Source organism: Lissotriton vulgaris, chromosome 10 (genome assembly GCF_964263255.1).
Source record: "Lissotriton vulgaris chromosome 10, aLisVul1.2, whole genome shotgun sequence".
In the NCBI taxonomy this organism is placed as follows: domain Eukaryota; kingdom Metazoa; phylum Chordata; class Amphibia; order Caudata; family Salamandridae; genus Lissotriton; species Lissotriton vulgaris.
The window spans coordinates 679,202,852-679,274,940 of NC_141698.1; positions in this window are offsets into that span (position 1 = coordinate 679,202,852).

Sequence of the window (72,089 nt, forward strand, 5' to 3'; positions counted from 1 at the left end):
GGATACGTCTCCCGCACCCACTTATAACTAGTAATTTAATTTACGAAGCACAAAATGGCGAATTCCCGTTTCGCTACCAGTTCGCGGCCGCGCTTCTACCGTGAAAAATCATTTTTTTTTTATTTTCCCCACGGGACCCTTTAATAACCCCAACAACATTCCTAGGGGGTCAAGAGGGGGATACCTTGCCCCCTTTCATTAAATTCCCCCTTCGTTTTCCACCTCTTCTTCTCTCTCGATCCTACCGAGAGACAAGATGGCGTCCGCTCCGGACTGTTTAGAATGTTGACAGACACCGGAGAGCCAATCAGCTTTCTGCGCGCAAAGTTCCGATAAGCGAAAAGTAAGCGGACCGGATCGCTGCCCAGAGCGCTGTTACAGATATATATCTTGGTTTGAACGTTAATTTCTCAAAAACTACTGGAGCACATATATTGAGACCTAGCAAAGGCACATCGGGCTAACAGTCCCTACAATTTTGCCAAGTTTTGTGTAAATCCATTCAGCCGTTCGAGCTAAAAGTGAGGCCAAAGGCCCTATGGAAATTAACATGGGAAAAACGCGTTTTGGGACCCCCCTTTTTTCTCGGCCCCCCCTTGACGAAACCCCCCCAAAGTTTCAGGGGCTGCTCAGAAACAAAATGTGCCATTTTCCTGAAAATTTCAGCCGATTCCGTCCACAAACGACAAAGTTATTAGACATAGAATTTTCAAAAGTTCCATAGAGAAAAAATCCTAACTATATATACCTACTGGCGACCGCCAGTAGGTAATATATATATATATATATATATATATATATATATATATATATATATATATATATATATATATATATATATATATATATATTCACTGAAAAAAACATAGGTTATAGACCATATATAGTTAGGAATTAGCATTTACAAAACCTTATTTTACTCGCACAAAAACATTGAAATTTCATATATAGTTAGTTCCACTAACTATATATCGCGCACCCGCAATCCACTGCTGATGATGTCACATATTACATCATTCATGACATGGTCAGTGACATCACTGATGACATCACTGATGACATCTCAAATGACATCACTGATGACATCACTGATGACACCTCAAATGACATCACTGATGACATCACTGATGACATCTCAAATGACATCACTGATGACATCACTAATAACATCTTATTTGACATTACTGATCACATCACTGATGACATCTCAAATGACATCACTGATGACATCTCATTTGACATTACTCATCACATCACTGATGATATCATTCATGTGATAATACGATGAACCTCTTCAGATTCTAATATAACCTTAGATACAATCAGTGTAAACAGACACTCACAGACTGTCACTCATCCATAGAGTTACTCAAACACCTAGTCACTCATGCAGAAAATCAATCACACCTCCATTTCCTCAACTATACAGTTATACACACCTTACTTATTCAAACATATACTAACACATATTTACTCTCTTATACAATCCCTGATACAAGTTTGCAATGATCCATACAGCCACTCACACATTCACTGGCTCATATGCACAGTAATTTATATATAACAACTCTCACATGTACTGTGTTTTACATATGTACTTACTTTGACATGTAGCACTGAGATATACATTCACTCACCAATACACCCATGCACACAGTCAACAACCCATACAGTTGTTTCCGCATGCAGTTTTGAATCCATACATCTAGTGAATCAACTGTTGACACATCCATGCACAGTCACACACCTCCCAGCCACCCCCACACACACACACTCTCCCATACAAATACTTGGGCAACCAATCAATAACCCATATAGTTACTCATATAGCTACTGATCAACACATGCAGCAGTTTACAGAACAACAGATATAATGATGCACAAATTAAGACAGTTTAGTCACTAACCCATGCACTTAGTGAGACTCATTTAATCACTCTCTCATACAGTCAGTCATGCACCTACAAAATCCTTCATCCAGACACTTATACATCCACTCATTCTTCAATATGTAAGACATATTTTAACTTTACAGAAACATACAGTCACTGGATGTTGTTATCAGTGATGTCATCAGTGATGTCACTGACCATGTCATGAATGATGTAATATGTGACATGATCAGCAGTGGATTGCGGGTGTGCGATATATAGTTAGTGGAACTAACTATATATGAAATTTCAATGGTTTTGGGTGAGTAAAATAAGGTTTTGTAAATGCTAATTCCTAACTATATATGGTCTATAACCTATGGTTTTTTCAGTGAATTTCAATGGTTTTTTAATAGCAAATATGAAAAGCTTTAAAATGTCAAGTACGTGGTAGGTAAAAACATTTTCGTGTCTATGCACGCTGATGTGCTTTGAACGCTGCCCCCCCCTTTTTTTCTTTTAGGAGTATTCTCTCTTTGCAGATAGTGAAGGGTAGGTAACGCAGGCCTTTGCCCCCGTTGTAATCCGTCGTGCCTGCTTCTCTCTCCATTTGATTGATTGTTATCCAAGCATTTACTGTTTTAGAATTGGTTCTCTTTGGTTCATTCTCTATTTACAAACAAGCACAGAGTCGCAATACTCTGTTTAGTCTTCGCAGATAGTGAAAAATCGTTTAAAAAAACAAAAGGAATCGAGCAAAATCAGTAGGCCACTAATGGGATCTCTTTTTGACCTCGCTAAAATAGAAACATTAGGAACAACCCCTCATGAGAAATACGAAACTAGTGAGATGAACTGAGCTCGACACCATGATGGCTGCAAGACAGCTCGGCTCCGCCATCCACCCCGCCCAAAATAACGACAAACCCTATGCAAATATTATAAATATATACAACACAACAGCAAAGTAACAGGGTAAAACGTTTTATTAAATAACTATTTACATTGCAGCCTGCTGCAACATCCATCACTGTTCCTGTCGAGGTAGCATAGCTGGCGGCCTAGGGGTAGAGGACCGTTGTGCAATTTGCCCGGGGACGACACCATGCGCCAAGACTCGTCCACAGTACATCCAGAGCTGATGTCCGACAAGTTGTGTGTGAGTATGCCTTGCTGATGCCGCCACCCCCACCACCACCTTTTTGTTGCCTGATCCGGCTAGCTCAATCGATCGAGCATGAGACTCATGCACTCTGATCTCCTTGGCCTCAGTCAAGCATCAATAGTAAGATTTTCATATGTGAGTGTAGGTTCATGGTTTTCCATCCACAGACTAAAAGCCTGGAGTGGGAGTGAAAGAACCATAACTAGGTAAGAAGGAAGGCAGACGCTGTGGGAAGGACTCTGGATATGGTATGTTCCTTGGTTCCTGAGTTGCTTCGATATCACTGCCTTGCACAAATGGCATAAGTCCTGGATGTTGGGTGCCATAGTTGAGAGTTCTGAGCAGCGCTTGTAACACTGTCTGAAGCTTATTTGCACCTGCTGCAGCTTCACTATTCTCAAAGTAAGTGGGGGCTGTTTGTGGACCTTACTGCATTGGAAAACAATGTGATGCGGTGCCTCCCTGAACCGCTTGACGGAGGCACCCGAGGGGCGGTGTGATGGCGTGGACTCGGAGGGGGCGCTTGGCTCCGACCCCCTCCCCAAGTCTTGTTGCCCTGGTGTGGACTGAGATCGCCCCCGACATAGGCGGCCGGCTCCCGGGGTCAAGCGGAACTTTTTGCCTTTTGGTGACTCTTCCATTCTGAACATTGTCCCACAATCCGTTTGACCTGAAGACACGTCCTGCGGTGCCCTAGTCCGACCATCACATATTCTTGCGCCAGGAGACGGCGTGGGATGCACTAGAAGGGAGAGGCGGCGCGAACGAGCCTCCCCCACCTCCCCAGGTGGAAGTTTTTCAGGTACACCCCAGCGCTTCACGCAACCAGCTGAGTTGCGCCCGCTCTTGCGGCTACAGCGTCTCGCCCACCATCCACTTGAATTGCGCCCAATCTTGCAGTGCAGCGATAGACGGCTGCAACAGGACTCTTAAAATGGCGGCCAGCTCTTCGGATTTAGGCCTGGTCCACTAAAATGGCCCTGGGACACCTTGGAACTCGGACGCTTGACTGCTAGGGCATGGACCCCATTCCTGAAAGCGTCCCCTCAGCCTTGAAGATTCTACAAAAGTCACCGGGGCCCCCGACTCCCGCAGACTTCCGGTGGTGAGCGACTGCCATGATTGCTCGCGGAATAGCCACGGCGTAGCCACGGGGTGCTCTCATGCTGACGCCAGCTTCAATCTGAAACATCCAGAAACACTGTAGACTACCAATTCGATCAGTTCCGGTGGAGCCCCAACGTGAACCGGTAGAGAAGAACTTGCCCTCCCCTCTTTGACTGAAGGTTCTTGTTGCCTGTCCCTTCTGTTGTCGTTTAACAGAACTTTTTGGACTACTGAAAGGGGTTGTGTTCCGACCGCTGGTTGGTGGAGACATTTTGACTATATTCTGGACCTGCGTTGTCGCGTAATGCGTCATATGACGCGCCGCGTTAGCGCACCCGGAAGTGCTCCGGTGCGCGAGGCGCAGCTTCCCGGAAGCGATCCAGAGCGCGGCGCGCAGCGCGTAACGTAAGTATAACAGGTCATGTGACTTGTTAATAAAACTTTTCTTTGGTTCATTTTACTTTTGTTATTCTAATGATGAAAGGCTTGGTCATATGACCTAAAAATAACGCTTTTCATTGCTTTCGAACATTTTTTTTCCCAAATGATGAAAGCCCCACCTTTTTTTTTTCTCACTCTGACTTCTAAAGCAAAGGACCCAGATGCATTTACAGTTTATCACTAACAATGTTCCAGGCTAATGTATTTTCCCGGAAAATTTACAACTGTCCTGCAAGTAAAATATTCATTTTTTGAGAAAAAGGGCGTTTCATTGTCCCATGATGGAGCCGTTGAGCAAAAGAGGCTCGGCCTGCTGTCTTAGTCGCTGATAGGCATGAATATCAGATTCTTATCGATCACTTTATGTTGCAGGAGTAGAAAACACAACAGCCCTTGACCATTTATCTTTACTGCGTTCCTGCGTATTATACCTTTTAACCGTCATGTAATTGGACTGCTTTATTTCACTTGCCTTTTACTGATTCGAAAACAGTGGCTATTATTCAAAACTTTACCAATGTAAGTACTACTACCATGTTTTGTTTTAAAAACCTTTATTGTGAAAATGTCAGTATACAAATACCGGCCTATAACCACGTGGGCCGGCCACGGAGCAAACTGGAATCGTATATGATGAGGGGACATTTACACTGTAGAACAACGTAACGGGCGACCCATTAGATTGCAAGAACTAAGGTGTCTAACATTTGCGGAATCGGTGGACGTACATTTTATAATTAAAGTACGACAGGGCCAGTTACAATAAAATTATCTAGATATACATTTGCGGGCAAGTACCATGGGTGACGTTAATTCGAACTTTCAATATTACAGTAATCAATAACACATCAGAACTTAATATCAATAGGGATGTCCAAATGTTCAATCAATTCTCGTCCCCGCCCGCCATGTGCTTCAAAACTGCATACGTATCTCGTGATATCAAGGTTGGGCAACCAGTACACAACAAGGAGTTACGAGTCCCATTTATACCGGCGCCATTTTGGGCGAGGCCGGGCAGGTCCAGGATATAGTCAAAAAGTCTCCACCAACCAGCGGTCGGACCAGAACCCTTTTCGGCAGTCCAAAAAGGTTCAGTTAAATGACAACAGAAGAAATAGGCAACAAGAACAATCAGTCAAAAGAGGGGACGCTTTCGTGAATGGGGCCCATGCCCTAGCAGGCAAGCGTCCGAGTTCCAAGGTGTCCCAGAGCCATTTTAGTGGACCAGGCCCAAATCCAAAGAGCTGGCCACCATTTTAAGAGTCCTGTTGCAGCCGGCTATCGCTGCACCACAAGAGTAGCCGCAATTCAGCTAGATGGCGGGTGAGTCACTGTACCGCAAAAGCGGGCGGAACTCAGCTGGAAGGCAAGTCAAACGCTAAGAGGCGCCCCACTGCAGATGAGGTGCCTCCACCTGGGGAGGAGGGAGAGGCCCGTTTGCGCTGCCTCCCCCCCCCCCGGCACCCCATGCCGTCTTTCGAAGCAGCATTGTAGGATGGCCACACCAGTGAAACTTGCTGGACACCACCTCGGTGCCATCCGGATCTCGGCGCGTTCGAGTCACTGTACCGCAAGAGCGGAAGAAACTCAGCTGGATGGCGGGCGAGACGCTGTACCGCAAGAGCGGGCGGAACTCAGCTGGATGGAGGGTGAGGCACTGTGCCGCAAGAGCGGGCAGAACTCTACTGGAAGGCAAGTGAAACGCTAAGAGGCGGCCCGCTGCAGATGAGGTGCCTTCACCTGGGGAGGTGGAAGAGGTCCGTTTACGCCGCCTCTCCCCCCCCCCCCCGCCCCGGGCACCCCACGCCGTCTTTCGGCACAGCATTGTAGGATGGCCACACCAGTGAAACTTGCTGGACACCACCTCGGTGCCATCCGAATCTTGACGCGTTGTGTTGCCTTCGGCGTACTGTAGCAGCAAAAGTAACCGCAACTCAGCTGGACACGCCGTCTTTCGGCGCAGCATTGTAGGATGGCCACACCAGTGCGGCAACTTGCTGGACACCACCTCGGTGCCATCCAGATCTCGGCGCGTTGTGCTGCCTTCGGCCTATTCGCACATCGGTCCGCTACTGACGCCACCTCACAGGCCAACGGATTTTGTAGGCTTTTTATAGCCCAAAGCCGCATAACAGGTCATGTGACTTGTTTATAAAACTTTTCATTGGTTCATTTTACTTTTGGTTTCCTAAAGATGAAATGCTTGATCATATGACCTAAAAATAACACTTTTCATTGGATTAAAACATTTTTTTTTCCGAAACGATGAAAGCCCCACCTTTTTTTTTCTCACTCGGCAATCCAAAAAGGTTCCGTTAGATGACAACAGAGGGGACAGGCAACAAGAACCATCACTCAAAAAAGGGGAGGGCAAGTTCTTCCCTACCGGGTCACGTTGGGGCTCCACCGGAACTCATCAAATTGATAGTCTACAGTGTTTCTGGATGTTTCAGACTGAAGCTGGCGTCAGCATGAGAGCACCACCATCTCGTAGCTCCGTCGTGGCCATTCCGCAAGCAATCATGGCAGCCGCTCCCCACCGGAAGCCTGCGGGAGTCGGGGGCCCCCAAGACTTTTGTAGAATCTTCAAGGCTGAGGGGACGCTTTCGAGAATGGGGCCCAAGCCCTAGCAGACAAGCGTCCGAGTTCCAAGGTGTCCCAGGGCCATTTTAGTGGACCAGGCCCAAATCCGAAGAGCCGGCCGCCATTTTAAGAGTCCTGTGGCAGCCGCCTATCGCTGCACTGCAAGAGTGGGCGCAATTCAACTAGAAGGTGAGCGAAACGCTGTAGCCGCAAGAGCGGGCGGTAAACAGCTGAATGGCGGATGAGGCACAGTGCAGCAAAAGCGGGCGGAAAACCGCTGAATGGCAACTGAAACGGTAAAGGGGCGCCCCACTACAGCAGACGAGCCTCCACCTGGGGAGGCCCGTTCACGCCGCCTCCCCCCCCCCCCCCCCCCGGGGCGCCCCACTCCGTTTTTCGGCGCAGCATTGTAGGATGCCAAGACCAGTGCGGCAAGTAAAGGACATCACCTGGGTGCCGTCCAGATCTCAGCGCGTTGAGCTGCCTTCGGACTATTCGCACAACAGACCGCTACTGACGAGGCACAGTGCAGCAAAAGCGGGCGGAAAACCACTGAATGGCAAGTGAAACGCTAAAGGGGCGCCCCACTACAGCAGACTAGCCTCCACCTGGGGAGTCCCGTTCACGCCGCCTCCCCCCCCCCCCCCGGGGTGCCCCACGACGTTTTTCGGAGCAGCATTGTAGGATGCCAAAACCAGTGCGGCAAGTAAAGGACATCACCTGGGTGCCATCCAGATCTCAGCGCGTTGTGCTGCCTTCGGACTATTCGCACAACAGACCGCTACTGACCATTGTTGCTTCTGTTTAAAAAAATTTTTTTAACGTGTTTACTGTTTTTGGTGCGCTGTATATATTTATAAGTTATTAAAGTGTTATAATCCTACTACTTTGTTGGAGTGCTATATAATTTTAATGTGACACATAATTGTGAAGACTTTGATGTACAAAAAGGCATCCCTGGAATCTTCCGCTTCAGGCTCGGTCCCACACACCCTCACAGTGAGAATCCCCTCCCCAATCACAATACAGGATTGTTATCAGATAGTAGGAACGCGTGTGGTGTGACGGATCTCATCGGGTGGGGGCCTTGATCTACTATAACTCCTTTGAAGGTGGGTGATTCTTTACAGTTGAGGCCATAAACTACATCCGTAGGGCTAGGTGATAGCCTGGGACCGGCCTGGACAATCAGACACAAAGGAAGAGGAATGTCAGAGGGTGCGGTAGTGAATAGGGTGAAAGGGAGGTGTCGGGCGGGCACAGGGTGTGATTCTCAGGGAGGAGCAGCGCAGATGGGGGGAGGTTTATGGCCCATGCATAAGACAGAGAGCGGGGGTGACCAGTGCGTTGGGGAGATGCTTGCTAGGGTGGGGAGCCATGCTGAGGATCGGCGGCGTGCAGAGAGTGGGACAATGTTTATCAATACGAATTAATTTATAACAATTATTTTTAACAATATATTTACACGCAGTGTCAAAATGGCGGTCAACACTTCCGGATTTCCTTCGAATTGAACATTAACAGACGTCACGATCGGCGGCGTGCAGAGAGTGGGTCTGGTCAAGGCATCTAAAAGGGCTGCCGTGCACGACAAAAGTGTGCCATTGGAAAAAAAGCAAGATGGCGCAGACAATGTTTATCAATACGGATTAATTTATAACAATTATTTTTAACAATATATTTACTCGCTTTGTCAAAATGGCGGTCAACACTTCCTGATTTTCTTCGAATCGAACGTTAACAGACGTCACGCAGCAAAAAAAAAAAAAAAATGCTCACGCGCAGCTGCTGGAAGACATGTATCAACATATATGAGCATCCTCGGCCACCCTCAGAAAACATAGGGGGTCAGGATACGTCTCCCGTACCCCCTTATACCCATTTCTCACATTGTTTTTCCTCCATCTTGTAATTTAATTAAACCGAAACACAAAATGGCGAATTCCCGTTTCACTATCGGTTCGCGAACCGGAAAGCGCTTCTACCGCGAAAAATCAATTTTTTTTTATTTGCCCCACGGGACCCTTTAATAACTCCAACATCATTCCTAGGGGGTCAAGATGGGTCTACCTTGCCCCCTTTCATTAAATTCCCTCTTCATTTTTCTCCTCCTCTTGTCTCTCGATCCTACCGAGAGACAAGATGGCGGCCGTTCCGGACTGTTTAGAATTTTGACAGACACCGGAGAGCCAATCAGGTTCGCTTCTCAAAGTTCCGTAACGCGAAAAGTACGCGAACCGGATCGCTACCCGGGACGCTGTCACAGATATATCTGTTTTTTAAAACGTTAATTTCTCAAAATCCACTGGAGCACATATATTGAGACCCAGCAAAGGCACATCGGGCTAACAGTCCCTACAATTTTGCCAAGTTTCGTGCAAATCCATTCAGCCGTTCAAGCTAAAAGTGAGGCCAAACGCCCTTTGGAAAAATGAATGGGAAAAACGTGCTTTGGGACCCTCCTTTTTTCTCGGCCCCCCCCCCTTGACGAAACCCCCCCAAATTTTTAGGGGCTGCTCAGAAACAAAATGTGCAATTTTCCTGAAAATTTCAGCCACTTCCGTCCACAAACGCCAAAGTTATTAGACATAGAATTTTCAAAAGTCCCATAGAGAAAAAATACTAACTATATATACCTACGGGCGACCGCCAGTAGGTAATACATATATATATATATATATATATATATATTCACTGAAAAAAACATAGGTTTCACACCAGTTATACTTAGGAATTAGGATTAAATTCACTGAAAAAACCATAGGTTTCACACCAGTTATAGTTAGGTGGAAATTTTACTCGTATAAAACCATTGAAATTCCCACGTTATAGTTAGTTGGACTCACTATAACTTGCGCGTGCAATGCACTGCTGATGATGTCACATATTACATCACTCATGACATGGTCAGTGACATCACTCATGACATCACTGATGACATCTCAAATGACCTCACTGATGACATCATCCAGTGAATGTGTATCTTTCTGAAAAATAAATATTTTTTATATATGTATATCTAAAGGTTGATGGAAGAATAAATGGGTAAATAAATGTCAAAATGGATGTTTTTTTTGTGTAAAATTGATTGGTTAGCTGACTTATTAAATGTATCTTAGTGAATACATATATTAGCGAGTAATGTTTAAATATTTAAATATCTGTATCTGTGTCTCACTTTGTGTATAAGTGGCTGCATGGGTTGGTGAGTAGCTACATGAGTGTGTATATGGGTTATTAGTTGTTTTTTTGAGTATCAGTATCAGTGTCTGTATGGTTCGGAGGGGGATATTACTTAGAGCACAGATGCATGAATGAGTGACTCACTATTTGTATGTATTTTGAAGACAGCATGTGTGCAAGACTGTATGGGTGGATGATTGTGTGTATGGGTGGGTTAGTGAGTATGTGTTTTTATAATTGATTGTTTAAGAGAGTAAATATGTTTCCGTTTCTGTAGAAGTATGTGTAGTGGTGTGTATATAGCAGTATAATCAAGTAAATGGTTTTTGATAGTTTATTTGCATGTGTGAATTTGTGTGTGAGTAACTATATGGACGAGTATTAGTGTGTAACAGGATGTATAGGTGTATGAGTACATATGATGAGTAAGTACATGCATGAGTGACTATATAGAACTGTTGGTGAATGAGTGGATGTGTATGTAGATGTTGGAATTACCTAATAAGTTGTTGTAATTGGTATTGGTTTCTCCTTTTTTAGGAAAGTGTTAGTTTCTATTTTTGAATGTGTGTGTCAAAGGTTATTTTATGCTGATAGGAGGTCTGCCACTTTGTCACAAGGATGTTGTCATCAGTGATGTCATTTGAGATGTCATCAGTGATGTCATGAGTGATGTCACTGACCATGTCATGAGTGATGTAATATGTGACGTCATCAGCAGTGCATTGCATGCGCAAGTTATAGTGAGTCCAACTAACTATAACATGGGAATTTCAATGGTTTTATGCGAGTAAAATTTCCACCTAACTATAACTGGTGTGAAACCTATGTTTTTTTCAGTGAATATATATATATATTACCTACTGGTGGTCGCCAGTAGGTAGTTATAGTTAGGATCTACTTTCCATAGGAAATCCGCAACATTCTATTCGGAATAACTTTCGCGCCGGTGAACGAATCTTCGCGAATTTCTCAAAGTTTGTGGGCCGCTCCTTCCCTGAAAATGTGGGGGGGATTCGTCAAGCGGGGGCCGAGATAAAAGGGGGTCCCAAAACGTGTTTTCCCCATGTTAATTTCCATAGGGCGGTCAAACTCACTTTTAGCCCGAATGGATTTCCACCAAACTTGGCAAAATTGTAGGGACTGGTACCCCGATGTGCCTTTGCTATGTCACAAGATATATGCTCTAGTGGTTTTTACGAAAATTAACTTTGAAAAAATATATATTGGGCTACATTGGGCTACATATATGTTAGAGCCCAAATGTAGCCCAATATAGCCCAATGTAGCCCAAAGGTGACCACCAGAGACAAAAAAAAACAAATGTAGCCCAAATATCAGCCAGATGTAGCCCAACAATTTGCTATTAAAAAACCTATGAAATTCACTGAAAAAAACCATAGGTTTCACACACATTATAGTTAGGAATTAGCATTTAAAAAACCTTTGAAATTCAATGAAAAAAACATAGGTTTCACACACGTTATAGTTAGGAATGAGCATTTAAAAAACCTTTGAAATTCACTGAAAAAACCATAGGTTTCACACTAGTTATAGTTAGGAATTAGCATTTAAAAAACCTATTAAATTCACTGAAAAAACCATAGGTTTCACACCAGTTATAGTTACCTGGAAATTTTACTGACATAAAACCATTGAAATTCCCACGTTATAGTTAGTTGGACTCACTATAACTTGTGCGCCTGCAATGCACTGCTGATGACATCACATATTACATCACTTATGACATGGTCAGTGACATCACTCATGACATCACTGATGACACCATCCTTGGGACAGAGTGACAGACCTCCTTTCAGTGTAATGTAACCCGTGAAACACATATTCAAAAATAGAAACTAAAATTTTCAAACAAAATAGAGATAAGCATACCAGTTTCAACAACCAATTCAGTAATACCACCATCTATATACACATCCACTCATTCACCAACAGTTCTATATAGTCACTCATACATATATTCACTCATCATATGTAGTGAAACACCTATACATCCTGTTACACACCGACAGTCATCCAAAAGTTACTCACACACATAATCACACATGCAAATAAACTATTGATCATCCATTTATTTGCATATACAGCTATACACACACTACCACCTTACTTTTAAGGAAACTTACACATACTTACTCTCTTAAACAATCACTCATAGAAACACATACTTATTTAAACAGGAACTCTTACAATGTCTCACTCTCACATATACTCACTTATATACATCAATACTCACATATACTAGATTAAAACATATGTGGTTACTGGTAAAGACAGTAGTGAGACAGCCATTCACTCACTAACACACACATATACACACTCATCCACCCATACAGTCCTGCACATATGCTATCTTCAAAACACATACAAACAGTGAGTCAGTCATTGATGCATCTATGTGCTAAGTAATACCCCCACCAAACCATACAGACACGCATACTGATACTAAAAAATATAAAACAACAAAAAAGAATTAAAAAAACAGTGACACCATCCTTGTGAGCGAGTGACAGACCTCCTTTCAGTGTAATGTAACCCTTGAAACACATATTCAAAAATAGAAACTAAAATATAAAACATATTGATTTTTCAGAAAGACACACATTCCCTGGATGGTGTCATCAGTGATGTCATGAGTGATGTCACTGACCATGTCATGAGTGATGTATTATGTGACGTCATCAGCAGTGCATTGCAGGCGCGCAACTTATAGTGAGTCCAACTAACTATAACGTGGGAATTTCAATGGTTTTATGTCAGTAAAATTTCCAGCTAACTATAACTGGTGTGAAACCTATGGTTTTTTCAGTGAATTTAATAGGTCTTTTAAATGCTAATTCCTAACTATAACTAGTGTGAAACCTAAGGTTTTTTCAGTGAATATATATATATATATATATATATATATATATTACCTACTGGCGGTCGCCAGTAGGTATATATAGTTAGGATTTTTTCTCTATGGGATTTTTGAAAATTCTATGTCTAATAACTTTGGTGTTTGTGGACGGAATTGGCTGAAATTTTCAGGAAAATGGAACATTTTGTTTCTGAGCAGCCCCTGACAATTTGGGGGGGTTTCATCAAGGGGGGGCCGAGAAAAAAGGGGGGTCCCAAAACGCTTTTTTCCCATGTTAATTTCCATAGGGCGGTTGGCCTCACTTTTAGCTCGAACGGCTGAATGGATTTGCACGAAACTTGGCAAAATTGTAGGGACTGTTAGCCCGATGTGCCTTTGCTAGGTCTCAATATATGTGCTCCAGTGGATTTTGAGTAATTTAGGTTCAAAAAAAGATATATATCTGGGCGGAGCCTAACCACACATCTGATCTGATTGGCTGTCAGCACTTCATCCAAGAAGTGTTGGCAGCCATCTTGGGACCAATATACATGATAGCACCTCATTAAAAAGCATTGTAGTTAATAGAGGGTTTTAGGACTTTAGTTACATTATAAATCATTTGTTGATGGTACCATACTCGTTTTAGGAATTGTGGTGGGTTCTTGGGTGATTTTACCATGTGAAAAAACCTTCTGCTGTGATATCATGAATATTGTTTGAAAGAAAACTAATATCTCATGATTTTCCCACAGTGGTTTGGAAGGGGATCTATAAGCTAAACTGAAAGCATATTTTCTGTAAATTCACATTATCTTTCTCAGTCATGTGAAAATGAAGTCTGACATTCTCAGTAAAACATGTACATCCAACAAGGACAGAGACTGTCAGTTGATTCCTTTGTGTTCTACTGCAGCCTCCTAGAGTGTTCTAAAGAACAACTAGAGCGCTAACAGTCCTACTTATTACAAAGGTATGGCACACCTGAAGCCATCTTGATTGGAATAAAGTGGTAACTCTTAAAACATTTAATTTAAAAAGAAACAACATGAGGGGGTATATTTTGCCATAGAAAGTATGATTAGTGCTGCAGAATGAAAAATTAGGGCACATTTTGAGTGACTTCTCAAATCCTTTTCTATTTCATTAAAACATTCTGACATGCAGTCTCCCAAAATGGCCACCAGAGACAAAAGAGCCCAAATGTAGCCCAAATATCACCCAGATGTAGCCCAAGTATAGCCCAATGACAGAATGTCCCAGAGTGTTCTAAAGAACCACTAGAGCGCTAACAGTCCTACTTATTACAAAGGTATGGCACACCTGAAGCCATCTTGATTGGAATAAAGTGGTAACTCTTAAAACATTTAATTTAAAAAGAAACAACATGAGGGGGTATATTTTGCCATAGAAAGTATGATTAGTGCTGCAGAATGAAAAATTAGGGCACATTTTGAGTGACTTCTCAAATCCTTTTCTATTTCATTAAAACATTCTGACATGCAGTCTCCCAAAATGGCCACCAGAGACAAAAGAGCCCAAATGTAGCCCAAATATCACCCAGATGTAGCCCAAGTATAGCCCAATGACAGAATGTCCCAGAGTGTTCTAAAGAACAACTAGAGCGCTAACAGTCCTACTTATTACAAAGGTATAGCACACCTGGAGCCATCGTGATGGGAATAAAGTGGTAACTCTTAAGACATTTAATTTAAAAAGGAACAAAATGAGGGGGTATATTATGCAATAGAAGGTATTATTAGTGCTGCAGAAAGAAAAATTAGGGCACATTTTGAGTGACTTTTCAAATCCTCTTCTATTTCATTAAAAAATTCTGACATGCAGTCTCCCAAAATGGCCACCAGAGACAAAAGAGCCCAAATGTAGCCCAAATATCACCCAGATGTAGCCCAAGTATAGCCCAATGACAGAATGTCCCAGAGTGTTCTAAAGAACAACTAGAGTGCTAACAGTCCTACTTATTACAAAGGTATGGCACACCTGAAGCCATCTTGATTGGAATAAAGTGGTAACTCTTAAAACATTTAATTTAAAAAGGAACAAAATGAGGGGGTATATTTTGCCATATGAATTATGATTAGTGCTGCAGAAAGAAAAATTAGGGCACATTTTGAGTGACTTCTCAAACCCTCTTCAATTTCATTAAAAAATTCTGACATAGTCTCCCAAGATGGCCACCAGAGACAAAAGAGCATAAATGTAGCCCAAATATCACCCAGATGTACCCCAAGTATAGCCCAATGACAGAATGTCCCAGAGTGTTCTAAAGAACAACTAGAGTGCTAACAGTCTTACTTATGACAAAAGTATGGCACACCAGAAGCCATCTTGATTGGAATGAAGTGGTAAGTCTGAAAACACTCAATTTAAAAAGGAACAACATGAGGGGGTTAATTTCGCCATAGAAAGTATGATTAGTGCTTCAGAAAGAAAAATTAGGGATCATTTTGAGTGACTTCTCAAATCCTCTTCTATTTCATTAAAAAAATTCTGACATGCAGACTGAAACATGCACTTTGAATACCAGCAGCAGACGTCCCTGGTGAGCAGTAGCTTTACTAGAGTGATCTAATGTGCAACTAGAGTGCTAACATTCAGAATTTATGGCAAATGTGTGACACATCTGAATGCCTTCTTGATGGAACCAAAGTAAACAAGCATTGAAAATGCAATAGATCTCGCCCTCGTTTAAGTTAAAGCCATTCTGTTTGTAATGAGGTGGCTTTTTAGCTTTGCTTTTATTAGTGTTGTTTCAACTTTCATGTAAATAACGCACCGTTTTCACCAAATCGACTTTGCCCAAGCACACCCTTCCCTTCGGCCAACAAATCCCAAAAATTCGGCACACCTGCCGATCCACTCTCCCTACAGCTCACCCAAGCCCCGTCCCTCTAGCGCAACTGGAACACCCCAAATTCACCTTCTCCATGCGCACCAAAAACTCCCATTGAATAACATGGCAATTCGCTACTCCGCACAAAAATTGCTCTTTAAAGCACTTCCACTGCTCCGATCCGCTTCAAACTTGGCTGGACACTAGTTCCAGCGATTCCCTAACATCTCACCAAAAATCAGCCCAATCCATCCACTGGAACGGGGACGAATTTCAACCCGAATACGCGCCCCCGCAAACACAAAAAAAAGCCATAAAACGGCCAAATCTCGACCAAAAACCGCCAAAATCCCTCAAAACCTTGCCAACACCAATACGCACGAAACTGAACCGGCCCCTCAGCCCTAGGCTCCGGGAACCCTACTTAATTGACCCAAAAGCCCTAAAAAAGCAGCATAATACACACGAAAACGCCCTAACAACCCTAAAATGCATATAAGTATATGTATGCATGCATTTATCTTTGTATTTATATAGATATACAGATGATATATGTTTATATATGTATGTATATATATATATTCACTGAAAAAACCATAGGCTATAGACCATATATAGTTAGGAATTAGCATTTACAAAACCTTGAAAATTCACTGAAAAAACCATAGGTTATAGACCATATATAGTTAGGAATTAGCATTTACAAAACCTTGAAAATTCACTGAAAAAACCATAGGTTATAGACCATATATAGTTAGGAATTCGCATTTACAAAACCTTATTTTACTCACACAAAACCATTGAAATTCCATATATAGTTAGTTGCACTAACTATATATCGCGCACCCGCAATCCACTGCTGATGATGTCACATATTACATCATTCATGACATGGTCAGTGACATCACTGATGACATCACTGATGACATCTCAAATGACATCACTGAGACCCCCGTCGCGCATTGGGAGTACCAGCCTCACTGGAACACTTTGTGGACTCCTGCAGTCCATGAAACATCATTGCCAGCGTTAGTTGGAAAGGTTGGGAGCCCGCCATCGACACCAAGGAGGAAGGCTGGCAGTTTTGGGATATTCCATCCCATGCTGGGTAGGACTCATTGTAGCCCATCCCCTGTCTTTTGGACTCTAAGGACGACATGGCTGCGATGGTATTGGAGGACCGGAGGAGGCGCTTTCCATTTGGCACATCAAAGCGGGACTGACAAACACAGTCCCCCAAGGGTCCACGCTGTTCCTCGATCAGCCCGCAATGACTTTGTTCCACCTCAGCCATTCCCCTGCACCTTGGTCCCAATCCTCTATTAAGTTGCATTCTGGGGCCTGTAGTCCTGCGCTACACTCGGGACTGCCCACGGGTGCGAGGACTTCATCAGAAGGGCGGAGCTATCTTGCACCAGCAAGAACATTAACGAGGGACCCACAGGCAGCAAGTCATTCAACCCACGGGACGCTTTGAGCGCTGAGGAAGGCAGTTCAGCTGCCGAAATGCATTCGCCAATTTGCCAATAAAGAAGCGTTTCCTACCTGTTCCTCCTGGGAATCTGCCCTTCTTTTTTCTTCCAGAAAGGAGTTGTTTTTGCAGCAATTCAGCGCCATCCAGGGGCGCGTTTGCAGAGACCCCCGTCGCGCATTGGGAGTACCAGCCTCACTGGAACACTTTGTGGACTCCTGCAGTCCATGAAACATCATTGCCAGCGTTAGTTGGAAAGGTTGGGAGCCCGCCATCGACACCAAGGAGGAAGGCTGGCAGTTTTGGGATATTCCATCCCATGCTGGGTAGGACTCATTGTAGCCCATCCCCTGTCTTTTGGACTCTAAGGACGACATGGCTGCGATGGTATTGGAGGACCGGAGGAGGCGCTTTCCATTTGGCACATCAAAGCGGGACTGACAAACACAGTCCCCCAAGGGTCCACGCTGTTCCTCGATCAGCCCGCAATGACTTTGTTCCACCTCAGCCATTCCCCTGCACCTTGGTCCCAATCCTCTATTAAGTTGCATTCTGGGGCCTGTAGTCCTGCGCTACACTCGGGACTGCCCACGGGTGCGAGGACTTCATCAGAAGGGCGGAGCTATCTTGCACCAGCAAGAACATTAACGAGGGACCCACAGGCAGCAAGTCATTCAACCCACGGGACGCTTTGAGCGCTGAGGAAGGCAGTTCAGCTGCCGAAATGCATTCGCCAATTTGCCAATAAAGAAGCGTTTCCTACCTGTTCCTCCTGGGAATCTGCCCTTCTTTTTTCTTCCAGAAAGGAGTTGTTTTTGCAGCAATTCAGCGCCATCCAGGGGCGCGTTTGCAGAGACCCCCGTCGCGCATTGGGAGTACCAGCCTCACTGGAACACTTTGTGGACTCCTGCAGTCCATGAAACATCATTGCCAGCGTTAGTTGGAAAGGTTGGGAGCCCGCCATCGACACCAAGGAGGAAGGCTGGCAGTTTTGGGATATTCCATCCCATGCTGGGTAGGACTCATTGTAGCCCATCCCCTGTCTTTTGGACTCTAAGGACGACATGGCTGCGATGGTATTGGAGGACCGGAGGAGGCGCTTTCCATTTGGCACATCAAAGCGGGACTGACAAACACAGTCCCCCAAGGGTCCACGCTGTTCCTCGATCAGCCCGCAATGACTTTGTTCCACCTCAGCCATTCCCCTGCACCTTGGTCCCAATCCTCTATTAAGTTGCATTCTGGGGCCTGTAGTCCTGCGCTACACTCGGGACTGCCCACGGGTGCGAGGACTTCATCAGAAGGGCGGAGCTATCTTGCACCAGCAAGAACATTAACGAGGGACCCACAGGCAGCAAGTCATTCAACCCACGGGACGCTTTGAGCGCTGAGGAAGGCAGTTCAGCTGCCGAAATGCATTCGCCAATTTGCCAATAAAGAAGCGTTTCCTACCTGTTCCTCCTGGGAATCTGCCCTTCTTTTTTCTTCCAGAAAGGAGTTGTTTTTGCAGCAATTCAGCGCCATCCAGGGGCGCGTTTGCAGAGACCCCCGTCGCGCATTGGGAGTACCAGCCTCACTGGAACACTTTGTGGACTCCTGCAGTCCATGAAACATCATTGCCAGCGTTAGTTGGAAAGGTTGGGAGCCCGCCATCGACACCAAGGAGGAAGGCTGGCAGTTTTGGGATATTCCATCCCATGCTGGGTAGGACTCATTGTAGCCCATCCCCTGTCTTTTGGACTCTAAGGACGACATGGCTGCGATGGTATTGGAGGACCGGAGGAGGCGCTTTCCATTTGGCACATCAAAGCGGGACTGACAAACACAGTCCCCCAAGGGTCCACGCTGTTCCTCGATCAGCCCGCAATGACTTTGTTCCACCTCAGCCATTCCCCTGCACCTTGGTCCCAATCCTCTATTAAGTTGCATTCTGGGGCCTGTAGTCCTGCGCTACACTCGGGACTGCCCACGGGTGCGAGGACTTCATCAGAAGGGCGGAGCTATCTTGCACCAGCAAGAACATTAACGAGGGACCCACAGGCAGCAAGTCATTCAACCCACGGGACGCTTTGAGCGCTGAGGAAGGCAGTTCAGCTGCCGAAATGCATTCGCCAATTTGCCAATAAAGAAGCGTTTCCTACCTGTTCCTCCTGGGAATCTGCCCTTCTTTTTTCTTCCAGAAAGGAGTTGTTTTTGCAGCAATTCAGCGCCATCCAGGGGCGCGTTTGCAGAGACCCCCGTCGCGCATTGGGAGTACCAGCCTCACTGGAACACTTTGTGGACTCCTGCAGTCCATGAAACATCATTGCCAGCGTTAGTTGGAAAGGTTGGGAGCCCGCCATCGACACCAAGGAGGAAGGCTGGCAGTTTTGGGATATTCCATCCCATGCTGGGTAGGACTCATTGTAGCCCATCCCCTGTCTTTTGGACTCTAAGGACGACATGGCTGCGATGGTATTGGAGGACCGGAGGAGGCGCTTTCCATTTGGCACATCAAAGCGGGACTGACAAACACAGTCCCCCAAGGGTCCACGCTGTTCCTCGATCAGCCCGCAATGACTTTGTTCCACCTCAGCCATTCCCCTGCACCTTGGTCCCAATCCTCTATTAAGTTGCATTCTGGGGCCTGTAGTCCTGCGCTACACTCGGGACTGCCCACGGGTGCGAGGACTTCATCAGAAGGGCGGAGCTATCTTGCACCAGCAAGAACATTAACGAGGGACCCACAGGCAGCAAGTCATTCAACCCACGGGACGCTTTGAGCGCTGAGGAAGGCAGTTCAGCTGCCGAAATGCATTCGCCAATTTGCCAATAAAGAAGCGTTTCCTACCTGTTCCTCCTGGGAATCTGCCCTTCTTTTTTCTTCCAGAAAGGAGTTGTTTTTGCAGCAATTCAGCGCCATCCAGGGGCGCGTTTGCAGAGACCCCCGTCGCGCATTGGGAGTACCAGCCTCACTGGAACACTTTGTGGACTCCTGCAGTCCATGAAACATCATTGCCAGCGTTAGTTGGAAAGGTTGGGAGCCCGCCATCGACACCAAGGAGGAAGGCTGGCAGTTTTGGGATATTCCATCCCATGCTGGGTAGGACTCATTGTAGCCCATCCCCTGTCTTTTGGACTCTAAGGACGACATGGCTGCGATGGTATTGGAGGACCGGAGGAGGCGCTTTCCATTTGGCACATCAAAGCGGGACTGACAAACACAGTCCCCCAAGGGTCCACGCTGTTCCTCGATCAGCCCGCAATGACTTTGTTCCACCTCAGCCATTCCCCTGCACCTTGGTCCCAATCCTCTATTAAGTTGCATTCTGGGGCCTGTAGTCCTGCGCTACACTCGGGACTGCCCACGGGTGCGAGGACTTCATCAGAAGGGCGGAGCTATCTTGCACCAGCAAGAACATTAACGAGGGACCCACAGGCAGCAAGTCATTCAACCCACGGGACGCTTTGAGCGCTGAGGAAGGCAGTTCAGCTGCCGAAATGCATTCGCCAATTTGCCAATAAAGAAGCGTTTCCTACCTGTTCCTCCTGGGAATCTGCCCTTCTTTTTTCTTCCAGAAAGGAGTTGTTTTTGCAGCAATTCAGCGCCATCCAGGGGCGCGTTTGCAGAGACCCCCGTCGCGCATTGGGAGTACCAGCCTCACTGGAACACTTTGTGGACTCCTGCAGTCCATGAAACATCATTGCCAGCGTTAGTTGGAAAGGTTGGGAGCCCGCCATCGACACCAAGGAGGAAGGCTGGCAGTTTTGGGATATTCCATCCCATGCTGGGTAGGACTCATTGTAGCCCATCCCCTGTCTTTTGGACTCTAAGGACGACATGGCTGCGATGGTATTGGAGGACCGGAGGAGGCGCTTTCCATTTGGCACATCAAAGCGGGACTGACAAACACAGTCCCCCAAGGGTCCACGCTGTTCCTCGATCAGCCCGCAATGACTTTGTTCCACCTCAGCCATTCCCCTGCACCTTGGTCCCAATCCTCTATTAAGTTGCATTCTGGGGCCTGTAGTCCTGCGCTACACTCGGGACTGCCCACGGGTGCGAGGACTTCATCAGAAGGGCGGAGCTATCTTGCACCAGCAAGAACATTAACGAGGGACCCACAGGCAGCAAGTCATTCAACCCACGGGACGCTTTGAGCGCTGAGGAAGGCAGTTCAGCTGCCGAAATGCATTCGCCAATTTGCCAATAAAGAAGCGTTTCCTACCTGTTCCTCCTGGGAATCTGCCCTTCTTTTTTCTTCCAGAAAGGAGTTGTTTTTGCATATATATACATATATATATATATATATATATATATATATATATATATATATATATACACATATATATATATATATATATATATATATATATACGCTCCTAAACTCAATCGTCTTTTCGTACAAAGTAGAGCACTCCGGGTGTGATACGAGTTGTTTATTCAGCCAGCAGCAAACAGCAAAACAGACGCATTTCGGACAAAATCCCTCATCAGTATCTACTAAGATCACTGCAAGGAGGCATTTTTAAACTCTACACGTCACCTATGTAACAACATTGATGATGGTATCAACAAAGGCGTCAGCACACACTTTTATGGCAGCCATCTTAACGCTGTGTTAGTTCTTAATTCATTATTGCCTGCCACGGTAAAAAACATTCAATTCCATAATAGGTGTGGGGTTCAATTTAGGATTTCATTACAGTGTTGTATTTACAAAGATTCCATCTCAACATTATACAACCTTGTATCGGCAACGGTAATCATGGTGAAGTAAATGTTGCCTTTATCTTGTAAATAGAATGAATTTTAATATCAAGATATCAAGGATTTTTTAATTATTTCTATTTTTGTATAGTATTTATTTGAGACATGGATATATTTGAATGGGATACAAAGTATCAATGTCAACAATGTATATAGTAAACAAAATTTAAAGGCGAATTAAGAAGCTAAGACAATAGATTACTATAAAGTCCTGTCGGAATAGAACTAGTCTCTCATTTAATGAATTGTGGAGTTGACTTAGAGTGGTCAGTTGGGAAGTAACTTTGAAAAATCTGTACCTGAATCAAACTATGAATTCATATATAATCATATGATGAGAATGTGATTTATGAAAAGAATTGTACAAATCAAAGCAGGCAATAATACACAGAAAGTCTTTACTGCACAATAGGTTCGTAAGAATTTATAAATGTAACGTATTGGTTTTAATTTTTCACTAGCACTTTAGGCACTTTTATAGACTACCTCAAAGCAATGAGATTTAAATTCACAACAAGAAAGTTGTTTATGTATTTTACTAAGATATTGATATGTGTTCATTGCTAAATGACTGTGACCCAACCAAACATGCCATTTCTTAAACCCGCGTTTTACTATTTAAGTACAAGAAACAGGCGGGCTAAATTTGGATGATTATGCAAGTATGGAGGTTTAACGGGCATGTCAGATTACATTTTGGCAAATGCACAAAATATTGTGTTCTGTAAAAATTTGGCATTTGTGAAGGGCTAGGAATTAGTGTTTCACTGAGTGAAATATCGAATTTGATATGGAAGTAGAGTAATTCCAAAACGGACTCATTCTTGGCAAAAGGCATTACGTGTTTTAGGGCCAAAGGTTATACAGTATTTTACTTATATATATATATCTATTTATTTATGGCGATTTTGCACATGAACAATGTAAAGTTTTGCATATAACATAGCGACGGATTTACGCGACAGTATTTCTTCCATTGCGATTGAGAATGGTAATCACGTGACACACTTTAATTATGCACTGCTACTTTAAAAATGTTTCCCAAATCCACAACATTTGTCGAGTGAACAAGCGGCGTCAAGCCGCGAAACGCGTCTCTGACCTTTGGGGAATAAATAATTGAAGCACCGTAATTGGGTCCGTGTCCTGTTTGCTGGCGGCAGCTCGTGAGTGAAAATGTGGCGGCTGATTTGACAGGATTGCGTGACTCGTTATCGGTGCATGGGCACTGAGGAAGGCTTCTGAGCAAGCCGAAATGCATTTGCCGTACCGATTGCTGCACCTGTGAAATAAAGCGCTTTCAATGGACCCCCCTCTGGCCTCTGCGCTTTTCTTCTCGAAGTGAAGTGTTTTTTTCATGTATTGCGCCAGCCAGAGGCGCATAACAGATGGCCCTGCTGAAAAGAGACACAAACCTTACTGGCATTGCGCTGTTTGCAGTTATTTGGCACTCGAGGGATCGAGAAGTTTGTTGTCCACCGGACTAACAGGAGGAGGAGTGTGGCTGGTGGTATTTACCCCGTCAGGACGCTGAGTTGCTACGCGGCTGTCCCCGCACAAACCCCATTCCGTGTTACCTGGTCCAGCAGCCCAAGGGGACATGAGGAAGCGCTTTGGGACGCAGGCGTTTCCATTGGGTTCACACCACACAGAGCTGCAAAAGACAATAGGATGGATTTTTTCAATTACCCCGCCCCCCCATACCACCGGCCCGGCATCATGGACACTCTGCATGCTGGGAGTTGGAGTTCTCTTACTCTCATGAGATCTCCTACAGGTGAGCCCACGGTATAAGGGGAGGAGTCTGATGTCACCCGCATCATTAAGCGAAGCAGCCCTGATGAAACACTGCGTGACTCGTTATCGGTGCATGGGCACTGAGGAAGGCTTCTGAGCAAGACAAAATGCATTTGCCGTACCGATTGCTGCAGCTATGAAATAAAGTGCTTTCAATGGACCCCCCTCTGGCCTCCGCGCTTTTCTTCTTGAAGTGAAGTGGTTTTTTCATATATATATATATATATATATATATATATATATATATATATATTCACAGAAAAAACCATAGGTTATAGACCATATATAGTTAGGAATTTGCATTTACAAAACCTTGAAAATTCACTGAAAAAACCATAGGTTATAGACCATATATAGTTAGGGATTAGCATTTAAAAAACCTTATTTTATTTGCACAAAACCATTGAAATTCCATATATAGTTAGTTGCACTAACTATATATCGCGGACCCGCAATCCACTGCTAATGATGTCACATATTACATCATTCATGACATGGTCAGTGACATCACTGATTACATCACTGATGACATCTCAAATGACATCACTGATGACATCACTGATGACATCACTGATGACAACACCCAGTGACTGTATGTTTCTGTAAAGTTAAAATATGTCTTACATATTGAAGAATGAGTGGATGTATAAGTGTCTGGATGAAGGATTTAGTAGGTGCATGACTGACTGTATGAGAGAATGATTAAATGTGTCTCACTGAGTGTATGGGTTAGTGATTAAAGTGTCTTAATTTGGCAATCATTATTTATGTTGTTCTGTAAACTGCTGCATGTTTAAATCAGTAGCTATATCAGTAACTATATGGGTTATTGAATGGTTGCCCAAGTATTTGTATGGGAGACTGAGTATGTGTGTGGGTGGCTGGGAGGTGTATAACTCTGTGCATAGATGTGTGAGCAGTTGATTCCCTAGGTGTATGGGTTCAAAAGTGCATGTAGAAACAGCTGTATGGACAGTTGACTGTGTGCATGAGTATATTGGTGAGTGAATGGATATCTCAGTGCTACATGTCAAAGTAAGTACATATGTAAAACACACTCCATGTGAGAGTTGACATATATAAATAACTGAACATAAGAGCCAGTGAATGTGTGAGTGGCTGTATGAATCATTGTGAACTTGTATCAAGGATTGTATAAGAGAGTAAATATGTGTTACTATATGTTTGAATAAGTAAGGTGTGTATAACTGTATAGTTGAGGAAATGGAGATGTGATTGATTCTTTGCATGACTGACTAGGTGTGTGAGTAACTCCATGGATGTGTGACAGTCTGTGAGTGCCTGTTTACACTGAGTGTATCTAAGGTTATATTAGAGTCTGAAGATGTATTATCACATAAATGATATCATCAGTGATGTAATCAGTAATGTCAAATGAGATGTCAGTGATGTCATCAGTGATGTCATTTGAGATGTCATCAGTGATGTCATCAGTGATGTCATTTGAGATGTCATCAGTGATGTAATCAGTGATGTCACTGACCATGTCATGAATGATGTAATATGTGACATCATTAGCAGTGGATTGCGGGTCCGCGATATATAGTTAGTGCAACTAACTATATATGGAATTTCAATGGTTTTGTGCAAATAAAATAAGGTTTTTTAAATGCTAATCCCTAACTATATATGGTCTATAACCTATGGTTTTTTCAGTGAATTTTCAAGGTTTTGTAAATGCAAATTCCTAACTATATATGGTCTATAACCTATGGTTTTTTCTGTGAATTTCATTGGTTTTTTAAAAGCTAATATCTATAGCTGTAAAATATATTCTTTATTAAGTGACGTATCACGTAGCCCGTGAGACACCTCATGATGCATCGCATAACCGTGACGTATCGTCTCTGCAGCGCAAACCAAACCCAAAACGTAAGCGCGCCAGAACACGCTTAAAGATATATATATATTTTTTTAACCTTAATTAGACAAAATCCACACGTGCACATATCACAAACGTTCAAAAAACACAATATGTCGGACTCCCGTTACGCTGCCGGTTAGCTGCCCGGTTAACGTACCAGGAAGCACCTTTACCGCGAAAAATCGCAATTTTTTTTTCTTTTGCCCCGCAGGGAACTTTAATAGCCCCCTCATCAATCCTAGGGGTTCAGGAGGGGTCTGCCTTACCCCTTTCATTCATTTACACCTTTTTTTTTTCCACCTCTTGTCTCTCGATCCTACCGAGAGACAAGATGGCGGCCGCTCTGGACTGTTTACAATGTTGACAGCCAATCAGCTACTCCTCAGGATTTTTTTTTTTTTTTGGGCCCCGCGTGGTTTTATAATATCCCCCTCATCAATCCTATGGGGTCAGAAGGGGTCTACCTTGCCCTCTTTCCTTCATTTCCCCCTTTGTTTTGGTCTCCTCTTGTCTCTTGATCCTACCGAGAGACAAGATGGCGGCCGCTCCGGACTGTTTACAATGTTGACAGCCAATCAGCTACTCCTCAGACTCCCGTTACACTGCCGGTTAGCTTCCCGGTTAGCTGCCCGGTTAGCTGCCCGGTTCGCTTACCAAGACGCGTCTCTACGGCGAAAAAATCGGATTTTTTTTTGTTTTTTTTTTTGGGGCCCCGCGTGGCTCTATAATATCCCCCTCATCAATCCTAGGGGGTCAGAAGGGGTCTACCTTGCCCCCTTTCCTTCATTTCCCCCTTTGTTTTGGCCTCCTCTTGTCTCTCGATCCTACCGAGAGACAAGATGGCGGCCGCTCCGGACTGTTTAGAATGTTGACAGACACCAGAGGGCCAATCAGCTTCGCATCGCAAAGTTCCGATACGCGAAAAGTTCGCTAACCGGATCGCTGCCCGGAGCGCTGTTACAGATATATATCTTGATTTAAACGTTAATTTCTCAAAATCCACTGAAGCACATATATTGAGACCTAGCAAAGGCACATCGGGCTAACAGTCCCTACAATTTTGCCAAGTTTCGTGGAAATCCATTCAGCCGTTCGGGCTAAAAGTGAGTCCAACCGCCCTATGGAAATGAACATGGGAAAAACGCGTTTTGGGACCCCCCTTTTTTCTCGGCCCCCCCTTGACGAACCCCCCCCAAATTTCCAGGAGCTGCTCAGAAACAAAATGTGCCATTTTCCTGAAAATTTCTGCCGATTCCGTCCACAAACGCCAAAGTTATTAGACATAGAATTTTCAGAAATCCCATAGGGAAAAAATCCTAACTATATATACCTACTGGCGACCGCCAGTAGGTAATATATATATATATATATATATATATATATATATATATATATATATATATATATATATATATATATATATGCATATATTACGCCAGTAGGTAGTTATAGTTAGGATTTTTTTCAATGTTAAATCTCAAAATTCTATTTGGAATAACTTTGGCACCGGTTGACGAATCTGCCTGAAAATTTCCTGAAAATGGCCTCGTCGAGCTCCGGTCCTTCCTTGAAAGTTTGGGGGGGATACGTCAAGCGGGGGCCGAGATAAAAGGGGGTCCCAAAACGCGTTTTCCCCATGTTAATTTCCATAGGGCGGTCGATTTCACTTTTAGCCCGAACGGCTGAATGGATTTCCACCAAACTTGGCAAAATTGAAGGGACTGGTAGCCCGATGTGCCTTTGCTATGTCTCAAGATGTGTGCTGCAGTGGATTTTGAGTAATTTAGGTTCAAAAAATATATATATCTATAGGCGCTCTCCGGTGCGCGCACCGGAGTGCGCTCCTGGCGCGACACGCGACTTGCGCGCAGGAAGCTGATTGGCTCTTGGGTGTCTGTAAACATTCTAAACAGTCTGGAGCGGCCGCCATCTTGTGTCTCGGTAAAATCGAGACACAAGGGGTTTGAAAAAAAAAGGGGCAAATGACCATAAGGGGGAAGAGTAGACCCCCTCTGACCCCCTAGGTTTGATGTAGGGGCTAAAATAGGGTCCTGCGGGGCATTAAATTATTTTTTTTTTTTTTCGTTTTGCGCGGGGGAAGCGCATGGTACGCGCACCGGCGAAGCACGGGGAAAATCCAGGACCATATTTATGAAGGCCTTGCGCTGCCAGTTTTGCGCCTCCTGTGCGTCAATTTTTGTGACGCACCAGCGGTGTAAAAAAATGCGCATTGTTATGCAATATTTAAAAAGTGACGCATCTATCTAGATGCGTCACTTTTTAAATATAGTGCAACGAGGCACATTTTTTTACACTGCTGGTGTGATGCGTCACTTTTCTGTGCGCACTCCTTATGACATTCCAGATGTGTCATATTTAATGTATGACGAATCATGTTGCAAGGAGTTACAGATACATCAGTATTTCTGACATATCTGTAAACATAAAAGTGACGCGAGGCAGGCGCAAGATTTTGACGCAACAGCATCCTAAAAGTGACGCAGAGAAATCTTATAGATTTCAGTACGTCGTTATTACCAAGCTTTTTGCGGGGGAATGCCCCCTCTGCATACATTATACCTGACGCAGATATAATGTGGCGCAGAGTTTTAAAAAGTGACCCATGTACCTAGATGCGTCACTTTTTAAAAATAGCGTCAGGTATAACGCATGCAGAGGGGGTGTTCTCCCGCAAAAAGCTTTGTAATAGCGACGCAGTGAAATCTTTGAGATTTCACTGCGTCACTTTTAGGATGCTGTTGCGTCAAAATCTTGCGCCTGCTTTACAGCAGGTGTTAGACTAACGCAAGACCTTTCACATGGTGCTTTTTCCATGTGAAAGGACACATTACTGGAGTTGCGTCACTTTTGTGACGCACTCCAGCAATGCGTTACTTGGAATGTCATAAGGAGTGCGCACAGAAAAGTGACGCATCGCACCAGTGGTGTAAAAAAATGCGCCTCGTTGCGTTATATTTAAAAAGTGACGTATCTAGGTAGATGGGTCTCTTTTTAAAATCAAGCGCCACATTATATCTGCGTGAGGTATAATGCATGCAGAGGGGGTGTTCCCCCGCAAAAAGCTTTGTAATAGCGACGCAGTGAAATCTTTGAGATTTCACTGCGTCACTTTTAGGATGCTGTTGCGTCCTTTAAATATAGTGCAACGAGGCACATTTTTTTACACTGCTGGTGCGATGCGTCACTTTTCTGTGCGCACTCCTTATGACATTCCAGATGTGTCATATTTAATGTATGACGAATCATGTTGCAAGGAGTTACAGATACGTCAGTATTTCTGACATATCTGTAAACATGAAAGTGACGCGAGGCAGGCGCAAGATTTTGACGCAACAGCATCCTAAAAGTGACGCAGAGAAATCTCATAGATTTCAGTACGTCGTTATTACCAAGCTTTTTGCGGGGGATTGCCCCCTCTGCATACATTATACCTGACGCAGATATAATGTGGCGCAGAGTTTTAAAAAGTGACCCATGTACCTAGATGCGTCACTTTTTAAAAATAGCGTCAGGTATAATGCATGCAGAGGGGGTGTTCCCCCGCAAAAAGCTTGGTAATAATGACGCAGTGCGTCACTTTTAGGATGCTGTTGCGCCAAAATCTTGCGCCTGCTTCACAGCAAACCTTTCACATGGTGCTTTTTCCATGTGAAAGGACACATTACTGGAGTTGCGTCACTTTTGTGACGCACTCCAGCAATGCGTTACTTTTGTGTTTACAGATACGTCAGAAATACTGACATATCTGTAACTCCTTGCGAATTGATTAGTCATATATTAAATATGACATATCTGGAATGTCATAAGGAGTGCGTCCACAAAAGTGACGCATTGCTGTTTTCACGTAGCGATGCGTCACTTTTCAGAAATGAGGCCTCCAGTTTATTCACTGTGTCATAACTTTCTTTTCTAACACTCACCTTCTTTCATTCCTCCTACTTCACTTCCTTTCACCTCTCATACCTTTCTGTTCTTTCTTACTCATTCTCCTTTCAATTATCAATGCACTATATTTCACTTACTCTTCATTTTTTTAAGAATATAGCTCTTTGATGAGAATTGGAGGTAGTTCTGAAAAGAACTTTTGGTTTTCTTCTTTTAACTGAACAGGAACAAAAACAGGGAATGGAAACTGCTCAACAGGAGCAAAAAGAAAACAAAAAAATTAGGGGTGGGAAGGGCAGCGATGGTTCTCCAATGCTCGAACCATGAGCAGGACACTTTGCTCCCCATAGGTGAGGAGTTGATTGCAGTATCTGCATTTGACGACCCCATGGTTAAATGCAGGTTGTATGTTTGCCACCTGCTCCTGCGATTGCTCTCTCCCAGAAGAAGTTGCTCCTCCGGTTGATGTAGAGGCCCAATCTCTGGGAACCTCTTGTGCCAGAGCCCTGACACTTTCCCGGGCAAAATTCTGGGGGTGCCTCCTCTCCACATGGCGAATCATGGTAAAGTTGCCAAAAGAGTACTTTTTTGGGGGGTTACCCCGTGACAGGACCTGTTTGCAGATCCTGCACTCCACTTTTGGTGCATTCACCTTTTTCTGGTCTGCTGGAAACTTAAAAAATTTCCAGATGAAATGCTCTTTGACCTTCGGCTGAGGAGGCTCTTCATCAATGAATTCAGGCTCATCTTCACTGCTGGATGGTCTGGCAGCCATGATTATCCAAGAAATATGCAAGAGCAAAAAGGCAGATCTTTCAGTCACAAAAGTGAAAGAAGAAGTGAAGGAAATGGGTGGGGATTTCATTCATTGTAAAAAAAACTGTTAGCAACCAATGAAAAGTGTTATTTTAGGGTCAAATGACCCGACGCGTTTACGCTGCGCGCTCCGGAGCACTTCCGGTGCGTTTACGCAGCGCGATCGTAGGCGCTTCCGGGGCGCAAACGTGGCGCGATCGTAGGCGCTTTTGCGTGCGTTTACGCGCCGCGAACGTAGGCGCTTCCGAGGGCACTTACGTTGCGCGCCAAAGTGACGTCATCAAACTTTTACAGAAATGCATAATCATTTTCCTTATTAAAAAAAACTAATTTTATTTGTATGGTACGAAATGTTTTGCATTATTATTAACTTTTCATTCATATTTTTTTTCACGAACGACAGTTGCGCTCTGGGTGCGCTTTCAGATGAGCTCACGGAAAAGCTTACCGGAGAGCTTAGCTGAAAGCTTCCCGGAGCGCGCACCCAGAGCGCAAAAGAAAAAAATTATATAAAAAAAATGAATACTTTAAAAAAAACAGCAAATTGTAAAAAAAAAAAAAAAGGTTAGAAACTCGATATACAAAGGAATTAGCATTTAAAAAACCTATGAAATTCACTGAAAAAACCATAGGTTTCACACCAGTTATAGTTAGGAATTAGCATTTAAAAAACCTATTAAATTCACTGAAAAAACCATAGGTTTCACACCAGTTATAGTTAGCTGGAAATTTTACTGATATAAAACCATTGAAATTCCCACGTTATAGTTAGATGGACTCACTATAACTTGCGCGTGCAATGCACTGCTGATGATGTCTTAATAAGCCAGTTAACCAATCAATTTTTAAAAACCATCCATTTAGACACTTATTTAAACATTTATTCTTCCATCAACTTTTACATATACATATATAAAATATATTTATTTTTCAGAAAGACACACATTCACTGGATGGTGTCATCAGTGATGTCATGAGTGATGTCACTGACCATGTCATGAGTGATGTAATATGTGATGTCATCAGCAGTGCATTGCACGCGCAAGTTATAGTGAGTCCATCTAACTATAACGTGGGAATTTCAATGGTTTTATATCAGTAAAATTTCCAGCTAACTATAACTGGTGTGAAACCTATGGTTTTTTCAGTGAATTTAATAGGTTTTTTAAATGCTAATTTCTAACTATAACTGGTGTGAAACCTATGGTTTTTTCAGTGAATATATATATATATGCATGTATATATATATTACGTACTGGCGGTTGCTAGTAGGTAGTTATAGTTAGGACCTAGTCACCATAGGAGAATGTCAGCATTCTATTCCCAGTAAATTTGGCGCCGGTTGACGAATCTTCACGAAATTTTCAAAACTAATGCTTTGTTGATATCAGCTCCTATGTTAAAAGTTTGGGGGTGAATCATCAAGGGGGGCCAAGAAAAAAGGGGGTCCCAAAACATGTTTTCTCCATGTTAATTTCCATAGGAAACTTTAGACAAGGCTACAGGTCGAACGGGTGAACGGAATTGCCCCAAATTTGGCAGGGAGAAGGGTCTTAGCCTAGAAAGCACGCTTTTTTTTATTTGGTGTATATCCATTGTGTCGTTTTTGAGAAATATCGAAATTTACAGATATCGATATTTGGGAATTCTGCCATCTGATTGGCTGAGGCGTTACGAGCACGAGTTTGCTGCAGATTGGCTGCGAGCACTGTGAGCGGTTGCAACTAGGAAGTGTTGGCCACCATTTGGTGATTCCGTTAAAGCCAGTTAGGGGGAAAAAGGGCAAAAAAGTGGCAAAGAGGAGGGTAGGATCACTGTAACCTTTGTGGGGTGTTTAGGGTGTGCTATAGAGGGGGTGTGAAGCAAAGTATTCACCCTTACCGTGTGAAAGTGCTGGGCTAAGGAAATTAAGTGAGGTATTGCCTAGTGTGTGATGTTGCTAAGGTGCACGACTCGGTGTTTAAAGCGTGAGCCCAAACTGTGTGTCTTATGCTGTGAAGTCATGTGCCCTGGCCGCTGCAGTACAGTTGTTGAAGTAGTGTCAGTATGTGTTTATAGCTACTAGGATGAACTACTGACCCGTACTAGTCTGAAAGTCCTGTGGTACGGAAAATATGTGAGGTATTTTCTAGAGTCTCATGGAACTAGGAAGTGTTAGCCACCATTTTGTGATTCTGTTGAAGGGAGTAAGGGGAACAAAGGGTGAAAAATGTAGGAAAGAGGAAGGTAGGAGCACTGTAACCTCTGTTGGGTGTTTAGGGTATGGTATACAGGGGGTACAAAGAAAACTACTCATAACTACCGGTCTGAAAGTGGTGGGCTATGGAAATTAAGTGAGGTATTGCGTAGAGTCTGATGCTGCTAGGGTGAGCTGGTGCTGGACTCAGGGATTAAAGCCTGAGCCCAAATTGTGTGTGTTATGCTGTGAAGACATGCGCACTGGCCACTGCAGTACACCTGTGGAAGTAGTGTCTGCATGTGTTTATATCTAGTAGGATGAACTACTGACTCATACTGCTCTGAAAGTCCTGGGGTACGGAATATATGTGAGGTAATGTCTAGAGTCTCATGCTGCTAAGCTGAGCTGCTGCCAGACTCTGGGATAAAAGCGTGAGCCCAAACTGTGTGTCATATGCTGTGAAGTCATGTGCTCTAGGCGCTGTATAATACCTGTCTAAGTAGTGTGAGCATGTAGTTATAGCTACTTGGATGAACTTTTGTTTTGGACATTGTAGCTTGTGTATGGTGCTTAGGGGTTGTTATAGAGGGAGTGTGAAGGTAAATGTGCGCGTATCAAATCAATTCGGTATTTGTGAAGTGCTAAGTACTTACTCCTACGGGTCTGATGGTGCTAGGGGAGTAAACTGAGTTGCTGACGGACTCAGGGTAAACTTGTTGAACTACTCACCCCTACAGGTCTGAAAGTGCGGGTACAGAAATTAAATGAGGTATTGCGTAGAGTGTGATGCTGTTAACTTGAGCTGCTGCTGGAGTCAGGAATGAAATCCTGAGCCTAAACTGTGTGTGCTATGAGGTGAAATTATGTGCCCTAGGCGCTGTGTCACACCTGTCCAACTTGTATATGGTGCTTAGTTGGTGTTGTATGGGGAGTGCGAAGGTAAATCAATACGGTATTTGTAAAGCACAAGCTACTCAGTAGAGCCGGGGATCAAAGCGAGAGCTCTGTGCTGCAAAGTGGGATGGTCTGGCTGCTGTGCCACAGCTGTGTGGAAAATATATTTTGTGGAGGGTCCGGGAGTTGCCGTTATGTGGCCCTAAAATAGCGTTGTAAATTATAGGGTGACTCTAAAAAGAGACCTGGGGTTCATTAGTTGGAGCTACATAAAAGTGCGGATGCACAGCTTCAAGTTATTCAGGAAAACTCAGTTTCCCTGATCTGTGAAGTTCCCATTACATATGTAGATATCCGCCATATCAAAACGTATGTTGTTGTTGTAGATGGACCCCATTTTGCAGCTTTGTTGTTTTTCTTCCGAGATTTTTCAATCTGAGGACAAAATTGTTTGGACCATTTCCACTTTTGTCTTTGGGATATAATGGAATATACAAAGACAGTTTGAGGCAAAAGTAACATCAATTGTCCAAAGGTGTTCTTAATAAGCATTTGCAACCTACCACAGTGAATGTGCCTAGGTTTCCACCACAGTGCACAATGACAAGGTTAGGGTGTTGTAGATGCAAACAGGTTTTAACCAAAGGCAACAATTGGTGCCACTTCAATCCTCTCTGTCCAAACCATTAAATGTGCACATTTTGTAAATCGAGGTCTAAGTCAATACGTCTCTGTACTGCATACCTCTTGCACCAGAAAACATAGCTATGTCCTACGATCCACACTAGCATTTTGAAGGTATGGCTGGAAGGTATGGAAAGATGTCTGTAACACATGCAGTTCCTTAGTAGAATAAGAGATATGTTTAAAGATGGGGAACTAGTTTTTTTCACATACTAAATGGTACTTGATTGGGAGATGAAAAAGATTGTTTTTTAAAAGTAGGGTGCACATTAGTTTTGTGGAAAAGCATCTTTGTGATTGGTTAAGAAAAAGCTGTTTGAACGTGGAGTATATATTATAGGATAAAATGTGATCAACTCAACCATACCTGCTACTTCCATTTGGAATGCAGTGTTCGAACTTAAAACAATTGTGAACTTTTAACCTGCAGCTGCCATTAAATGTTCGAGAAAATGTTGCAAAAAAATATTGTTAGGTTTAAAAAAATTGATGATCTCTTAACATCCACATGTTGTAGATTGTTCTAGAAAGTGTGTTGATAGAATACAGTGCATTTCTGACTTCTATGTGTACTTGAACATTAAAAAACCTGTTTATATGAAAAATTAGAAAGACAGTGATAGAGAAAAGTTTTGAAACCTAAAAGAATCAAGGAACAATTCCAATTTGTTATTTATATGTATTTATGTGTGGAGGAGCAAAATTATAGAAATAAGAGCACCAGGAAGAGGAAGAAGCAGGGAGTTGGGGGACGGGGGGGAGATGAGCATAATGGCATACATGTACAGTGAAGTACAGCACAAGTATAGACAAACAATGGCCAAAATGAAACACACCAACAAGGAGCATAAGTCACACAACCCGGCAACACCACAGCGCTGAACGAGCATAGAAGTGAAAACCACGCTGGATTCATGTAGGATGTGTACAAAGGCCAGTCGTGGGTGTTGTGGGATTTGTGTGACTGTGATCATCATGGATGAGATGTCCAGCACGTGGCACATGAGTGGGTTCATTGTGTGCTATGTTGCCAAACAGCTGCTCCTCCTTCCCTCGAGCCCCTATACTTTTGTATGTTGCGCTATTGTATCCTGTGCACTCGTACGGCACAGCATTGTAATGCATATTTCGGCATGTCGTGCAGCATTCAATCTACACCATGAGAGTGCCGTTTGGTGGTGGTGCATGCCACTTTACAACATTGTATGCTGCGGCCCTTGTGGCAGACTACATCAGAACACAGAGACACACTTACCACACTTCCTGCTCACGGACATGTGGGAGACACCCCACTTCCCTTGCCGGATAGGCACACCCCTGCACTGACTTGGGTAGGCTGGACCAGCACACGTGTGTTGTGCTTGCAGCAGGATGCGTGTGTAGCTACATGTCCAGGGTCACTGCTACGTTGATGTGACATGGTAGCGTCTGCTGAAAACAGCACACTGTAATGTTGCAGGGCATTTGCTTATCATGCTAACACAATGAACACACGGACACACTGCTCAGATGCAGATTTGGGGGGAATTGGTGGTCCTGGGGTTGTTGTGATGAGTCCTGTGGCCCTCATGGGTATCCCTGTATTATGCTAATTGACTCTATGGCACCTGTGGGTGTTCTGGTGTGTCTCTTCGCTGTGTTTCCTTTCATACTGCAGGTAGTCGTCCTGCTTAACACTAGTAGAAAGCAGTTGTAAAATTCTTGGTGGTAACGTGGGTTATCGCCAGAATTAATTTTGTATTGTAATTGTGAAAGTTCGGATGTCATTTGTTCGTGTGCAGAGCAATATACGGACTGGGTAGTGTATCCCATCAAGATCCAGCATCTGACGCACTATTCCTAATCAATATAAATACAATGAGATTTCTTCATTGATTTTGTGTGTACGCTGTAAGTGTAGGGACTACCTCAGTGCAATTACATACAGGATTTTAGTATTTATATTAATCCGCAAAGGTGCACCTTGTGTCTTTTTGCACGGGATCGGCTACTCTGCATTTCATTATTAGCACTTTAATGCAACTAAAATTGAGATAAATCTAATACAATATTTAGAAGTTGGTGAAAACTGGAGAGATTAATAGTATTACCGCGATAAGTGCTCTAAAATTTACCACAATTGTGGATACCAGCAAATAACAGTAATAAGAACAAGAAAGAGTCACACAGCAGTTAAAAAAAAATGAAAAGATTTATAATTTTTTTGTCAAACTTTATTTTTTTTAAAAGGTTATGTAAAAACTATTCTCAAATATATTAATATATGTATATAAAAAATAAAGCAATAAAAAAATTGAACAAATATAATAGAAAACAACAATCGGAAGATTCCTGTGGGGTCCATGGATGTCGACAACAGAGCTTGGAAAATAGCGCACACAATAAGGACGTGTGTAATATACATATGAAAGGACTGAGAGTGAGAAACAGAGAAGGAAAAACAAGCCAGAGAGAAAAAGAGAGGGAACAAAGGAAAAGGAGTGAGAAAGGGAGAAGGGAGAGAGCGATAGAAGGAAAGGAATAAGAGAGTGAGAGAGAGAGAGAAGATTGGGAAGAAAGAGAGAGAGAGAGAGAGAGAGAGAGAGAGAGAGACTGTCACCTCTGCGCATCTATCAGCAAATAATTACTTGGTGCTATCAGAGTGTGCAGCAGTTGGTGGACTGCACGTGCCTGTCAAAACCCCACCGATCTCAGATGTGTTGCAGAGTCCTGGGTCCTGAATGGTGGACACCACATCACATTGTGCGTGCATCTTACAGATGTCGTTGAGTCTTGAATGGCGGAGACCACATCAGCTTCTTTGCGGATCTGACAGATGTCGCTAAGTCGTGTATGGTGGAGACCACTTGAACTTCTGTGCAGCCTGGCATATCTCACAAATGTTGTTGAGTCATGAGTCGTCAATGGAGGAGAGCACCTTAGGGTTGGTGCCCCTATGCTTGAGGAACTCAAGTTCGTGGCACGTGGTGGTGGGTTCCTGATGGCCACATGAGTTTGGGGTGGCAGTAACTCTATGCATGAAGTCTGAACCAAGGGGACGGTAGCTGCTGATGGCCATATAGTTGAGGGTGCAACTAACCTTATCTGCAGGTTTTCATGGAGTCTTTATTGTTGAGACCCGTGGACCGTTCGCCAGCTAGTCAGCACCGGCAATAAAGGATGTGACTTTGTTCGATCTTTTATTTTTGCTTGGTGAAATGGCTTGTGCCGGATGAGTGTGGTGTGTGTGCAAACTTGCACTCAGGGCGTGACTGTGAGATGTTGAGAACTAGAGCACTGACCTGCATACCAACAGCGAGTACGCCTGCGACGGGTAGCTATGTAGGGCCAACGTTATAACGTAATCAGAGTGGCGTGGTGTGGCGTACAATGGAACAGGGCAAGGATAGACACAATGACATGGACGGTTTGTAGTACTGCATCTGGGAGTCGAGCGGACGGGCCGCAGCTGTCGCTGTGCGAGCCTGGGTGCGAACTGTTCATAGATCACACTACGTAGGTTTTGAAAAAACATTTTGTGATTCAGTCGGTCAGCTGGCATCTGTCCGAGGCATTTGTGAAAACATATCAGGGTTCTTTCTATGAGTGATACCCTTTTGAGGCTCCCTCTCCCCATATTAGCAGGTAACATACCTTCTTCCAACATTACCAACATACCCGCAACAACCTTCTTGGGCCCAGAAGTATCCCTGTGCGGTTGGACAAAGAAGAATCTTACTCATGTATAGATTTACATATAAAAAGAATTATTTAAAGAAAAGAACAACAAGTAAGAGTGAAGGGAGTTTGGTACTGTGGTCGCTGCCACGAAGTTGGGGTCACTGCTGTTCAGGACTCAGAACACAGTTAGTCATGTGGGATTTTTTTGTGTTAATTAGGGTTAGTGGTACCAGAAGCATTAAGAGTGTATGAGCCTGTGATGATGCTTGATGTGGACAGGTCGCACTGGGATCAATGCGTCTTGCCTACTGGACTGTGTCATGTGGAAACTGGACTGTATCTGATTTGTGAGGACTGCTGACCATAGTGTAGGTCAAAGGTAGCGATGAGGAAGGGCCCAAAGCCACGTGCATATGTTGGTGGCATCACCGGCCTGTGTAGTGGCACCACTTTTCAGCAGACTTCAATCTGTAGATACTCCTCACTAATCGAAGGGAGTGAGGTGCTGTGGTCCTTGCCATGAAGTTGTGGTTACTGCTGTTCAGGACTCAGGACACAGTTAGACGTGTGGGATTTGTTTGTGTGAAATAGAGTTAGTGGTACCAGAAGCATTGAGAGTGTCGGAGCCTGTGATGATGTTTGATGTGGATGTGTCGCACTGGGAGCAATGTTTCTTGCTTACTGGACTGCGTCATGTGGAATCGGGACTGTATCTGAATTGTGAGGACTGCTGACCGTAGTGTAGGTCAGATTTAGCGATGAGGAAGGGCCTACAGCCTTGTGCATATGTTAGTGGGGTCACCGGCCTGCGTAGTGCAGGTTCAGTGGCACCACTTGTCAGCAGACTTTAATCTGTAAATACTACTTACTAATCAAAGGGAGTGAGGTATTGTGGTCGCTGCCACGAAGTTGGGGTCACTGCCCCTCACGACTCAGTTACACATGTGGGATTGTCTGGTGTTATGGAGGGTTAGTGGGACTACGTATCGCCCGCCTTGCATTTGGAAATTTGGCTGTGATCGAAGGGAGTCTGGGGCTTTGCTCGCTGCAAAGAAGTTGTGGTCGCCGTCATTCAGGACTCAGGACACAGTTACACATGTGGGATCGGCTTGTGTTGAATAGAGTTAGTGGCAGCATGTATCACCAGCCTTCCATATGGCAATATGTCTCAGTGATCGAAGGGAGTCTGGTGCTGTAGTTGACTTACAGACTTGGGGTCACTGCTATTTAGGACACAGTTGGACATGTAAGCTGGTGTTGAAGATGGTTAGTGGCTCTATGTGTGGACGGTCTTCACAGTTTAGGTCAGAGGTAGCGGTGAGGAAGGGCCCACAGCCATGTGCATACGTTGGTGGCCCCTCCGGCCTGCGTAGTACAGGTTCAGTGGTACCACCTTTCGCTGATTTTCCGTATGCAAATATCATTCACTGAGTGAAGGGAGTTTGGTGGTGTGGTAGGTGCAACAACGTTGGGGTCGCTGCCATTTAGGATTTAGAAACCAGTTACACATGTGGGATCGGCTTGTGTTGAACAGGGTTAGTTGGCAGCACGTGTCGCAGTTTTTCTATAGTGTAGGCCAGAGTCAGCGGTCAGCAAAGGCCCACAGGCAGATGACGCTGACTTGAGCTGCACAGATTGGGAGCATTTGGTCTTCTTAACCCATTATAGTCTCTTACACAATTTGTTTTGCTACTAATCTTGAATTATGCACCCTGTAACCCCAGTGTAGTGTGCAGGCTGCGGTCAGGATGGGCGCACAACCACTCAGGGTTGAGTTGAGCTGCACAGTTCGTGGCACCTGGAGTACTCGGCGTGTGAGCACACTTCGATGTTACGTGGTCTCGGTGGTCCGCAGTGGGAGCAATGTCTTGACTTGATAAGGCCATGTAGTGATGATTTATGATGCAGTGAGTTAGTAGCACCTGAAGCACACAGCGTGTGTGCATCCTGCGATGAGTCGTGGTCTCGGCGGGCTGCAGTGGGAGCAACATGTCTTGTAAACTGGACTGCGTCATCTGCAATCACAACTGCATCTGAATTCTAAGCCGTGCTGTCCGCAGTGTAGATCGAAGGCAGTAGTTAGCATAGACATCGAGGAATGCTTTTTGTCACTTCTTAGTGATAAAATCCGAGGATATAGAGTACAGTTCTCTGTGCAATTAATAAATCAAGGCTGAATTCAAGTTGTGAACCCTGCTGTCCGCAGTGCAGATCGAAGGCAGTAGTTAGCATAGACATCGAGGAATGCTTTTTGTCACTTCTTGACAAAATCCAAGGACATACAGTGCAATTCTCTCTGCAATTAATAAATCAAGGCTGAATTCAATGCTGTCCACAGTGTAGATCCAAAGCTGAATTCAAGTTGTGAACCCTGCTGTCCGGAGTGTAGATCGAAGGCAGTAGTTACCAAAGACATCGAGGAATGCTTTTTGTCACTTCTTCTTCACAAAATCCGAGGACATAGAGTACAGTTCTCAGTGCAATTAATAAATCAAGGCTGAATTCAAGTTGTGAACCCTGCTGTCCGCAGTGGAGATCGAAGGCAGTAGTTAGCATAGACATTGAGGAATGCTTTTTGTGACTTCTTCTTGACAAAATCTGAGGACATAGAGTACAGTTCTCTGTGTAATTAATAAATCAAGGCTGAATTCAAGTTGTGAACCCTGCTGTCCACAGTGTAGATCGAACGCAGTAGTTGGTACAGACATAAGTCTGCGGTGTTGTGGTGATGGGTTTGCAGGGGGCTTGTGTGGAGGAGGCCCGCGGTCATGGCGGCAGCCACGTGCCAGGGTGAGGACATCCACTCTGGTAGACTCGTTGGTCTTCGCACAAGTAAACCACACCCAGGGCGTGGCCTATTTTTTCATACTCCTACGCTGGAGTTGCATACAGTGGAGCAGCGCACTCCGCTTGCGCTTCAAGGTTGGGGGAACAACACAGCTATGTGACTGAGACCTTCCCCACTCTCTGAGGTAATATGGTCGCGTCCACTGTGCAGTACACTGCACGTATCAATACTATATCTCCACATGAAGAGGTTTGTGCTTTGCATAGTGAGGTCTGTGCAGCACATCACTGGTACACTTGGGATTGTGTGAATTATTGTTCATGGGCGACTTGCCTCCTTCAGACATAGTTGGATGCCACATCTCCAAACATTCAGCTAATGTGGGGTTGTCCGTTGTCCTGTTTTGCGCTGCCTCGGTGATAGTAGCAGGGGAGTGGCCCGGAAGGAGGTTCTGGTGGTGGTGGCGCTGGTTGTTGTGACCTTGTTGGGTGTCGGAGATGCATGTTTAGTACCTCTATCACGTGTTGGTCTTTAGATGTGGGTGTGAGTTGGGTGTAATTCACGCAGTTGATAGTTGAAGTCCTTATATCAGTTAAAGGTCGATGTTAATTTGTTACTGGTAAATAGGGCTATCCCCTGTTTTTAGGTAGCATTGCAGATTTGTCTGGTTGTTGACAAAATGAGGAAGTGCTGTTTTTGTAGTGTTTTTGCACGGGAACACCCAGTTTGTATATAATTAGCATTAGTTGTGGCTCTGGTTTGTGGCGATTTTGTTGGCAGAAGGTATCGATGGAAGAGTGGTGAGATTTGCAGTTTTTACCAGGTTGAGAATGGGATGTTAATTAAAAAAGACAGAAAAAAAAGATATGCTTAATGAACATCATAATTAGAAATTTGCATTAAAAAAAGCTTTGAAATTCACTGAAAAAAACCATAGGTTTTACAGACGTTATAGTTAGGAATTAGCATTTAAAAAAACCTTAGAAATTCACAGAAAAAAACATAGGTTTTAGGGACGTTATAGTTAGTTGGACATTTAACTCATACAAAACGATAGAAATTCAGCTGTTATAGTTAGTGGAACTAGCTATAACTCACGCCCCCGCAATTCACTGCTGATGACGTCCCATATTACATCATTCATGACATGGTCAGTGACATTACTGATGACATCTCAAATGACAAACAATGTTGACTCATTGTGCAATACGATGAAAATACTTATCAAATATGCACAAAAAGGCAGGAAGAAATTATTGGAAGAAATCAAGAAAGTAGAGTCTGTATTGACACAGATGATGAAAGTGGATGCCTTGGCCAAATTCGAATCTGAATTATTGAATAAATTGAAAAAACAAGAGCAGACCATAAAAGATGGAAAAGCCACAAAATTCCTAAGAAAGAAGTAAGACTATCAGAGGGGACAAATTTACACTTTCGACCATCTATTCGATAACATCAGAAGGCAGAGGCTGTCAGGGAAGGCAGCTAGTGGGAAAAAACAAGGGCCACAAAATACAGGAAATGACAGTGCCTCTGAAAGAAGCTCCATAGTAAGCTCTGATGTAGAGACAGGTTCCGAAGATGACAGCGCAGGAACCTCCTTTAATATTGAAAATATGCCATCTGCAGTGTTCACTGCAACTTGCCTGCGTGCGCTCCCGCGCACCTTAGTGACCCTGAGCGCCCACTGGCCTAAGTGAAGCGCGCACATATCAGGAGAGCTTTTAAAACGCGAGCGGCGCGAAAACCGGTTATTTTCAGGTTGCCGGTTCATGATCCATAGCAAGTGGCTCTTGCACTTGCTACATTTCTTTCCTAATGGGCCACAGCTGCGGGCTGATTGTGGGCCATTGTGAAAATATGTGTTAATTGCAGCGCAGTAGGGAGCTACAATTAACAGGAATACTTTTGCAAGTGCCCACAATCAGCCTTCAGCTGCGCACCATTAAGAGAAGACATGCATCAAGTTAAAAAGCACGACGTGTAAAGCCCAAGTCGTACTTTTGGGCTTGCTGCATTTCTCGGCTGAGGGCTGATTGTGGGCACTTGTGAAAGTATTCCTGTTAATTCCAGCAACCTACCGCGCTGCAATTAACAGGAATATTTTCACAATGGCCCACAATCAGCCTGCAGCCTTGCTCTATTTGGCACTCCAGTTAGTGCCGCCACAGAGGCTGCTGGACAGTCTCAGCTTGGTGGTGCCTGCTACCTGATAGGTCATACCACGTGAGTCCCGGCTGAACATGGCTGCCGGAGTTTATTTAGTGCCTGCAGCCTCTCATAACGCTGGCCTCTATGGTACCCAGAGGAAGAGTTTTAAAAGTTTCACCAGGCCTAGTGAACGTTGCCCAGCCCTGCAACCTTAGCAGTCAGCTTAATCCTTTCAGCAGTCTCTCAATTAAAGTAGGAATTGATGCCTTATGGCCCATTTAGTTCTTCTCAAGAAGCTTCTTAAAGTTATTTAACCGCTTGTTAATAATTCCCTCCTAAGATTTGAGGTTCAGAAAGAACTGAGAGATCCTGACCATGCAGACCTACAAAACCGAAGCTAATTTCCAATATCATGTATTAGGCATACTTATTAAAACATCCGCCTGCAGAGAAATACCATCTTTCAAAGAAAAAATAACCTTTTCATAGATCGACAATGTGGATTGTGTCCTGGCCCAGTGCCCAGTATTGAAAAAGCATTGAGAGTCACACAGAATAATATTAACTACTGTTGACTCAAAGTAAGTTGTGTCATTAAAGCTATTCGATCTTTATTCTGTAGTTGACACAGTTCACATAACCCTATACTTTTACTGACTCTTAACAACGTGGGAGTTCTAAGAACTGTCCTGAACCAAACTGACTTTCCTCGCTAGTGGCATACCATAAAATGATGGAGCCCCTGCAGAACGTGACAAGTGGCTCTAGAGACTCCCACATCTCACCACTCTTCGTATGCTTTTAATTGAATGGGGGCCCCCAGAAAGGGGGGCTTGTAATGACCGGATTTTCGGACCAGATAGGATCAGCTCACCAAGACACCACCAACCCAGCCGAAACGCAAAAACCTCCCTCCTTAGGACCTATTTACAACAGGTATCCGTGTTCCTACCTAAGGATGGGGAATTAGCAATATACAACATCATATCATCAGAAACACCACTAAATCGATAGGGATTACTAGGAATACTCACTGATTACTAAGGATGTCCATGCTCTACACCACACTCATACCTTATAGTCTCGCGGCAACTCAGAACCAGACTATGCTACCCGTCCTACTCATAGTGAAGGGGGCAGTTCCAATAACTTACCATTACACACTGACCACAATCAGTGCTCTCACTAGCCACATACACACTGTGTCCTCCCAGTGCACTCACTATTACACAAGCCACAATCCTGTGGGTATACACATCGACTACAGTCAATGCTCTCACTAACGCCACTTTCTCTAGCGGCGATCTCATTACACACTGACACACTCAGTGCTCTCACTAACGCCACTTTCCCTAGCGGCGATCTCATTACACACTGACACACTCAGTGCTCTTACTAACACCACTTTCCCTAGCGGCGATCTCATTACACACTGACACACTCAGTGCTCTCACTAATGCCACTCTCTCTCTAGTGGCAATCTCTGTCCTATGAATACCTTCAGCTCTCTCTCTCTCTGTTGGGAAGTTTCTCTCATACATCTAATACCTTCTGGGGATGTGTCATACATTTTATGTGGTACACAAGAATGGCCAATTACACTGTGCAATTGGTATTATATAATACAAGTTCTCCTCTCCCCCTCATTATTCAGTTACCATTTACCTGGACGGGAGTCGCATCCGTTCTCATAACAGCATCTGACTAGAAGAAAGGCTAACCTTATCATAAGAAAGCAACAGTTACACACTAGTTCAATAAGAACTGGGGTTCCTTTATTATAACAATATCAACAATATAATACTGCACTATAACACATAGCCTGAAAAGTAAAAGGGGAATAGACACATACACAGATCTGCGGGGTCTCTTTATTATAATGGAAAGCTTTATTACTATAAACGTATAAATGACAGGGACTGTAGCTAAAGAGGGAATGGATTATACTGCACACCGCTGAAAGAAAAAGGATTAGCAATACAGTAGGGGAATCTAGCCTAGGAAATAAAGGACAAGATTACTGTTTATGGGCACTAATATAACAGGACAGATATCACCTGATTAGTATGAAGTCTTGCTCTAGCTGTCATCTGGGTTCCTCTCTCGTCTGTGCCTTGGCTCGTCTCAGATTCTCCCCTGCACTCTTGGACACGCATCTGCGCTGATCACTCTGCACTGTATTCCTCTCCCCCACGAACTGTCTTCACCTTCAAACTTCAGTCTAATGATATAGTTTCTGCCGCTCTGATAACCGTTCGCTCCACTAGCTTCTTCACTCTGTCTGATTAACCCAGCTCCAATGTCTAACTCACTCCAGCTGCTCCCACAGACTAATCCACGATATAACTTCAGTCTCTTCCAAAAGGCATCAATCCAGACTCCAGCTGATCACAACTCCTTCTGATAAGTAACTGCTTCTGACTGCTTTCTTCAGCTCCAAACATCATCTGCCTTCTCTCTCCAACTCCAAACACCATCTGCTCACAACTGCTTCTGACTACTCCAGCAACCAACTGACTGTTCTCTCTCTCTCTGTTCCAAACACCAACTGACTTCTCTCTGTTCCAAACACCAACTGACTTCTCTCTGTTCCAAACACCAACTGACTTCTCTCTGTTCCAAACACCAACTCACTGCTCCGCCTCTTCTGCACTTCACTAATATGGAATGCTCTGTCTCATGGAAATTTCCAACAGAGAGCTGCCTCCCACCGAATTCCTGTGCCAGCTCCGAGGCCTCCTGCGCAGCCTGCAGTGACCATCTGCATGTTACATCTAGGCCCAAGAGACAAACACATTCTTTCGATAAGATCCAGTCTCGGCTGGTTTTCCCCTAGCGAACAACACCTCATAACTAAAACATCTCCTTTACCCTGCAAGCATCTCAGTCTGCAGGGACGGAAAGCAAAATGGAGTTTCTCTAGTTCTGGGCCTTGTAGGCCCGAAAAGGACTTAACTCTATCAGATTACATACACAAACCATACCAATATGTAATATAAAGTCAGAACTACAGGATCCACCCTCTACTATAGGTAGGATGATGAAAGGACACATAATTATGTCAAAGCCAATAGGCAATAGATGGATTAGAGTCAGGAATAAGGGATCTATCATCATATAAAGCAGCTATCCTCTAGTTTATGCTTCTAGGTCTTAAAAGAGGCCTAAAAGGACCAAGACAAGCTAAGAATAGGGATCCAGGATGGTAGCAAGCTTAAAGTCCCCATCACTCAGAAATAGAGCCAAAAACACGGTCACAACAGGGCTGCACCACTGGTACTACAGAGGCCTTCATTACACCCCGGTTCTTCACTGATGGATCATTGATCTTTTTACTGCCACCTTTTTCCTTGGCACTGTTCTGACTTGTTCCCCTTACTGAGTGGGGGTTAGCCCGGTGGATCCCCTAAGTCCCTAAAGATAAATGTGACATTCTTATAGAAAAGGGGGAGTGCACTTGTGAGTACCCTCCGACCAGGTACATAATAAACCTGGGAAAGGATGAGACCCCCACACTCTAAGAAGCTTCTGGAGGTGCTTCGGCACACTTTCACCGTCTTTCCATGCATTGTTTTAACACACCACAGAAGGGATTCTAAAAGAGTCCTGGGCAAAACTACTAATGCATTTTGGAGATGTGCTCTCATAAATCCCACGAGTGTCCTCCAGCAAGTTCTGCCCGCACCTCCAAGGGATCGAAGCGAAGTGGTAATCTCGTCCCTTCCTGGGTGTGCCCAGAGCTGCTGACACTCACTGTAGTTCGGAGCGATGACTACATATCTTGAGACTCGCATGTTAAGTCTTGTACAGCTAATGTACTCTTTGCTGCAAAAACATTACTAAACCTTGTGCTGACCGTAAGAGCCTAAGGAATAACCCTCACAACCCTCAGCAGTGCCAGCTAAAGAGCTACTCTTGTTTCTTCTTAACCCCACCTGCTTTAGTAACGACTGAAGTGGTGCTCTCAAAGCCCTCGCTCGCACCTCCTGACGAGGTGTTCTTACGCTCCTGCGCTAGTACCGACTGGAGAGTTACAAACACACATGCTCCCATTAATGCCCTCCGATGAGGTGGGATATTGTCCACACAGAGACACACTGCGGCCAATGCGCTGCACACAGCTAAAAATGCACTACACCCCTCAAAGCCAAACTGCAGCTTGCTGAAGTGGCTGCTTAAGATAACATTCACACTCAATGGCCGCAACACGCCAAACCGTTCGCGTATATAAAATGCGATCCAAATGCAGTCAATGGCAATGCCTAGGAACTCGAACCCTGCGAGCTCGCAACGATCAATAAAAACAGCAGACACAAGAGCAGTTAGCTGTAAAATGCGCACTTCCACAGCCAAAATTCACTCTGCCCCCACACTTAGCTGAAATTGATGTGAGCCGTCGATGGCGCTCTAATGCTCGTGACTCGCCAGTCGTAAACAAGTTCCAGAGCCAATCCCCTTGTAGAAGCGCATCGCTGGAGGAATCCTTCCCCTGCCCCTAGAATGGAACCAGCAGTCTAAACTGTGGTCCATTCTTCTAGATTATGGCCTAGATGAGTCTCTTGTACACTTCTTGGCATATCTGAATACCGTTACATAAGCACAAGTAAGGATCAGGATGGACGGGGAGATTTCAGGGGCCATAAAGGTGGAAAGAGGAGTCAGACAGGGGTGCGTTTTAGCACCCCTGCTGTTTATTATTCATATCAATGGGTTAAGCAATTCCCTAAAGCTGGCAACCACGGATGTCCCGAAAATAAAAGGGGAATTATTACCAACACTACTCTATGCAGACGAAGCGGTCCTTATGGTACTCACACCAAATGCCTTACGCACTCTGGTTAAAACCTTCACACAGTACATGGATAACTTGGACCTCCGAGTGAATTTTAAAAAATCCTTTATTATGTCTTGTGGGCCAGGGAAAAGAAAGCTTAGTACTATCTCGGTAGGAACTGATAAATTATACTCCACAAATACATACCCCTGTTTAGGAATGTTTTTTTCTGCTAACAGCTCATGGAGTGGACATTTGGTCCATTCCACGAGCACGTTCTCAAAATCCATTAACTCTATTCTTAGCCTATGAAAGCAATTTAATTTTTTTTTAAACTACAGTGCGCCCCGGTAGCAACATATGGGGCAGAGATATGGGGCCTGGGCAAACACTTAGTATCCAAACAGGAGAAAACCGCTTCTGCAGGAAAATCCTTGGTGCCCCTATTTCTGCCCCAAAGTATATTTGCCATAGTGAATTGCATTTGCATTACATATCTGATTTTATTGCAACCAGACCTGCGCTATTTTGGCTGGCAATCTGGAGGAACACATCGGCCACTCTAACCCAAGAAATTATAAGAGATTGTCCAAACTGTGAGAAAGGGATGACAATCCCCTGGCTTTCTGGAGTTTTTAATAAATTGTGTAGAGTGGGTAAAGGTCATCTTTTCACTAAGCCCTCCAGAATTGAGCCTAAAGACAAAAATGAAATAAAGTATGCACTGTATGCACTTTATAGCAAAGAGAGGCTGGAAGAGGAATTAACCAAATTAACAGTTCAGGCTTATGTGAACAAAGATCTGTATAGGCAACTGATCCCATTGTATCTTACGCTACCAATGACCAATTGGGAAATATCGCGTCTGTTCTGTTTAAGGGGAGGAACTGTTCGATTTTTATTATGTTTCCCATTAGGTTATTTTTCCACAAAATACCTAAGTTTTGCCTATGTGATGGAGTGAGCACACAAAATGATTTGCATTTTTTCTTTTCATGTAAATTTTATTTAAAATACATTAAATGGTTTTTAGTGCCATATTTTAAGAAACGAAAACCCCTTTCTCTGGAGCAGTCCTATCTGATGCTGCTTTCCTTGGACACTGATGAACTGATATTTTGCACTAGCACTTTCTTGAGAGTTATTATTCATGTACGCAAAACGATGGAAAACCCCTGAACTATTGCTGTACTGTAGCTGCTATAAAATTTGTTACCTGAGTCTGTTTTTAAATGTAATTAGAAATTTTAATGGGATTGTATAATATGAGATTGCTTTTATGAATTTGACGAAATTCGAACAAAGATTTTGAACTTGAACTTGGAACCTGCAGTCACCAGTAGAAATATGGGACAAAAGGATGCATGGGCGTCCCAATACGCTGCTGGAACGACAGCCGATTTGATCCTCTCTCGCAAATGGAAAAACATGCAGAGAATAAAAAACAAAAAGTATAGTTAAGGGCCTCCGTCAGAGGCCCGGACCCATTGAGGGTGGTTACCCAGCTGGGGAGCGGAAAGAAAGAGAGACCGCCTCTCTGCTCCCCAGCCTTCTTATACCCTAGTGTAGGGTAGAGCAAAATCGGTCACGATCAGTTTGCCCGAGCGCGCTGACAGGAAGCACTAATAAGCAGTTTTAAAAGTGTTCTGGAGGTAATCTATGAGTGACTAACACTTAAAGTAAACATATCCAGAAATGGCACATTCCAATGAATAAATTCAATTTTGTATTCAGACCTATTTAGTATCATATCCAGAGCTTTGCAGATTCTTTGAATAACAACTAATGGCCAATTTTTAAAATGGAAAAGGTATTGACCCTAGGGTGAGTTACCTGACTGCTGCTTTCCACCAGTGCCTGAGAGCAGCTTTATTTTCAGTCTTGAGCTGTGGTGTGTTTTGGTGCTTCAGCCAGGGAGGGGGGAAAAGTCTATAGCTGCAATTTAAAGATGTGTCAGAGCACATGGAGAGCCACAGGCATTTCTCCGCATGGCTTCTCGCTCTGGCTCAATAAAGTTTTTGCTTCTTACGGGGCCCCTTGCATGCTGTTTTATGGGAACCCAGACGCCAGCCCAAGCAGCATCAATGCCTTCTATGGTGATGCTAGTAAAATGAAAACATCCTGCATAGTCTCAGTCACCGACGCTGACAACACTGTGTAGTCATGCAAGCATGCATACAGTACATTGCCACTGTGCCTGCAGCTAGCACCACAATAAGAAAAACAATGTTTAATTTGCCCAACACTTAGTTCATAATTGTATCTCAGTTCTTACTGTGGATGACTCTATTCAGTAATTCTGTCAAAGGCGGATGTATTCGGCTAAACGTTAAGATTTGGTGCTAGATTGCACACCCGGTAATTCACCAACTTGTGTTCTAAAATTTACAGCGGTGACAGCAAGTAGGGCATACTACCGTACCCTGTGTATGGCTTAATGCTTTGACATTCCTCAATAGGCAGCTGGGAACTTCCAAAGAAAGAATATCATGCCCGTCCTAAAATTAAATCAATTTGATTGTGACTGGTATACTGTGACTGACAGTGACTGGTGGTTATACTTACTGTGTTCGTTCTGTAGTTCTTCTTCTTCTTCCCCTCTGCAGCGTGACTCTCTACTGGTGATGACTGGCCCTCTCACTGCTGTCTCCTAACTGCATGATGCAGCAGTGCACTCTCACTCACCCAGTGGGCTCCAGTCGGCCGTCCCGGGCTGCTGAGAAATAATTTGCCAGCGTGACCAATACTTTAGCTCCTGTGCCACCTGACAGACAGGCTTGAGCACCATCACACTTTACACATTGTGCTTTTGGACTTTCTGCATTTCTTAAGTAACACATAAGTCAGAAATCTCTGTTTAGCCCAGTGTGCCTCACAGCTGGTATTTTGCTGCTTCTTTCTGTCTTTGCATCCAGATATATACTACAACAAGTAACATTACATCTACAGCAGTAAAATCGTATGATGGTAGTCTCATACTTTTTTAAACCCTAATTGTACTTGGCTTTGTAACCAATTCATGTCATGGCATGTGTATCCAAATTGCAAACCTGTCTTAAGACCATTAATGTGGTGCTGTATGTATGGAAAGGCAGTCTTTTCACTTTTTTAAGCAAATGTTTGGAGTGATATTTAGCGCTGCACCCACACGCACGGTCTGGTTCCTGGCGCACATAGCCATGGCTGCAGTGCATGGAACACCTACACTGCCGCACACAGAGGAAAGAAATTAGAGGCACCATTGGCCATCTGTAATTGATGATTTTTACTTTTTTTAGGTATAGACCGAACGCAAAACAACAGAAAAAGACCAGACAACAAAAAGGAAGAAATCAGCAAGAAGCCCCAAGAAGTGTAGAGGAGAGAATGTAGATAAGGTCGGGAACCAAAACCAAGGAGCGATACAACAGCAAATAGAGTGTGACTCAAGTACAGTCATTCATTTGAGTGAAATGGCAGAAAAATAACACACTAGCGCTTGGATTGTCATTCTGCAGGAAGAACAATTTTGACTACTGCCAAACACTTATTGACTTTTTCAAATTCGTAAAAAAAATTAAAGTTAAGAAAATTCTTCTCCCAAAAAAATCTATCAGAAACCCAACAAGGCATGGCTGAAGATAATCTGAACTTAGAGGTTGGGGACTTACAAATGTTACAAGAAATGCGAGAACTGGAAATGGAATGTGAAGGCTTACAGCTACAGGGAACACCAAGAGACACAATCGAAACTTTGGGAATAGATACTTATAGAGGTGTAAAAATAACCTTTAAACCTCAATCAGCATTCGTTTCAAATGTGCCGAGAGACCTAATAGATTCTTTTTCGGAAGCTGTGGGTAAAGATCTGAAAAACCTAGCGTTATGATCAAATAAAAACTTTGAAAAAGAAAATATTTTCGACACAGATGATATAACAAAGTCATCGATAAAATAAAAAAGGACAAAACATTAGTGGTACGGGAATCAGACAAAGGAGGCAATGTAGTTCTTTGGCCACTATCAATGTACAATCAGGATGTAAAATCAGAACTCAGTGACAGAAGCTGTTACATGATTTTACCAAATAGCAACTTGATGTAAATCAAGAATAGGTTGCCTAAAGATTTGGCACGCTGGAGAGGATTAGGCTTATTTTCACAAGCAGAATATTTGTATTTGAAGATAGATTGCACAGTAACACTCGTCTTGTACCTGATCCCCAAAGTCCATAAAAAAAAGAGAACCCGCCAGGTACAACGATCATTTCCATGATCTGAAGTCTATTTGAAACAATTTGAACATATCTAGATCGTTTTCTGCAAGAATTTGTTGTAAAACTCCCAGTGTACATACAGGACACTCGTGATTTTCTGAATAAAATAGAAGCATTGATATGGAAAGACACCTATTTGTTGATCAATTTGACGTGACCTCATTGTAGACAAGTATTGAACATGAGGCGGGACTGAATGCAATGAGTTACTCTTTGGACACTCGGCACATCTATCATCAACATTCGAGAATGCTTTTAGAGATGGGTAGAATGTGCTTAGAGAACAATTGTTTCCTATTTGGAAGCTAAACGTATAAACTAGTTCGTGGCACAGCAATGGGCACCTGCTTCGCCCCCAGCTATGCTAATTTGCATATGGGCGTGTGGGAGAAGCAAGTGCTCAGAGTAAAGCATTCAAAAGAATGGAATGAGAATGTGGTGATATGGAAAAGGTCTATAGACGATCTCTTTGTAGTCTGGGTAGGTTCAATGGAATCTGCAAAAGATTTTGCAATGCAATTGAATGACAACATACTTAATTTAAGATTCATAGACAATAGAGTCAGTAACATTTCTAGTCCTAGAGATCTAGGAGAAATGTGTTACCTAAGAACTGAATTGACCGAAATAAAAGAGAATCTCTTTTAATTACAAGTGGAGTCCCTGTGTTGGTGTCAAGGAGCTGGATGGGAACTGGAGTTAGTGTTCATATATATATATATTCATTGAAAAAAACATAGTTTACAGGTACGTTATAGTTAGTTGGACATCTCACTCGTACAAAACCATAGAAATTCCCTGTTATAGTTAATCACTGACTCTCACCTATAGTCATTTATATACTCCAACTCTCACATACAATGCCTTTTACATATGTAGTTACTTAGACATGTACCACTGAGACTTACAATCTCTCACTAACACACTCATACACACACTCACCCACCCATACAGCTGTTTCTACATGCACTCTTGAACTCATATACCCAGTGAATCAACCATCCACACATCTATGCACAGAGTCACACACCTCACATCCACCCACACACACGCTCAGTCTCCCATACAAATACTCAGGCAATCAATCATTAACCCATATAGACACTCATGTAGCTACTGACCAACATATGCAGCAGCTTATACAACAACAGACATACTGATACACACATTCAGACAGTTTAGTCACTAACCCATGCATTCAGTAAGACACATTTAATCACTCACTTATACAGTCAGTCATACATCTACTAAATCCTTCATCCAGGCATTTATACACCCACTCATTCTTCAATACAGTTTGGCATATGTATAAATCATATTTAAACTTTACATAAACAAAAGGTCACTGGATTATGTCATCAGTGATGTCATCAGTGATGTCATTTGAGATGTCATCAGTGAAGTCATCAGTGATGTCACTGACCATGTCATGAATGATGTAATATGTGACGTCATCAGCAGTGCATTGCAGGGGCGTGGGTTATAGTTAGCTGAACTAACTATAACGGGGTAATTTCTATGGTTTTATATTAATGAAATGTCCACCTAATTATAATGTCCCTGAAACCTATGTTTTGTTTTGTGAATTTCTGAGGTTTTTTAAAGGCTAATTTCCAACTATAACGTGCCTGAAACCTATGGTTTTTTAGTAAATTTCAATGTTTATTTTAAATGCTAATTTCTAAATATGCCTACAAAGGTAGGACATGTGAAGAAAGAGGAAGGAAAGAGCATAAAGAAGCAAGTCAAATGCCAAAAAAGGAAACAGAAGTCCAGAAAGACGAACAAAAGTGCAGGAAGAAGCAAGAGATGTGCAGAAAAAACCAACAGAGGAGCAGAAAGTCCTCCTGAGCTCCCAACTTTTTACTGATGGTACTAGTGGCAACTGACTCTGAATAACCAGGACCGGAGCCAGTGCTATGCTAAAGACACTTAGAACACAGTGAAAACACCTACATACATTAGGGAACACTATACGTTGGGTACCCCTGTAATGAGCATAACCTCCTCTGTATTTGCCATGAGTTAGTGCCTGGGTCATTGCATGAGTATATGGGTAGTGACTGGATGATTAGAATGCTGCAAGGACAGTGCATGGTGATTTTATAACTGCTTGGGTTTTGGCGGAGTAATTGGATAAATACATGATGCTGAATGCATGATTGGAGGAGTGCATGGGTAGTGACAAAGGGATTTCTGGAGTGCAAAGGTACCACCTGGGTAATTGGAGGAGTGAATCAGTACTGTGTAGTTGGTTACAGGTCTGCATGGGTAGTGCACAGGGGATTGTAGCAGTGCATGTGTTAGGACCGGGGTCACTCCATGAGTTGCCTTAGATCATCTTCCCTGTATAAGATGACTCTTCCTCGCTTTAAGCGGAATAGATTAGGGGGTCAGTCGATAGCTGTGGTGGCTGCCAGGGCATGGAATGCCCTTCCCCTTCACCTGCGCTCCATTCAGTGCGTGGGTCAGTTTAAGAAGAGTCTGTAAACTCATCTGTTTATCGGTGTGGTATAAGCTGGTTCCCCCGTTGTGTTCTGTCTTTCTCCATCGCGCCAGGATACTCCCAAGTAACAGAGCGCATTATAAAATGGTTTATACATACATATATATACTGACTGGAAGATTAGAGTACTGCAAGGAGAGTGCATAGTGAATTTATAAGTCCCTGGGTTTTGGCAGAGCGATTGGATAAGTACATGGTGCTCGCTGGTTGATTGGAAGAGTGCATGGGTAGTGACAGGGCAATGGCTGGACTACATGGGTACTCCTCACGGTATTATAGCAGTGCATTAGTTCGTGCATGGGTCATTCCATGAGTGCATGGGTAGTGACTGGATGATTAGAGTGCTGCAAGAAGAGTGCATGGTGAATTTATAAGTGCTAGGGTTTTGGTGGAGTGATTGCATAAGTATACACATGTCCCGTTAGGCCCTGCCCCCTCCTTTCACCACTGTGCAAACGCACCCCCTGGTGGGTTTTAATTTGGGAGATTAATTCCCCTTGAATCCCGAGGGTCCCTGGGGGCCAACTAGCCCACCATGTACCTCCAGTAAGCACCACAGAGCTGCATTGCAGAGAGGTGGTCCGAGGCCACACCCCTTTTTACACCTCTCTGCAATGCAACTCTGTGGCTCTTACTGGATGTACCTGGTGGGCTAGTTGGCCCCCAAGGACCCTTAGGATTGAAGGGGACTTAATCCCCCAGTTTACAATGTGCCAGGGGGTGCGTTTGCACACTTGTTATGCCCGGCCCCACCCCATTTCTGCACCACTGTGCAAACATGCCGCTGGCATATTGTAAATTGTGGGGTTAATTTCCCTTGAGTCCTGAGGGTCCCTGAGGGCCAACTAGCCCACCAGGTACCTCCAGTAAGCACCACAGAGCAGCATTGCAGAGAGGTGTAAAAAATGGCATGGCCTCTGAAAACCACTCTGCAACGCAGCTCCCTGGCGCATACTGGCAGTTCCTGGTGGGCTAGTTGGCCCCCAGGGACCTTCAGTATTCAAAGGGAATTAATTCCCTAACTTAGAATGTGCCAGGGGGCTTGTTTGCTAAGTGCTTGTTAGAACCGGCTGTCTCTAGTTGGCAGAGGTATACACTTCTGACAAATAGGGACACTCCTTTTCTAGTCAGGGCAAGTGGATCACACCCTTCGATAACCCCTGCTCACCCCCTTGGTAGCTTGGCAGAGCAGAACAGGCTTATCTCAGAGGCTGTGTGTTAAGCAATTATGACCACATACAGTAATAAAGTGAATACACCACAAATGGACACGGCCCCGTAGTATTATAAAAATAAGTATTTTTATATAAGACTTAGCACAAGACCAAATAACGGCAAAACTGTACACAATCGGAATAAATACGTTTAGGAAGGAAAAAGGATAGTTCAAAGGTAGTTTCTTCTTTAGCATAAAAGTCTTTAGTATCAAGCAATTCTTCTTCTTGGAAACATAGTTCTTAGCAACAGGGTAACTCACACGGGAGCTACACAACGCCGGGGCAAAGATAATCCACAGGTTCGGCGTCGACCGCGAGGAGCGCTGCGCCGGGCCTGGAGTCACACGGACCCACAACAACACAGTACCTTAGGAAAATGAAGCACACGATGATCAGCGGCGTCGAGCAATCCGGCGTCGCGTCTTCGGTGTTGATCAGGCCTCAGCAGGCGTTGTCGATGAGGCAGTTGCACAGAGTGAGCAGCGCTCACGGCGTCGAAGGGCACACGGTTGATGCGATCAGCAGCGGGGCAGACACGAGGTCCTCTGGAGTTAGAGCCGTACTCCTACTCACTGGCGTTGCTGCTGGCGTCGGTCGGGCCCAGCGTCCGATCGTCGTGATTGCTGGTTCTTTCAGAGGTGCTGGATTCACACTTCCAGCAAATAGCACTTTCAGCAGATGAAGTCCTTTAGCCCTGTGACTTCAGCAGGAGACTGGCACTCTTCCAGTCCTTGGAGATTTTCTTAGCAAGCGTGAGAGTACACACACAGTTCCTCTCTCCTGGTTCCTTGGCAAAAATAAAGAAGCACTGCAGGATTCCCCCAACAACAGCACACTGGCAGAAGGGGTAGGCAGTCCTTTTAGATCAGCAGGCTTCTTGTCTATGGTTACAGGGTTCCTTGTCAGAAGTGATCTGATTTCCTAGTTCAGGGGTCCTTCTCTTATACCCCTTTTCGTCTTTGATCCCTTTGTCTATGCCGGGGGTTTCCCAACACCCTGGGTCTGCGGAGCTAGGTAGTCGCACCTGGCCTATTCATTGAGCCGGGCCGGGTCCTCAGACGCCCCGCAGGAGGTGGAGCCAGCATTGATACTGGCAGGAGCAGAGCTATCGCCCTCCTGGCAGGAGGTGGGGCTAGGATCGTCCATGGCAGGCACAGAGCCATCAGTCGCTTAGCAGGAGGTGGAGCCAGCATTGTATCAGGCAAGGCAGGCTATCAACAACTACTCTCCCCCTACTCTCAACGTAAATGTCCCACTCATCCCACACTGACTCATCCAGACCTGTGGAGCCACCCAGCTCCTGTCACACACACGCAAGACCAGTAGAAACCAGATATGGTTAGGCAAGAAAATAGACACTTTCTAAAAGTACTACTTTCGAACCCAGAGTCCAAAAACCATCCACACCAACGGATGCGTAATTAAACCCCGAGTTCAGGGATACCAAACTCGACATTGCACCATGCTCCCCGAGCCAGCTAGGATTATAGCGTTAATAATCCCGGCGGCCCATTCTACCCAACGGAGAGCAGGCTACCTCGCAATAGTGAAGCACTAAGATGGCGGCACTTCACTATCAGGACATGCCAACTTGGTCAGGCGTGTCCTACCTTACACTTACAAAGCACCCTGCCCATGGGCCTACCATAGGGGTGACTAACATGAAGTTAAGGGAAGGTTGGAGGGGCTGGCAAGTAGGGATACCTGCGCAGCCGGCGTGACAGTACAGGACTGCACGTGGGTCTCGCAATGACCGACCCGTAGACATTCTTTTACAAGGCCGCTCCTGTGGGTGGCACAACACGTGCTGCAAGCCCACGAGCGGCATTTGTATTTACAAGCCCTGGCACTCCTGGTGCACTAGACTAGGGACTGACAGTAAACCAAATAAGCCAAACATGGATACAATAGATACATCATTTTAATATAGGGAGCACTTGCGCTATGGCACTGATCAGCAGTGACACGGCGCCCAAAGCATATACCAGCAAAACATCGTAAAACAGTAGAGGCAAACAGAAAAATGGAGGAGAGACTCAAGCCAATGATGTCAGGTCTAACACGTGTCCCCTCCAGCTGAAATGTGGGGAGAACTACCCTTAACCTAGGGAGTCCTCATCACTAAGGCGGAAAAATCTGGACAGACCATCAGCATTGGCGTGATCTGTACCAGGGCGGTGTTCCACCGTAAAGTCCATCCCCTGTAGAGCAATGGACCACCTCAACAGTTTTGGATTCTCACCCCTCATTTGCATCAACCATCTGAGGGGCCTGTGGTCTGTCTGAACCCGGAAGTGAGTCCCAAACAGGTAGGGTCTTAGCTTCTTCAGCGCCCAGACCACAGCAAATGCTTCTCTCTCTATCGCACTCCACCTCGTTTCCCTGGGAAGTAACCTCCTACTGATGAAGGCTACAGGCAAGTCTCGGCCCTCTTCATTCACCTGAGCTAGAACAGCCCCCACGCCATGCTCTGAAGCGTCCGTCTGAACAATGAATTCTCTCGAAAAGTCGGGTGCCTGGAGTATAGGTGCTGTGCACATTGCAGTTTTCAGGGTGTCAAAGGCCGTTTGACAAACATAGGTCCAGATCACGTTTCGTGGCTGCTTCCTGGAAGTCAGCGAGGTCAAGGGGTGCACAATGTTGCCGTAATCCTTGACAAACCTCCTGTAATAACCCGTGAGTCCTAAGAAGGCTCTCATCTGCGTTTGGGTTTTGGGCGGTGCCCAAGCCAGGATGGTATCAATCTTGGGTTGCAGGGGGGCCACCTTACCACTCCCTACTTGGTGCCCCAAGTACACCACAGAACCCTGCCCAATCTGGCACTTACAGGCTTTGATTGTGAGGCCTGCTCCGCGCAGGGCCAACAACACTTCCTGGAGGTGGCGCAAGTGTTCCTCCCAGCTGGCGCTGAACACTGCGATGTCGTCCAGGTAGGCGGCGCTGAATTCCTCCAGGCCAGCCAAGACCTGGTTGACCAACCTCTGGAAGGTGGCAGGGGCATTCTTCATCCCAAAGGGCATCACCCGGAACTGGTATAGCCCATCTGGTGTGGAGAACGCTGACCTCTCTTTTGCCCCATCAGTCAAGGCGATCTGCCAGTACCCAGACGTTAAGTCAAACGTACTAAGGTACCGGGCAGCCCCCAACCGATCGATGAGCTCATCAGCTCTGGGGATGGGGTGCGCGTCAGTCTTCGTGACTGAATTGAGCCCTCGGTAGTCCACGCAGAACCGGAGTTCCGGTGAAGCACCAGGCGCTGCAGCCTTCGGGACCAAGACCACTGGGCTGGCCCAAGGACTGCTAGAGGACTCAATCACCCCTAACGCGAACATTTTGGAGACCTCCTCCTTAATGTACGCTCGGACCTTGTCAGTCACCCTGTAAGCCTTGTGCTTCACAGGAGGGCTGTCTCCGGTGTCAACGTCATGGACACACCAATGCGTGACACCCGGAACCAAGGAAAACAGATCCGGGAATTGCCCCAACAGTTGGTGACAATCCTGTCTCTGCTCAAGGGTCAGTGTGTCAGAGAGGACCACACCATCCACTGACCCGTCTTGCTCTTTAGCATACAGGAGGTCAGGAAGAGGCTCACTCTCCTCCTCTGTTCCATCATCTGTAGCTAGGAGCATGCCCACTTCGGACCTTTCTAAGTGGGGCTTCAAACGGTTGACATGCAGGACCCGCAAGGTGTTCCTGGGAGATTTCAAGTCCACCAAGTAGGTGACATCGCTCTTCTTCTCCACAACCTTAAACGGTCCAGTCCACCTGTCCTTGAGCGCACAAGGTTCCACAGGGGACATGACCCACACTTCCTGACCAGGCTGAAGCTCTACCAGAGTGGCATTCCGGTCGTACCATCGCTTCATCTCCTCCTGGCTGGCCTCCAGATTTGCCTGAGCAAGTTCTCTGAAGCGCCGAGTCTGGTTCCGAAAGGCCAGCATGTAGCTGTATACATCCTGGGGAGGTTTCCTGGGAGATTGCTCCCAGCCTTCCTTGACCAGACTCAAAGGTCCTCTTACCGGGTGACCGTATAAGAGCTCAAAGGGGCTGAACCCTAGAGCCTTCTGCGGCACCTCACGGTAAGCAAACAACAGGCATGGCAAGAGGACGTCCCATTTCCGCCTCATTGGTTCTTCAAGACCCATAATCATGCCTTTCAGGGTCCGGTTGAATCTTTCAACCAGCCCATTTCCTTGAGGGTGGTAAGGAGTGGTGAACTTGTAGGTTACCCCACACTCCTTCCACAGAGACTTCATATAGTTCGAAATGAAGTTGGTGCCTCGGTCGGACACCACCTCTCTGGGGAACCCCATCCGGGAGAAAACACCCATCAGTGCCCGTCCCACCACGGGGGCCGTCACTGTCCTGAGAGGGATGGCTTCCGGGTACCTTGTGGCATGGTCCATCAAGACCAGGATGAACCTGTTGCCCAGGGCTGTCTTGGGGTCCAGGGGCCCAACAATGTCAATACCCACCCGGTCAAAGGGGGTGCTGACCACCGGAAAAGGTTGGAGGGGAGCCTTCTGCTTCCTTCCGCTTTTCCCACTTGCCTGGCAAGTGCGACAAGTCTTGCAATGGATGTCTACATCCCTACGCATCTGAGGCCAATAAAAATGGGTGACAAGCCTGTCATAGGTCTTGTCCTGCCCCAGATGTCCAGCTAACGGTACGTCATGAGCCAAACCCAGTAGGAAGGCTCTGAAGCGCTGGGGTACCACCAGCACACGGGCTGACCCAGGCTCAGCAGCCTTAGGCTCGCTATACAGGAGGTCGTTCTCCCAGTACACAAAATGTGACCCTGACTGATCACCTGAGGATTGGGCTGAGGCCAGCTGCCTCATGCCCACAAGAGAAGGGCACACCTTCTGTTCCGCACAGAATTCCTCCCTGGAGGGACCACCATCCTGCTGCCAGTGGGTCAGCTCGGGCAGATCTACCAGTTCGGCAATTTGTTCCCCTGTGGGCTCCAGGGCATCCCCCTCAGGGTCTACCTCCTTCTGGACCACGGGAACAACGGGGGCCGGTTTCACGCGCCTCCTGCCTCTTCTCTTCACAGCTGGGTCCTGGGCCGTACTTTCAGGCTCCGGGACCCCATCAACACCCTTACTCGCGGTCATGGATCGAGTGGTTGCACACACCCACTCCGGTACACCCAACATTTTCAAGTGCGCCGCTCGCTCCACCTTAGCCCAAGGGGAGTCTTCCAAATCATTGCCCAGGAGACAGTCGACAGGCATGGCGGGCCTCACAGCAACCTGAAGAGTACCTGAAACTCCCCCCCATTCAAAGGAAACCTGAGCCACCTCACACTCTTTCTGGGAGTTATCGGCAGCTATCACGGGGTAGAATGCGTGGGGAACCACCTGCTCTCTGGACACCAAGTGACACTTGACAGCCGTCACACTCGCTCCGGTGTCTCTGAGAGCTTCCACTCTATGGCCATTAATGGTCACCCACTGCCTATATTTACTAGTGTTACTAGGCAGAGGGGGTGGAGGGACCATTTGCATGTCTCCTAGCGAGACCAGGGACATTTCTGCGGGACCCCTCCCACCATGGACAACCATCTCCTCCCCTCCCAAGGCTACACTTGCCAACTGACGAGGGGGTGCACGCGGCGGTGCATTCGAATCCTTCTTGGGACACTGGGGGTCATAAAACCGGTGTCCCACCTGCCCACAACCGTAGCAGGTTAGGGGGCCCCTATGAACAGGTTTACCCGTCGGGGCCCCTGGCTTCTTCTCAGGGGGAGGCTGGGAACCTTTCCCTTGGTTCCCTTGGGGATTACTTTGGGGCCCTTTCTGAGACTCCTTCTGTTTACCCTTGTCCCCCCCACTCTTCTGCTGGGGACCCTGCCCACCTTTGGCTGAGTCTCCCACTGGACCCTTGTGGACCCTGGTACTGACCCAGCGGTCCGCCTCCTCAGCAAGTTTTCTAGGGTTAGATATCTTGCTATCAATCAGGTGCTGGCGCAGCTCTGGAAAACAGTTATTAGACAAGTGCTCCCACGCAAACAAATCATAGAGAGCTTCATAACTTTCCACTTTGCTGCCCTTTACCCAACCATCCATGGCTCTGCAAAAATAAGACACATATTCAACCCACGTCGTACCAGGCAACTTCTTACATTCTCTAAAAGCTTGTCTGTACTGCTCGGGGGTTAAACCATATCGCAACATTAAAGCATCTTTCATATGAGCATACGACATCCTATCCGCAACAGGCATGTCTAACAGGGTATCTCTTCCCTCATTCACAAAGCGACCCCACAACCCCGCTCCCCAATTCTTCTCAGGGTCCTGGTGGGCCAACAATGCTAACTCATATGCTTTAAACCATTGACCAATATCTTCATTCTTATTGTAATCTTTGATCACATCTTTCGGGAAGTAAAACTTACTTTCTGCAGGCTCGGATGGCATGCTGCCACCAGAGGGATTCAATTCTAACTTTTTAGCTTGGATATCCAGTTCCCTCAACCTGGCTTCACGCTCCAAGGCTAACTTCTCTCGTTCAAACTCCAACTTTTTGATCTCTAAATCAGCTTCCCTTCTACCTCTTGCATTTTCTAACTCCAACTGCCCATTTATTTTTAGCCTTGCCATCTCCATGTTGTAAGCTCGCTCTTTCGCCCTTTCTTCTCTTTCTTCAGGGGAAAGACCTTTGGAGGAAACACTGCTTCCGGGAGAGGGCACAGGTCCATTCACTGGCACCTCCTCATCCCCTTCCTCTGTGGGTACCACCACCACATCAGAGGGATTTCTGGACTCCCACCAGGCCTGTAATGCTTTATAAAAATCATCTTTTCTCGAGAGGCCGGTGGTAGGAACTTCAAACTGGTTGCAAAAGTGTTTCAGCTCATCTTTCTTGTATCTCTTTAGCTTACTCCTCTCGAACTCTTCAACAACAACGATAGCAGGGGTAGTGACTCCGTTGTCACTCATGGTTAAAACTGGCAGTGTTCAGAAAATCACGTTTCAGGAAAGCAGAGAACAAAAATAGGAACCTTCCGAATCAGATTGTGACTGCGTTATGGTCTGCTTTCACTACGTAGCGCACACTAATCACTGTACATGGGTCATAAATGCAAGGTCCAAATCCCACCGCTGCCACCAATGTTAGAACCGGCTGTCTCTAGTTGGCAGAGGTATACACTTCTGACAAATAGGGACACTCCTTTTCTAGTCAGGGCAAGTGGATCACACCCTTCGATAACCCCTGCTCACCCCCTTGGTAGCTTGGCAGAGCAGAACAGGCTTATCTCAGAGGCTGTGTGTTAAGCAATTATGACCACATACAGTAATAAAGTGAATACACTACAAATGGACACGACCCCGTAGTATTATAAAAATAAGTATTTTTATATAAGACTTAGCACAAGACCAAATAACGGCAAAACTGTACACAATCGGAATAAATACGTTTAGGAAGGAAAAAGGATAGTTCAAAGGTAGTTTCTTCTTTAGCATAAAAGTCTTTAGTATCAAGCAATTCTTCTTCTTGGAAACATAGTTCTTAGCAACAGGGTAACTCACACGGGAGCTACACAACGCCGGGGCAAAGATAATCCACAGGTTCGGCGTCGACCGCGAGGAGCGCTGCGCCGGGCCTGGAGTCACACGGACCCCCAACAACACAGTACCTTAGGAAAATGAAGCACACGATGATCAGCGGCGTCGAGCAATCCGGCGTCGCGTCTTCGGTGTTGATCAGGCCTCAGCAGGCGTTGTCGATGAGGCAGTTGCACAGAGTGAGCAGCGCTCACGGCGTCGAAGGGCACACGGTTGATGCGATCAGCAGCGGGGCAGACACGAGGTCCTCTGGAGTTAGAGCCGTACTCCTACTCACTGGCGTTGCTGCTGGCGTCGGTCGGGCCCAGTGTCCGATCGTCGTGATTGCTGGTTCTTTCAGCGGTGCTGGATTCACACTTCCAGCAAATAGCACTTTCAGCAGATGAAGTCCTTTAGCCCTGTGACTTCAGCAGGAGACTGGCACTCTTCCAGTCCTTGGAGATTTTCTTAGCAAGCGTGAGAGTACACACACAGTTCCTCTCTCCTGGTTCCTTGGCAAAAATAAAGAAGCACTGCAGGATTCCCCCAACAACAGCACACTGGCAGAAGGGGTAGGCAGTCCTTTTAGATCAGCAGGCTTCTTGTCCTTGGTTACAGGGTTCCTTGTCAGAAGTGATCTGATTTCCTAGTTCAGGGGTCCTTCTCTTATACCCCTTTTCGTCTTTGATCCCTTTGTCTATGCAACACCCTGGGTCTGCGGTGGGTGGAGCTAGGTAGTCGCACCTGGCCTATTCATTGAGCCGGGCCGGGTCCTCGGACGCCCCGCAGGAGGTGGAGCCAGCATTGATACTGGCAGGAGCAGAGCTATCGCCCTCCTGGCAGGAGGTGGGGCTAGGATCGTCCATGGCAGGCACAGAGCCATCAGTCGCTTAGCAGGAGGTGGAGCCAGCATTGTATCAGGCAAGGCAGGCTATCAACAACTACTCTCCCCCTACTCTCAACGTAAATGTCCCACTCATCCCACACTGACTCATCCAGACCTGTGGAGCCACCCAGTTCCTGTCACACACACGCAAGACCAGTAGAAACCAGATATGGTTAGGCAAGAAAATAGACACTTTCTAAAAGTACTACTTTCGAACCCAGAGTCCAAAAACCATCCACACCAACGGATGCGTAATTAAACCCCGAGTTCAGGGATACCAAACTCGACATTGCACCATGCTCCCCGAGCCAGCTAGGATTATAGCGTTAATAATCCCGGCGGCCCATCCTACCCAACGGAGAGCAGGCTACCTCGCAATAGTGAAGCACTAAGATGGCAGCACTTCACTATCAGGACATGCCAACTTGGTCAGGCGTGTCCTACCTTACACTTACAATGCACCCTGCCCATGGGCCTACCATAGGGGTGACTAACATGAAGTTAAGGGAAGGTTGGAGGGGCTGGCAAGTGGGGATACCTGCGCAGCCGGCGTGACAGTACAGGACTGCACGTGGGTCTCGCAATGACCGACCCGTAGACATTCTTTTACAAGGCCGCTCCTGTGGGTGGCACAACACGTGCTGCAAGCCCACGAGCGGCATTTGTATTTACAAGCCCTGGCACTCCTGGTGCACTAGACTAGGGACTGACAGTAAACCAAATAAGCCAAACATGGATACAATAGATACATCATTTTAATATAGGGAGCACTTGCGCTATGGCACTGATCAGCAGTGACACGGCGCCCAAAGCATATACCAGCAAAACATCGTAAAACAGTAGAGGCAAACAGAAAAATGGAGGAGAGACTCAAGCCAATGATGTCAGGTCTAACAGTGCTATAGGGAGGGGACGGGTCCTAGCCATGATGCCGGGTAATTTTTTTTATGTAAACAATTCCGGCCCCAGGGACCCCATCCCCAGGAGCATGGCCACATATTTCTTTTATATGAAGTGAGGGTGCGTGGCCCCAAGGACCTCATCCCACGGGGCCGGCCTTTATATATATTTTTTTTTATTTGGTGAGGGGCCACGTGGCCATCATTGTTTTTGGGGGGGGCACTTGGCCCCTCTCCTCAGGTCAAATATGACCCCGGGGACCCCATCCCCTGGGGCATGGCCTCTCTGTTTTTTTTATTATTCACAGGGGATGGGGCCGCTTGGCCCCCCTCCCGGGCCACTTCTGGCCTCGGGGACTCCATCCCCCAGAACCTAGCCACTTTGTTGGGGACCATATGGGGATCCCCAATTCCCCCCACAGTCCCGCCGGCTTCCCGCCTCCTGTGGGAGCCGGCATTGCTTTTCCACAAGGGGAGCTGCTGACATGCAACTCCCCTTGTGGAAAAGCCATGTGGTTTAATTTTGTAAGCGAGAGCAGGAAGCCTGCTCTCGCTTACAGAATCCAAACCACAGTTTGCTATGAGCCAGCCCTAGGAGTGGCAGTCCCCAGGGCCATCACGGGCTCTGGGAGGGGGGCAACATGGCCCCCCTCCCACATAATGCACAGCCCCAGGGAGGTGGTGGTCCCAGGGGTTCATAACGCATTTGAATATTAGTGCCCCGGGAGGTGGTGGTCCCTGGGGCATGTGGGGAGGCTCGATCCTACCCACACAGGTGTTTTTTTTTAAATCCTCGGGGGGGGGTGGTCCCCAGGGCAGCGGGGGGCCATGTGCCCCTGCAAAATAATTAATAAAAGACCCAGGGGTGGCAGTCCCCAGGGCTTAGGGGGTCTTGGAGGCCCCCACAGTACACATTAAAAAGTAGCTGCGTGTCCCCCCGCAACTCATTAATCTTGAGTTAGCAGTCCTCATGCAGTGTGGGGGGATAAGGGCCCCCCACACATTTTTTTCACTGCCCCCGGGACCTGACCCACCCGAGGGCTTCAGTACAAGGGAGCGCGGGAACCAGAGCTACATTTTTTAAAATTTTCTCTCCCGGATTCGCGCACCCAGTATGAATTCAGCTGATTTTGTTTAAAATAAAATGCATTTTTGGGTCCTGGGGTCCTTGTGGGACCCCCTGAGCAGGCATAGGCGGTCAGGGTGTTTCTACCCTGCCCCCTTTTCTTGATTTTCACCTTTATTTTTCTCTTTTCTTGTAACTCGGTTCTACTGAGTCACAAGATGGCTGCCAACACTTCCTTGTTTGGAGTGTTGGCAGCCAGTTAGAATAAGGCTCGTGGTCGGGAGGGTTCACGGATCCACTGTGCCTCTATATATCGAAATATTTATTTTTTTATTTTCTCAGCAACTACTGAACAGCTTTACACCATTTAAAAAAAGGTCTCTTTTTGAACCAAGGTCTACCTTTGGTGTAATTCCATTCAGCAGTTCGAGCTGTAGCCGTGTCTAAAGTTTCCTATTGAAAATTGATTTTCTGACCTCTTTTTTTTTAATTTCTCAGGAACTACTGAACGGATTTACACCATTTAACAAAAAGGTCTCTTTCTGAACCAAGGGCTACCTTTTTGCCAAATTTGGTTAATTCCGCACATCAGTTCGAGCTGTAGCCGTGTCTAAAGTTTCCTATTGAAAATTGATTTTCCGACCTCTTTTTTTAAAAAATTTTCAGGAACTACTGAACGGATTTACACCATTTACCAAAAAGGTCTCTTTCTGAACCAAGGGCTACTTTTTTGCCAAATTTGGTTAATTCCGTTCAGCAGTTTGAGCTGTAGCCGTGTCTAAAGTTTCCTATGGAAAATAACTTGGAGAAAACATGTTTTGGGACCCCCCTTTTTTCTCGGCCCCCCTTGGCGAATCACCCGGAAACTTTGAAGATGGGAGCTGACCGGAGCGCATCTTGAGTTTGAAAATTTCGCAAAGATTCATCATCTGGCACTAAAGTTATTGGGAAAACAAAAAACGCTTTTCCTATGGAAACTAGGTCCTAACTATAACTATCTACTGGCAGCCACCAGTAGAATATATATATATATATATATATATATATATATATATATATATATATATATATATATATATATATATAATCACTGAAAAAACCATAGATTTCAGGGACGTTATATTTAGTTGGACATTTTGCTCATAGAAAACCATAGAACTTCCGCCGTTATAGTTAGTTGAGCTAACTATAACTCGTGCCCCCGCAATGCACTAATGATGACCTCACATATTACATCATTCATGACATCTCAAATGACATAGTTTTTTTCAGTGAGTTTAAATTATCACTCCATTCTAAACTCATGAAAACAGCTGATATCCCCAGTTTTCCAGGAATAGCTTCCGCAAAAATGTATTCGCCACAACTGAGAGCAACAACTAACAGTGATAATATGCAGAGTAGACGTTCCTGTGCAAAAATAACAGAAAAACACCACTTCCTGATATTTTCAACAAGTAGCCAAATCTGGTGTGCAATCCAAAAACAGGCAATAAGCCGCGTTAGCAGTAAGAATCTAAGATTTGCCATTTACTGGTGTAAACCAGGACGACTACCTACAATGTGAAAGGGAGCCCAGCCCAGAATCACATCTGAAGACCAACCCATGTCATAAAGTTACTGATCATGCAGCTCTGACACCCATGAAGGCCACAACACCCACTGCCACCAGCCTCAGGACGTCCTCCTGGACTACCCCGCTCCCTACTACCACAGAGGCAGCACAGATCAGGACAGTAGTCCTTCCAAAAACAGCATGGTCCCTTAGCCACACAATACTTGAATGTTGGCAGATGTGGCAACCAAGTATGTTTGAAGGATGCTAGTCACCCATCAATAATACTGGACACAATACCAAGTGTAGCGGTGGTGTGCTGGACAGACCTCACTAAGCAGAGCACAAACCTCTCAATGTGTACATATACCGATGGTGCTTGTAGTGTTGTGGACAATAGACGCAACCATGTTACCTCAGGCAGTGGGGAAGATCTCGTCATGTAGCTGTGCTGTCCCCCCTGGAAGCGGAAGCGGAGTGGGCTGGTCCAACATACGCCACTCTAGCATAGGAGTATGAATGAATAAGCTGGGGCTATGGGCATGGTTCACTTGTCTGAAAGCCAACGAGTCTGCCAGAGTGGCAGCCCTCACCCTGCCACGTGGCTGCCACCATGACTGCAGGCCTCCTTGACACAGGCCCCCTGCGAACACAGCGGCACAGCACTGCAGAGTTATGCCTGTACAGACTACTGCCTTCAATCTACACTGTGGACAGCCGGACTCCCAATTCAGTTGGAGTGGCGATTGTAGATGACGCAGACAAGCAGGCAGGACACATTGCTCCCAGTGCGGCCCACCCTGGACCACGCATCATCGCAGGGTGCACACACGCTGAGTGCTTCAGGTGCCACTAACTCAGTACACCATAAGACATCATGACATGGCCTTATTAAGGCAGAATTCAATAGACAAAAGACATGCTTCCAGGGCGGCCCCCTGGACCACGCATCATTGCAGGGTACGTACACGCTGAGCGCCAAAGGTACTACTAACTCAGCGCACCAGAAGTCCGCGCCACATGGCCTTATTAAGGCAGAATTTATTAGACAAAAGACATTACTCCTAGTGAGGCCTATCTGGACCACGCATCATCGCAAGGTGCACGCACGCTGAGTGCTTGAGGTGTCACTAACTCACTGCACCATGAGTCATCACCAAGTGGCCTTATTAAGGCAGAATTTATTAGACAAAAGAAATTTCTCCAAGTGCAGCGCGCCCGGACCACGCATCATCACAGGGTGCCCATACACTGGTTGCTTCCGGTGCCATTAACTCAGTGCACCACTTATCATTGCTGGCTGCACACACGCTGCATTGCCAATACTGTGCAGCTCTACTCAATGCCACGTGGCTGTGGGTCCTTGCTCACTGCTGCCTCCTGTCTACACTGCGGTCATCAGGGCTCACAATTAAAATTGAATTTTCAGTCAGTAATTACAGAGTAGAGTAGGCAACTAACTACAACGTCCCTAAAACCTAGATAAAATCCTTTTAGTATCCTTGCTTCAAGAACTTTTTTTATATCAATTATAACATCAACGCAGGGTGCACACACACTGAGTGCTTCAGGAGCCACTAACTCAGTGCAGCACACCTCACGGTCCTTTATGATACAATATTTTGCTGTTTTCAAGGACACCCAGCTGGTGATCGCCTTCTCCAAAAACTGCCGTACCAATCTGGAGAAGTTTAAGGAGGATCTGTCGGTCATCTCGGACTGGATGAAGACTAATTGTCTTCAATTAAACACCAGCAAGTCAGATGTCCTATTGTTCGGCAAGGACCAGGAGCTCTGGTTCGAACAATGGTGGCATGATCATCTTAAACCCACCCCGTCACCCAAGGAGGCTGTAAAGAACTTGGGTGTTTGGCTGTATACTGGGCTGACATTTGAGAAATAGACAAGAGTTGTTGCTGCTGTCTGCTTTGGGCTCTTGAGAGGATTGAGGCCCTTGCTTGGCTTTTTTCCACCCAAACTATCGTGCAGGCCACCATTCTTGCTAGGCTTGATTATGGTAATTCCTTATATCCGGGTGCCAACAAAGCTAGTATTAAACGCCGGCAGAGGGTTATGTTAGTGGCTCTACCAAGATCTCAGTCGGTGGCACACGTGCTTCCTAGGCTGCACTGGCTGCCCATTGAAGAACGCATTCAGTTCAAGGTGCTGTGCATCTCTTATAAAATCTTGATGCACCAAGCACCTACAGGGCAATCCAGCTTATTGACACACTGTATGCCCAGGCGTGCTCTGAGATCTGCCAATCGTGGCTTGTCTGTATACCCCGAGTCTGGAGAGCGAGGGATGGGGGCCATTCGTTTGGCCTCCTGGCGGCCAAACTGTGGAACTCCTTTCCAGCGCATATCCGTGATATCCCTAATCTGATGTTTCGTGAGTATCTAAAAACCTGGATTTTCCCACTATGTGAGGTTTTGTCGCTTCTGGGTCTCTCTGTTTTTTCCTTGGTTTTCTGATTGCTCTGGGTCGCCTCGTCGCTGAGGCAGCCATGCGTACTATACATCTTTTATAAATAAATAATTAAATAAAAATAAATAAACATAGATTACCGCATGCCGTTAATACCTGTGGTTGTTCTTATGAAGTGAAAAATGTCTCTCCAATTGAAAAGAAAAGATAGTTCCTAGAAATGTTGAACGAGTAATAGCTGAAGAACTTCAAGGGAGACGTACCCCAGGCTCCAGTCTTTATGTGGGATTGTAGTAGTATTTGTAGTATTAGTCAACAATCTATTGATATTTTACTAAATTTCTTAAGACAATATAGAAAAAAACTGTGAAACAGAAGATTAAGATATTACATGAACTAGATCCCTCCAAAGTGAGAAAAAATACAGGGTTTCAAGGTCATTGTCTGGCTTGTGTTTCTAGGAAAGTGTGTCAAAGTGGTTTTCATCATTTAACAATGTAGCAGAACAGCATTCCGAAATGCAAAAGTTAGTTAGAAGATTATACTACGTGAAAACTCCTGCATTATGTCTGAATGAAATTAGTACAGCTCTTTTACATGGTTGAGCGTTGGATGTAAAAGAAGTTTGTGATGATATAGAGTTACGTTTCTTTGCTAGTCAAGAGGAGGGTACAGAAAATAGGAGTTTGATAAGAGTACATGTTGAAGAAGAGATGGAAGCAAGTACTGATGTGAAGTTTGAAAAAGAAATAACAAAGTTTAAAGTAGTTTCTGGTGAAAATCCCAACTATGTTTGTATTTGTTCTCGACGTACTCATTATAAAATTCAAGCAAGGAATGTAGATGTGTTTTTAAAAAGTGAAAAGGAAAAAAAAGCTGAAAAGGAAAGCAATGATAAATAGAAAGAATTTGCTGCTTATCTGTTTGTGGAAGGTCGTTTTGAGATACATACTGTACAATACGTACTGTGAAAATACGTACTGCACAATGTATTTGTGAATATTGAAGAAAACAAAATGACAGGTAGAGCTGTCCATGATGACTTACAATTAGTAGCTATACCTCCTAAAGTTACAGATTTAAATACATATGAGGCCATCCTTACACAATCTGTACACCCTTTTCAGGCTATAATTTGTATGCAGACTAAAACAGGTAAGCTGCCTCCAACAGACCTACAAAGAGGTTTAAAAGGAAGAGTTGTGTATTTATCTTTAGAAATTTTTTTTGAAACTTTTGGTGTAGAAAGAGAGAATACTGAACCTCTAGTCATCCTTATTAATGGTGTACCCACAAAGAGTCTGAAAATATGGCAAGAGTTAGTACATGTCACGAAAATCCAAAAGGCTACATTATATCTGGTGCAAAACAATATTTACTATCAAATTGTAAATGTATAAAGAAGTGTTTTTAGAAGATGAAACACATATTTCAAATGGACAAATAGAAAAAGTGGGCAATTCAAGAAAAGAAGAAATTTATGAACATTATACTATACACCCTCTACATTCAAAAGAACTGATAGGAGATACTATTGAATTGTTCCAGATGAAAAAACCCAAAAGAACTCCCATGAGTGTGTGGGAAACTAGTTTGGAAGCTCGTTGTTTTCCACAGCTGTTCCCTACTGGGAAAAGGTGAGCGATATGATGAACGACCAGTTCAGATTCTAGCTTCAGAATACTGTACCTTACAATTGTACTCAGAAGAACCAAGATTTTCTCAGTGTATTCCATAAATGTTCCATCTTTTGTTCCATACACCTACACTGCGGTCAGTAGAGCTCACAATTTAAATTAAGACATGATTTATTTATTACAGAGAGAACTGTACTCTATGTCCTCGAATTTTGTCAAGAGGAAGTGACTAAAAACATTCCTCGATGTCTGTGCTGACTACT